This window comes from Vigna unguiculata, chromosome 9, assembly GCF_004118075.2.
Source record: "Vigna unguiculata cultivar IT97K-499-35 chromosome 9, ASM411807v1, whole genome shotgun sequence".
In the NCBI taxonomy this organism is placed as follows: domain Eukaryota; kingdom Viridiplantae; phylum Streptophyta; class Magnoliopsida; order Fabales; family Fabaceae; genus Vigna; species Vigna unguiculata.
Window position 1 is genome coordinate 19319026 of NC_040287.1, and position 72089 is coordinate 19391114.

The window sequence follows — 72089 nt, forward strand, 5'->3', positions numbered from 1 at the left end:
ATTGCCCACAGATTTGTGTGGGACCAAACGCGTCAATGTTCCCACTCTCCAAAGCCTTCTTGATTTTTGTTAATATTCATTCTAATTTGTGTTTTTATTTGAGTGTTAAGATATGGTGAAAATATTTTATTAATGTAAATGTGTTAGAAAAGGAATGAAGTTTGGTTATTTTTATATTTTGTTATTAATCCATGGTGATGAGTTTCAGATTGAGTTGGCATTCACACTTGTCATTATTAACTTTGAAGATTTTGTTATACTACCAGCTCACCACCAATTGTCTTTCTTCATCACGAGAAACACAACTTTCTTATTTAATTTAATAATTAGTTTCACTTGTTTTTATATAACTACTACTATCTTAAGTGATTTTTGTAAATATATTTATTATTTAATAATAAAAATAAATTTTATATAATTAATTAATTTTATATATTATATTTTCACTTAGAATAATAATAATAATAATAATTAAAATAATAAATACTAAAAATATTATCGAAATATTATATATATAATAATTTGAATTATTGTTAGATATATTCTAATAATAATTTGATATAATATAATGAGTTAAGTTTAAAATAATAGACAAAATAAATAAATGATTTTGTGTGAAATAATTATATATTATTTATAACAAATAATTTAACATTTATTAATGATAAATAATTTAACTACAAGTTTAAATTTCATTTTTTAATAGAAAAATTAAATGTTTTAGTTTATATAAAAAAATGATTTTTTCATATATTCAAAGTTATTAATAAATACTATATATGGATTAATGTTAATGTTTATAAATAAAATTATTTTTTATAACTACAAAAAAGAAATTATTTTTATTAGATTTAAAAACAGTATTTTGTAATTAATGTATCCAATTTTCTTCTTAATACTTTTTTACAAATTATTTTTTTAAAATATATAATTAAAAATATAAAATATAGGATCGAAATTATTTTCCTTAATAAAAATTAAACACAATTTTTTTTAAATAGATCAATGTAATTTAAAAAAATATTCTTTAGTATATCAATGTATTTTTTCAATTATAATATATTTATTATTTAATTTTATATTTAATATATATATATATATATATTAAATATAATATCGTCTAAAACTTAATTTTATTAAATAAAATCTTAAATAATTTATAATAATGAGTAAAATTATAGAATTATTTCTTTATAATTATTTTTAGAAATTATTTATAAATAAATTAATGTTTTTTTGAATTTTTTATAAGTAAAAGACATATATTCTTTAATTTAAAAATATTTTTGTCTTTTTTACCGAAAAACTATATGTAAAATATAGATGGTAAAGTAAATTTAAATATTTTTATTTTATTATATGTAAATAATTTTAACATTTGTAGTCGTAAATATTACATATCATTTGATAAATTAAAATATTTTTATAAATTTATTTATCCATTTTAAAATAACTTTGAAAAAGTTAGATAAATTAATTGATAGTCCAATTGATTTATCTAATTCTTTCCACACCTTTTACACTAAAACCATTGGTTTATAATCCAAATCATCTCATTTAAACAATCCTTTGGAGTATCATAATACAGCACATGACATTCATAAAATTACAAATCAATTTACATTTCATCATTCAATGCAAATATACATTTGTTAGCCTGAATTTAAACAATTTTTCAAACCTAATAAGTCCAATGATATTTCTTTTCAGAATTCTATATTTCAAATCCCGATATAAAACAATTTGACACAAAATTACTGATTTTCCTTATTTTGATTTGGACTCCTCACTAATGCAAAAAGAGTTTTAGCACTGATGTTTTTGGGCATTGTACTTCAGTTCAATAATTGAAGCATATCTAGATAAGGTAAAAAGAGTAACTTTTTTACTTCGGTTATGAACCAAAGCATAAACTTTCTTATTAGGCTTTGGCTTTTCCAAAAGTGAAGCATAAACCATAAATAAATAATGAAAAAAAAAAGATTAAGCTTCGGTTCTTTTAATAACGTAATCGAAGGCCCTTTTTGATTTAAAAGATTATTTAATTTTAAGGGAGATTAGGCTTCGATTCTTTTAATAACCGAGGTCAATTCTTTTCTGATTTAAAAAATTGTTTAATTTTTAAGGGATTAAGCTTTGGCTAAAACTGTAACCAAAGCTTAATATACTTAAAATTAAATCATAAAGGGATTAGACTTTAGTTATTACCATAACTAAAGCCTAATACCCCTTTATGCTTCAGTTTTGGTAATAATCGAATGTAGGCTTTTAATTTTAAATATTTTTTTTCTATTTTTGTTTCTATTTTTGCCTACATATCAAACTTAGACATAATCAAACAAAACCAACACATTATATAAATGACACCTAGAATCAAGCATAATCTAGATACAATATATTACCCTTACAACAAGTAAATGTGCTAAATATTATGCACATTTGTATTATATATTTTGCACAAGTTATCCTTGGATATTTTATGGACTTCTCGAGAATTTGTGCATGACTCTTAAATTTTTGCATAAAAGACAATAATTTCAATTACTATACAAAAAGATAAAGTTGCAAAGTATTTGATTCAATGAAATTGTTACTATTCCCAACCAGTTGTAATACAAGCACGAACAACGATTATCATCGATTACATTACATAGTAATTGCATTCATATGAGCCTAAATATTTGTTACGCTACAATATATCAACATAATTATAAATAATTAAGGAAGAAAAAAAATCAAACAATTATATATGGACCAAAGTAACAAACTTGGAAGGACAACCATGCAAGCTTTTTTGTCTTAACGGTTGATTTTCCTAACAACATGCTATGTCCATCAATTGAATTATAAAAAAAGGAATGTTTTAGAATACACTTATATGACAAAGAAAGTTCATAAATTGAAGTTCTTACCAATCTATAACTATAATTTAAATTACAATAATTAAATTAAACATATTAAAAATTATTAAACTATATTAAAATACAATTAAATAACATATAATATACAACATAATAAATATTCAAAATTATTAAATTAAACAACACATAATAAAAAAAATCAAAACCTGGGAACGGAAGAAAAAGACTCATACAGGGAGAGCGAGAGCCCCAAAATGCAACCACTAAACGCAAGGCCACCAACCAAGAATGCCCCAAAAACGCAATAGCCTAAGACAACCACGACCTGTGACGCACAATATCAAACGAAGATGAATACGAAACGCTTTAGGAGAAAAAAAAAATGAGAATCACCAAAAATTAGCAGCACACCTGATGAAAAAATGCATTAGGAGAAGGAAGAGAGCAATGAGAAATGAGAGAAGTGCAGTAATGGAGAAGAAGAGATAAATGGAAGTGTCAAACGAACCTTAAGAACAATTTTAATAGAGGAAAACGACACTTTTGCAGTGGCGGTGAAGATGAAATGCAATGGTACAAATGGATAGGATGTTTCGCCACTTGAAAAAACTTAAAATTGAATCCTATGTGTTAAACAAAAAATTATACTAATAGACTCCGATTCTCCAAAATAACCAAAACATATACTTGAAAAGGCTTCATGTTTCTAGATAACCGAAACCTACACTTCTTTCCGATAACATTTTTGAAATTATTGTTACCTTTTGGACTTTGATTCGAGGACAACCAAAATCTACTCTATGATATGCTTCGGTTTTATGAGCAATCAAAACCTATATCTCTCACTCAATTAAATATTTCAAAAAAAATAAAATAACACGTTTGTAATTATTATAAAATTTTAGGCTTTGGTCAAGATCGAAGCCTATTTGACTTATAATTTTCGTTTCTTTGAAGCATAAAAGTTTGCAATAAATATCACTGCATAATTTTTATACAATAATCCATAAATATCTTATTAAATCTTCTATGATCTTGAAGTGTTCATTTTCTAGGTCTTCATAGTATATCACGAGTAAAATTTATATGTTGACAGATTATTAAATATATTTTAAAAAATAAATATTATATTTAAATGTAAATTATTGTTTTGATAACATTAAATACTTTATATCACTTGCCTGTAAAGTTAAGTATTATATTTATTAAATATAATGTTTAGAAAAGATATTAAAGACAAAAATTGAGATAAATTATTATATTTTTATATATCATGCTGTTATATTTGAAGCTTTTATTTTAAAATACATTTATTAAAAAATAGTTTTAAACATTATATATTGAAACATATATTATATTTAATAAATATATTGTGCTAAAAATATCATATTTAACATATTCAGGTAAAATTGACTGTCAAATAACATTAAGTAATGTATTTATTAGATATAATATGCAGTAAAATTATTAAATATAATAATTAATTAATATATTGTGTTAAAAAATATCACATTTAACATATACAGGTAAAGTTGACTGTCAAATAATATTAAGTTATGTATTTATTAGATATAATATATTTTTAAATTATTAAATATAATAATTAATAAATAAATCAACAGTTTATATTGAAACTATTAGTTAATTATATATAATCTATGATTTGATAGTACAGTGTAAATAACATTTATATGATCCGAATATTGTAACTGAATTCCTATTCTATTTTATTTTACTTAATTTTAAATTTGAATTTATTATTATCATTATTATTTGAACTCACTTTGATTTGCATTAATTAATTATTATTGGGACTTATGGGGAAAAAAATCTATTAAGTATAATTTATTAGTGCCGAACATAGAAGAAGCCCAAAAAACTGAAAACTGATACCGAAAATAGAAAAATAAACTGACCCCGCGAAAAAGGAGAAGGTAAGATCCTCATCATCTACGCAGAATAATCACAAAACGACACTTTCAACTCACGTTCCACTAATTGCGTTACTTTTCCTTCTCCATTTTTCATTAAAGCTGAATGAGTGAAGCAGTGAGCGAGTGAGTGAGGTATAACACAGAATCAACCCTCAACCTCAACCTCAACCACAACCTTATCTTCCTTCTTCTGTGTTCTGCTACCTCACTATCTACACATGCAAACTCCTCCAACACTGTAACTAAAATTCTTCCTATAACTGCACAAACTATCTTATTGCCGTTCTGCGTGTTGGAAAAACATTTTGTTTTACCGACAACCCATTTGGAAAAAGGACCCATCTTTGAGGGAAAGAATGGGAGGTGCCAAATCTAGATCTTCCATTCTACTGCTCTTTCTCTTTGTGTTCTGTGTTTTTGCAAGGGCGCAACAACAGCAACCTATAAAAAACGTTGTTGTTTTGGTTATGGAGAACCGTTCCTTTGACCACATGCTGGGGTGGATGAAAGAGAGAATAAACGCGTTAATCGATGGGGTCACGGGAGATGAATGCAACCCTGTTTCTACTAAAGGTTCGAAGAAAGATTCAATTTGCTTCACTGATGATGCGGAGTTCGTGGATCCGGATCCGGGGCATTCATTTGAAGATGTGTTGCAGCAGGTATTCGGGTCTGGTTCGATCCCTTCCATGAATGGATTTGTGGAGCAAGCATTGTCCGTGTCTCAGAACCTCTCCGAGACTGTGATGAAAGGGTTTAAGCCCGAGGCTGTGCCGGTTTATGCTGCTTTGGTTAAGGAATTTGCTGTTTTTGATAGGTGGTTTTCTTCAATCCCTGGTCCAACACAACCCAATAGGCTTTTTGTGTACTCAGCAACCTCTCATGGTTCCACAAGTCATATCAAGAGGCAGTTAGCGAAAGGGTACCCTCAAAAAACCATCTTTGACTCTCTGCATGAGAATGGCCTGGACTTTGGGATTTACTTTCAGAACATACCCACAACTTTGTTCTATAGGAATCTGAGGAAATTGAAGTACGTATTCAAGTTCCATCAGTATGATTTGAAGTTCAAGAGAGATGCCAGAAATGGGAAGCTTCCACCCTTGGCTGTGATTGAGCCTAGGTACTTTGACTTGAAGGGCTTGCCTGCGAATGATGACCACCCATCTCACGATGTTGCACATGGCCAAATGCTGGTTAAAGAGGTTTACGAGGCTCTAAGAGCCAGCCCTCAGTGGAATGAAACACTTTTCATCATTACATATGATGAACATGGTGGATTTTTTGATCATGTCAAGACCCCTTTTGTCAACATTCCAAATCCAGATGGCAACACCGGACCTGCTCCCTATTTCTTCAAGTTTGATAGGTTAGGGGTTCGGGTTCCTACTATTATGATCTCTCCTTGGATCAAGAAAGAAACTGGTAATCTCAAAATCCTAGTTAATTGTCCTTTTTTAGCTTCTACTCTTTTGTCAAAACAATTATTCATATTTTCTATGATAGTGATGTGAGGAAATCATGTCCAATACTTCTTTTATCATGGGGAATGTGGCACGAATATATTCCGTTGGATGCCACATTAACTTTTCTGGGACGATGTCCTTTCTGATTATCAGTATTCCGGTGCCCTTAGTTTGAGTTTGATGCAGTTGGTTGATATTTCTTTTCTATGTTTGTCCTTTTCCTTGTGTTTTGAGAGAATAAGGACTAAAGGATTGTTGTTTTCTAGTAAAAATTGAGTGTACAAACAACAAATTGGTTTTAAGCAGTACGGTTCTAATTTCTTTGTTTACCAAATCTTCTTGAGTGCATTTGTTAGATTCTAAAGCTTCAACTTGCTTTTGACTGGTCTGACATGCCTACTAATTTCAATTTACTACTTGGTCCAAAATTCTCAGTGATAAGTGGTGCCAAAGGACCTGCTGAAAACTCAGAATTTGAGCACTCTTCTATTCCTGCAACCATAAAGAAGATCTTCAACCTTTCCTCCAACTTTTTGACCCACAGGGATGCTTGGGCTGGGACATTCGAGCATGTTGTTGGAGAGTTAAGTTCACCCAGAACGGATTGCCCAGGTATCCAATCTACCCTTTTTATGTCAATCAATTGAATTCCTCAATAATACATTCCAATATGGATTACAACGTGATAAACGTGGGCAGGGATAGCTTATACAAAAGAGGGGAGTCTTAATCAACTTTGACCGTGAAACTTTCTGAATAAGAATCTTTATATTATCATTAAAACATGAATTGTGATGTATGATCAGTTTATTAGCTTTAATAATAGCTACCTTAAAAGTTTATGCTTATCATGATTTCTGATTGGTTGACAGTGTAATTTTTGTTACACTGCCCTGCACAAAAAGTAAACTCAAAACCTTATATTATGTGTAACAAAGTACTAAGACAGGGTAATGTGTGTATTTCAGTGACTTTGCCGGACGTGACCCCACTAAGGAGCACTGAAGCAAAAGAAGATGCAGGCTTGTCTGAATTTCAGAGTGAGATAGTTCAATTGGCAGCAGTTCTTAATGGGGATCAATTTTTGAGCAGTTTCCCTGATGAAATGAGCAAGAAGATGAGTGTGAAGGAAGCTCATGAGTACGTTCGAGGAGCTGTCTCAAGGTTCATAAGAGCCAGCAAAGAGGCAATCAAGTTAGGGGCTGATGAATCTGCCATTGTGGATATGAGGTCCTCTCTCACTACTAGGTCTTCAGTGCATAATTAATACAAAGCAAAACGAAAAAAACAACAAAGAGAAAAGAAAGTTGTGTGGCTATCACTGTATCTAAGTATTATAGTTTTGGGTCATCTGATAATTCTTGTGCTAGATTTTGCTGTTGTGAAAGTGGAATGCTATAGAAGGGTGAAGGGTGTTTGCTAGATTGCTATGAGTATCAGTTGGTTGTGAAAGGACGGAAGTCTCTCCAGGTGACAAAGTCTCTGCCTGATAGAATTTAAGGAAATTTAAGAAAAATAATCAAGAAAATGATGGGTTGGCAAGTGAGTAATTTCGAAATAGAAAACTCCATTGCTGTTGTACAAAGTACCAACTCATAATATTAATGAAGCTCCATAATTTTTATCAGATTTGCCTGTATCATGTGAAATTCTTGAAGGGCGGCTAGGGAAGAATAGACAAACGAAAACTACTGTCTCTTTCACCAGTGAAGTTAAATTTTTATAACTTATTTCATACGGAGTATTTTAGTCGCATGAGCCATGTATCGAATCCAATAAAAACTACAGGGCTAAACTTAAAAATCATTCACCTACATGCAAGTGGCTAGAATTGGATATACTAATCTCGTTTGATATTTTCGAAAATCATACATAACAGTTTTTGTTTACCAACCATCACCACCCCTCTTGGAGTGGAAGTGCTGTACATGGTAAGAACATCTTACCAGGGTGATTAGTCTGTTTTAATTGTTAAAGGTAACATGCAGAATTCCATGAAAAAATGACACCAGAACATGATACCCTGCAGGACATATATAGTGAGATTTACCATACCTTGAGATGCTAATGCTTTGATAAAGTGTACTAATATATATTTCTATTGTAAAGTAGAATTCAAAAGAGTGAGTGAGATCGTGATTCTTGATTATATCTATAAGTCATTCTTCCCGTAAAATGTGGTGAGGAATATATACCTTTTGCAGTTCGTCGGTTCTGGACAACTGGACTCTCTTTCTTCATTTTTAAATTGATACCATTTCTCCTTTGAACTGTCATTTTTTAAATTGAGGACATTTGGATGCACGATTGAAAACGCGCATTAGCAACACTATTTTTTTTTTTTTGCGTACAATACTTGTGCAGACCCACATAATACTTAGTTGCTGGTTCATTATAATTGAACGTGTACCAGAGATGTAAACAGATCTGAAACTTAAAATGCAGTGTATTCACCTAAATAACGAGCTATAAATTGAAAAAAATGGTGCAACAAACAAGTTTCATCTCTCAGACAAAATACAGGAACACTTCTCTAAGGTTCAAAAGAAAGTAGTTAGTTACATTTTCTTTTGTTGTTAAGGATTGGCAGGTTGCTATTTTATAAAAATTATAAGGAAAAAATCTACAAAATACAAGCTATCATCATTAAGGATTTTCTGAACCCATAGGACGATAACATATTGAGATTCGGGGACCGCTCCACAAATTTAAGTATTCGTCCCAAACTTTAGGTTGATAAAGGACTTTGCCATGTTGATATATCAGTGATAAGATCACGCAGTTGATCTATGAGTGTCTTCAGGAGCAAGTTCTTGTTGGCAAGCTCCTACATTTATGAGAAGATGTTCAATGTTTACCACTGATGTAATTAAAAAAGAAAAAAGACAATCTATCAACCACTTCAGCTCAGACGCTAAATATTGTTGTAAAATTAGAGATCTGTGCCTTTTTTTTTTCTTAAGAAAAAGTATTGTGCTGATTAAATAAATTTAAGAGATTCATAAAAAAAAATGGAGTTTAAAAACGAAGGAAAACCAAAAAAGCCTATATTAGTGTTCTTTAACAAGCTAAAAATATAAAAAAGAAAATTCCAAAATGGTTTTGTATCATAATTATCTTTTTAAAGCTAATACCAACTGGTCATAAATTGTTTCAGAAATAGGCTAAAATTATGAAACACATAATAAGGAAGAGACTAGATTCAGTTAAATCTTAACCTTATATGACGGAAAAGTAAATGCTTCTGAATTCCATCAAACAAAAATCTGTTCATTAAATGACAATTTCAAAGCTCAGCCGTTGTAAACAACAGCGTCAAAGAATAGAGATAAAGATTAATTACATTTATTAAAAACCTGATTCAAACCTACCCTTCTTAGAGATGAGGCTCGCTCCTCCAACTTATCAATTTCAGCTTCATCAGCAGGGCTAGAAGCTGAACCGGTATCAAATGATTTTGACTGCAGTATAAACCACGTTAGTTTAACAAGAAAACAAAAGCTTCACTTGACAAAATTTAGTAGTAAAACTCACAAAAAGATTACATGCATAAATATTTAAGCAAATAAGTGACATGTATATGAATGAAAAACAAAATGCGAGTGTATCTGCCAATATCTTTTGTGTCAATTTACACTGTGTTATACATCTACATTAGGGAGAGTTTGTCTACCAATATCGTTTATGAATAATCCTTTAACTCCAACCATCAATTCTTCAATTCCAGTTGATGGAACCGCAATATTGCAATGTAAAAATAATGAAAGACAGTCACACAGGTAATGATACAATACAGTGAATGATAATAATAATAACAACTTTAGAAATCTAAATAACATTAAAATCAATGCAAAACACCAGAACTTCAAATAACGATAATGCATAAGCACTAAGTAGAAAGAAGAAAAAAAAAGGGGGAGAGAACGGTGCTGCAGAACGAAAGAGGAAACCAAGAAAAGGAAAAAAGGGGGAGGGTGGCATTGTAGTAGGACAACAACAGCACTGCAGTGGAATGCTGACAGCGGAACACGTCTCAAGCACTGGAACACATTGCAAGCAGCAACAGTATAAGCCAAAGGAAGCAGCAGCGGCAGTGTCACTTGTGGCTGACCACAACAGCTACGGTTGCTTAACCAGAACATCTGTATTTTAGATTGTGGCTGGTATCTTAGGTTTTTTTTATTTTGCATTGGGTTTGGAGCGGTCAGTATGACCCGATCCTTTTTTTTTTTCAAAATATAAAATTTAAGAAGCCTTGGGTCAGTGCGACCAGACAGAAATGAGGGCAGCGACTTCAACCACGGTCGTTCCATAGGGCCATTCCACAACGTCCATAACTGTCACTAGCCATCATGAAACCCAATTCGCCACTACCATGCAGTGGTGGGCAGAAAAACAATATCTGTCACCCATTTTTCCATGGTCGTTTTTTTATAACACTGACAACCATGAGTTAAACTTGCATGGTTCAACTATCAGCAAATTGATCCCCTAAACTTACAAACTGTGACATGAATCATGCAAAAATGCACCCCATGTAGCCAATTAACGTGATTTGGTAAGTCAAGTAGTTGAGTTGCTGACTTCGGAATGACAATAAGTTGTTTGCATTGCCGCCAAAGCACACTGAACGTGAATTCACAGTTAGACATGGATTCACGTTCATTGTATATTGGAACATGTGATAGCTGAATGATATTTCTGAAACTGACCTATTGAAGGACACTGCATGTTTAGTGAAACTAGGATCTTTCAGATTTCTGAACTCTGTAACTAAACACCACATTTCAGTTTAAACCTCTGGGACCATCACGATTTTGCACCAATGAATGTTGGAATTACCATAAAGTGATGGCACCAATTTTAAGTTTCTATAATGCATCAAATGCATATGCACGTGAACAATTGATAGCCACAATACATCCGGAATATCAAGAGTAGGGCTTTCAATAGTGCATGACAGTGACACAATAATGCTGTTGTGACGCAGCGGAATCAGGGGGCGCACAGTGCTTACGATCACTTTTGGATTGCAGTAGGATAGCACTGCAATGCTGTGATTTCAAAACCCCTTCTTGCTTAGCTGTTAGGCTTGTTTTTTGGAAGGGAAGGGGGTATTTCAGGGAATTTGGGGGGAAACACAACAAAAACGGGTGAGACCTGCAATCATCTACATCTATTCTCTCTCTGGCGAGAAAACTTACAGCCTACCTGTCTCTGGATATGACGAGACATGTTGGCTATGTCTTTTGTTCATGTATGTTTTGTTAAAGATATATGTGACCTTTCTTAGTGGTTACAACGACTCTAATTCATGTATTTTCTTGTATGGCGACTTTTTATTGTTAATCATGAATCACGGTTATTTAACAACTTTCCATCATCGAGAATTTAAACTGTATAAAAAATTCAGAATAGCATTTGAGATCGATTGCTATGAGATACCAGATTTTTGAAATCTTTTCAGATCTCAATCCATGGAGAGTCAAACTACTCCTATGTCAAAAACCCAACGTCTTATCCTTTTACGTTAACAATTTAACACCACATTCATGCGTACAACCACAAGGCAGCATTGACTAGTACCTCTCCCACCCTCTCACAGCTCAATACAGTTTAATGATTTAACTTCGGCACATAATAACCTCCCAAAAAAGTTCACGGAATCCACAAATCAACAGAATTCATTGTCAAAATGTATTTCACAACAAAGCAAACACGGTATGGAGATTCAAGAGAAAGTCAACGAGCGAAATCGTGTACCTTCTGGGAGTTAGGAATGGCAGTGAGAATGGTCCGAAGCGCAGCGACAGCGTTCTTGTACCGCAGGCGAGCCTCTTCGAGGGCGCCTCCGGCGCCGGCAGAGGCTGTGGCGCCATCGGAGTGAAGATTGGAGTTGTCTGAAGCGGAGTCAGTGGTGGCGGAGGGGGCATTAGGGGAGGTGGAAGTGGCGGAGGGAGAGGTGGACCACAGGACAGGGTTGCAGAGCTCGTCGTTCATGGAAGAGAGGATCTGGAAAGCGAACTCTATGGTCTCTTCCAAGTACTTCTGTCCTTCCATCGCCAACTCCTGAGTCGTTTTCGACCTTGACATCATGCCGTTCCCCAATTGTTCTTCCATTACAATCCCTTCACACTCATTCAGCGCCAAAACCACAAGATTTAGAAATTCTAAAACCCTAACCTTTTATAGATTCAAAAATACAAACAATGACGAAAAATGTTAATAAAACAATACATAAAAAAATAAAACGTCGACAACAGGATTCGAACCTGCGCGGGCGAAACCCAGTAGATTTCAAGTCTACCTCCTTAACCACTCGGACATATCGACATCTTGGTTTTGTTTATCGAATTCTTCTGGTATTCTTTCATAGTTTCCTACTCCCATTTTTCAATTTTATGAAAATTTTAATTAATAACAAAATGTATGCTAAAAATTGTAACTTACAACACTCCTAATAACATTTCTCTTAATTTTTTTAGAAATTTTTATTTTTAATTTACGAACGAGTTAATTTTATTTACAAAAAAGTCATTTATTTTTTATCGTATTTAATTCTTATGAAAAAGTATTAAGGAAAAAGTTTCTATTAACAATTTTTTTCAACAATGTTATTTAATTTAAATATCGAATATGAATAAGGGTTATATTGTTCTTTTATACAGTGAAATACTTCGATTGTTCTTATAAAACTCAATACCAAATTCAATATTTATAGGCTTAAATTTGCATTAGTTTTTTTATTGGATTTCTAAGAAAGGTTGTCATGCTCGAGATTATTTGATATTTTATGGGTTTAATATATTTTTAATATTCTAAGAATAGATTTAATTCTTTTATAAAATTTTGTTAAGTTTATTTGACGTTTCAAATGCATTTTATAGTTAATATTAAAGCAGAAATGTATCAAATGGTATAAACAACTCAAACGTTATTATGAAACGCATTTGAAACGTGAAATAAATTTAACAAAATTTGGTTAAAATGACTAAATTCATATATTTTTAAAGTTAAAGGACTAAATTGGGTCAATGTTTCGAAGAGGAATTAATTTTAATTTTAATTGAAAGTTCAATTTTAATTGAAAGTTAAGCGACCAAAAACATATTTAACCTATATTTTATTTACATCCCATATTTTTGGTGTAAGACTGACATTTCTCCATTGTGTACTCTATTATAGAAAGAAAACCATATTTCTTTTTTATTACTTTTACATAGTTAGAAAATATTTTTATATGATCAAATTTTGAAATGAAATAAGTTTCTATGTATTTTACAGATTTTTTTTTCTTATCTTACTTTTATTGTATTTTTCAGTAGAGAAAAATTATCTTTTCAATTTGTGTTATCATATACTAAAATCATGTTATGTTTAAATACTTTATTTTGAGACGTAAGGTTTTCGGTAGGCTTGGATTTCAGAAGTTTTCTTTGAAGATAGTCATTGTTGATAAAAGAAGTTATTTATATTTTTTTTTATAAAACTTTTGAGACAGATCAACCCAAGCTGAATGTTGAGACTGGTTGACCCGTGCCAAAGGCTTAGACTAGTTGACCCAAGCCGATGGCCGAGACGGGCTGACTCGGGATGAAGCCGAGATGGGTATACTCGGGTCCAAGGCTGAGATAGGTTAACCTGCAATGAATTCCATGACGAACCAGCTCGAGCTAATTTTTTAGACGGGTTAACCTTTACTGAAAGTTGAGACAGTCCAACCTAGGGTGAAGTTCGAGATATGTCAACCCAGGCTTAAGGTGAGATAGTCCGACCCTGATTGAAAGTCCATACAAGCTGCCCTTGACCAAAGGTTGAGTAGGGTCAGCTCGGGCAGAAGATCGAGAAGGGTCAGTCCAATCGAAGGTCAAGAAGAGTAAGCTTGGGCCGAAGGCATAGAAGGGTCGAGTAGGGCTAAAGGCTAAGAAGGGTTGGCTCAAGCTAAAAGTCGAGATGGACCGGCCTGTGTTGAATCACTAGAAGAACTAACACGTACCAAAAGCCAAGAAAGGTTTTCATGAGTTAAAGGCTGAGATAGGTCGGCTTGCCCCGAAGGCTAAAAGGGTCGGTCCGTGCCGAAGGCTAAAATGGTTCGACCCAATTATCGAGACGAGATGTGATAGCTTGGGCCCAACCATAGGTCCAATCAAAGGCCTAATAACTAGGAGCATGCTAAGGAAGATACATGAGAAGATGGATCTTCAAGGAGCTAATGGTATTCATGGACTTCAAATGCTATTTCCTTGAACCAAGGAAGATTTCAAGATAAGATGGGCTTGCTCTAGTCCATTAGAATAGATTTCAATTTGGCCAATTTTTTAGCCCATGCTTTCTATATAATTTTAAAAGTCTAGAAGTAGTTGGGATCATTTCTCACCTAGCTTTTGGAATTGGATGCAATCAAGCCCGATTTCAAAAAGTCTAGGCCGAGAATGTGTCTAAGCTTAACAATGAGTTGCAATGAGTTACACATTTAGCACATGGGATAAATAAGGAATTCGTGAACCATCCACATGGCATGTGATCCACTTTTCACAGATCTTAGATCTAGATTTAGACGTATATCCTTCATATGGTTAGGTGCATTTGCATTTGATTTCTATTAGCATGTAACTTGCATTTAGGAGCTCACCTTCTACAATAAATTAAGGTCTTCATTTCTTTGTAAATCACTCTTGAATGGTGCAAAGTTATGTTGTTGAAATCACTCCACAAACTTTCCTTTGAGAGTCACCTAGCTAGAGTGTAAGACTCGGAAAAATTAAATAAATAAATATTTATTACAATAATTGTGGATTAAAGATATATCTAAAAGAATTAGTTTGTCAAGTTATAAGAAGGAATAATAGTAGCTCAAGGGGTTGAGATTACTTAGTTGTTTTGAGAGGTTTTAGGTTTAAGTCTTAAGGATTCCATTAGTGTGATACTTTAATTATTTATTTTTAGTTTGCATGTGATGTGTGGTCTTGTGATGGGGTATTATATTTGTGTATGTGCATAAAATGTCATGAAACATGTAATGGCTTGTGGTTTTGTATATGCTTGATATTGGTGTGGATGAGAGTTTGAACCTTGGCTAGTGCTAAATAGTTCTTTCTACTCATTATTGTTTTGCTACCATGGTGGATGATCCTTGAACCCTAGTCGTCTTTAGGGGAGTTAGAGGAGCAGTATAGTTATGGGAATTCATGGGTAGAAACCTCCATGTTACTGCCACTTGAATGGCAATCAAGCCATTTTCGTTTTTTAATTAATTTATTAATTTTTGTTGGGCTAAAAAAAAGGAATTGAGGGTTTGGTTAGTGAAGAATTAGGGGGAAAATTCATGGGGCTATGACAGCTGAACTTTTGAGAGCATCAAAAGGAGACCTAAAGAGAGTTTAGAGAGATATGAAGGTTCTTGGAATTAGAGTTGAAGGTTGAAGTTTTTTCTGGGCAAGAAGAAGCATCTGGGAGGTAATCTTTAACGTAAGCAAGGGTGGAGCAGTGGGAAAAGAGGTAAAGGGAGTTGTATTTCTCATGTTACCTATTTGTATGTGTCTCTTTTTGTGAAATAGGTATTTGATTCCCGTTTCATGATGAGTAAGATGTTTGGTGCCAATGTGTGGAATGAAAATTGTGTGTATGTATTTAGATGGAGCTAAATTGAGTATGTATGGATGTTGGAAGCATGATTGGTTGGTTTTTCGTGCAATTGCATGAGTGGTTCACGTATTTGTGGCTTGGGCATTTTTGTAGGTGGAGAAGTTGAGGTTCTGCATATGAAACTATGGTGCACCGCTGAGCAGTAGTTTGGAATCGCCAAGTAGTGCCTAGTGCGCAGTGAGGTTCGCTCTTGGTTGTTGTGTGATGGCGCATTTTGGTTTTTGTTTGAACATGCACCTTTGATTGCGTGTTATTTTGATATAAAAGGGGCTGAATTGCTACTGTTTTAGGGAGTTGGTGTATAAAGAAGTGTTTTGTGTGCATGATTGATGGTACTTGGGTTGCATTTAGTGTATGCATTGTTTAGTTGGTGTGAGTATTGCAGGGACGGTGCCATGAGGAAAGGATTTAATTAGTCATGTGGATATAAATTAAAAAGTGATATAGGTTGGGAAAGCTAGAAAGGATATGAGATGGTTGGTAAGTGTGAAACAAGTACATTATTCATGAAAAAATGTTTTTTGTATTTTTGGGTACCAGGAACCACTGGACGTTGGATTCTTTTAGCTAAGCCCTAAGTCTTGGGTTTGGGTTCTGCCGGGTGGTGGTTTCCTACCGCCAGACGTCGGGTCTTGGGTTTGCTCCCGTTGGGCGTGGAAACCTAAACGTTGGGCAACTACATTTTTTCTACTTTGCACTATTTTAGTAAAATTGCATTTTCTAGTTCGTTAACTGTATAATTTTAGCTAAATTTTTGACAACTAAATCATAACATGTTGTTCTTTAGGTTAAACAGTGTGATCTTAATTTGGATGTCTGTAGTTAGAGATACATGTTACGCATGCTTGCTAGTTTTGCGTGGTTACATTGTGTAGATGTTTTGTTGTGATAAATTGTAATAAGCCTCGTTTGTAGTATATCGGATGTTGGGCCTGATGATTGATGTATTTTAAATACAATGATAAGGTATGAACCCTATGTGTTGTTCAAGTTGGGTTATGATTATGTTTATGCCTGAATGTATTACGAGCGGGGAGGTTTGTAATTAAGTTGGACGCGTAATGACTGTAGGTAGGGAAGTCCGTAATGTTGGAAATCTTGTGTGAGAATACGAGCGGGGACGTTCGTATTGGTGGGCTCCACTTGATTGTTTACGAGCGGAGAGGTTTGTAAATTGTTGTGTTCACGCGTGTTGGACTGTGAGTGGGGAGGTTCATAGAGGTTGGACTATGAGCGAGGAGGTTCGTAGAGGTTGGCTACGAGCATGGAGGTTCATAGAGGTTGTGATATCCTGATAACTATGTTTTGATATGATTATGATGAGTTTGGATGTGTTAGTCTCATATAGATTATGAGACTATAATAATATATTTTATCTTGTGAGATAAGGTCTCTACACATGGGTATCTTGTTGTGTTAAGTTGTTTGGGAGAGGTGAATATGTTATATATGTATGTTTAATTTAGGTTTAATTACTCGGATGATACCCACTTTGGTAGGAGTGTGTCAATTTGGTACCCGCGGGAAAAAGTGTCAATTGCGTCCCCACTTTTGAAAAAGTGCCTTAATTAGGTCCTTTTTAGAAACAAAAAAATTAATGCCTTTAATGTCACGCCATGTGTCACTCTATGGTTTTTTTAACTTTTTTAATTTTTTTTTTGCAAAATTTTTTTGTTGCCACATGTTAAGTCCTTGTTATGACACGGGACAATGTTAGTGCTACGTGACAGGATAATGTCACGTGTGACAAATGTCATTGTACTGATTTCAATTTAGTACCCATATATACCTCATTGTTTCAATTTAGTCTCCACTTTTGTGTCTTTGGTTCAATTTTATCCCAATTTTTTTTAATAATTGAAGTACATTTTTTAATTCACTTTTTCATAAAATTAAAAGTAATTAAGTATAAATATTTTTACAACATTAATGATAGATATTTACATTAAAATTTAGTGGTAAAAAATGTTATACTAATAGAACAATATAGTCATACACTTTTTTTTTTCCAAAATAGAGCAATATTGTCTCTCTCTCCAATTCAAGACCAAGTCTATTATTTGTATAAATGTTATACTAATATTTTTTTTATTATTATAAATGACTTTTTAGCATATTACATTATTGTATATTATTAACCCATATCTTGTCAATGTATTCTTTGACCACTAAATTTTAATATAAATATAAGTACTTAATTTTGTAAAAATATTTATACTTAATCATTTTTAATCTTATAAAAAATGAATTAAAAAATATACTTTAATTATTAAAAAACATGGGAAAAAATTGAACCAAAGACACAAAACTGTGGACTAAATTGAAACAATATGATATATAAGGGTACTAAATTGAAATCAGTACAATGGCATTTGCCACACGTGGCATTATCCTGCCACGTGACACTAACATTGTCATGTGTCACAACAAGGACTTGACACGTGATAACAAAAAAAACTTCAAAAAAAAAAATTAAAAAAATTAAAAAAATTAAAAAAATCAGAGAGTGACACGTGTAGTGCCGTTAACAGCGTTAGTTATTTTTTTCTAAAAGAGACCTAATTAAGACATTTTTTCAAAAGTGAGGATGCAATTGACATTTTTTTCCCGTGGGTACCAAATTGATACACTCCTACCAAAGTGGGTACCATCCGAATAATTAAACCTTTATTTTATTAGCTCACTCTTTCTTCTTATGGTTGTGCAATGATCGTGTGGCATTATCACACGAGAGCAAATGTGGTTTCAGGTGATGCTAGTGAGGCATAAGTGAGGAGATGTGGGCTAGCTTTGGGGGATTTTGAAAGATCTTTAAAAGAACTATATTTCATAATTTTTTCTTTTTAAAGTTGATTTTAGTTTTTAGAACTTGTAATGGATTATTTTGAATTATTAGTTTTTTTTTATTGTTGATAAATATTTAAATTTTCTCGCGTTATAGGAATGGTATCAGATTATTTATTTTAATTATATTTTTACTATACCAAGTAATATCCACTTGGGATGTTCCATACATAATTCCCTAAGAACCTCCTCTAGCCCTCCTCCTCTAAGTTGGTCGAACCTCTTAGAGTTCTTGCATCACCTTTCAATCCTTCACCATCCAAGATTATACACTTTCTTCTGCATCATCACTCCATGGAGACTCTTTCTTCCAGCAATTTCGCCAAGAAGCCTCATCAAGATGGCCAAAACCAATTGTTGAGATAGGTCAACCTGATGAAGGATTAACCCCAACCAAGGATGGAGGCACATGCTTAAGAAGACTAAGCATGTTTAGAAAGGAAGTTCACTAATCCTTCATCCCTTTCATTTGTGTTTGTTATTTTTTGATTCCCTAAGTTGGCTTAGTTGAATCAACTTTAGTTGACTTGTTGACCTTTGACTAGGTTTGACTTGTTGACTATAGTTGACTTGACTTAAGCCAACATGCTAATCTATGTTTATTTGCTTTGTAGGTTAATTAGGAGTAAGAAAGCAATGCTAGGTGGCGCATGATGATTGGGGAGCATAAATGATGTGGATGAGAGAGTAAAGCAAAGACATAAAGCATAAAGTAAAAGGCATAAAACAAGTGTACCTATGTACCTTTGGTCTCCTTTGTTTTTAGCACACTTTGGCCACTTTCTAGAGACATATGAGACACATTCTTGGTCTCCTTTTGTGCTAGAACGAAATTAGCCTTGCACACACCATAGTTGGCTCTTTTGTCTCTCATTTTTGTAACCTTATTTGACCTAGTTTCTAGAAGCTAGGGTTAGGTTTTTGTAGAGACATCCTTAGGTATCTTTTATTTGCTTAGAGGCCCCTAAACTCTTCTATATAAGGGGTGCTCCTAGACATGTAAAAGGGTTGAACATTTTGAAGTAAAAACACTCTTGTGTCTCAACCATTTGTGAGAGTTTCCTCCCTTGGGAGTGAATACTTTTAAGCCTTATCTTGCATAGCAAGTGGCGGCACACATCCACTCATCTTCAAGGTTGCCATAGCTTCTAGCCTAGCCTTGTAGTGGCGTGCTTCTCACATTTTTACCATTTCTTTCCTTTCCATTTTGTGTTTTCTTCTTCCTTTAATTGTTCTTGGTTTTATATGGTTTATGTGCTTTCCATTTCCTTTTCATTTTGAATCAATCCATCATCTTCTTCACTTGAGATTTGAGAAAGGAACCTTCACATCTAGATATCTTGCTATCTTAATGTCCAGTGGGGATTTCACTTAGCTTTCTTATTCAACTCACACCATATTCAATAATCTTAAAAGGAACAAGATAATCCTTCATCATTTGGTATCTAGAGCCTAGGTTATCTTGAATATGGTGTTTTTCATGTGCTAACCTTGTCTTGTTGTAGCTATCTTTGTATGGTTCAAATTCACTTCTATTGCACACAAAAACAATGCTGGCAGAAACTGTTTACGATTTTAAAAGATTAAACTGCACCTGCTCAGTGATCCAAAACTTACATTCTTGATGTCAAAAGAAAGCTCTGTTAGTCTAGTTTCTAACAAAAAAAGAACCAATGCATTTGGAGTTTTGTGGAGAGGGTTATAATTGAAATAGTGAGCAAAGGTCAAAGCTGCCGAGATCACCGCGAATCAACGTTTTTCAGGTTATGTTGGGCAGTTTTGGCTACTGTTTTTGTTACTCTTCTTACTCCTAAATGTGGTTGGATAACATGTCTTTGGATGCTTAGTCTTTGAGCCTCAAATCCATGAGTTTAAATGCATGATAGCTACATGTTTGTGTCTTTGTGTATGTCATGTTGAGTCTTTAAATGTGTCTAACTTTTGCTTGAATCATATGTCATATGCTTCTTTGAGTTTTCTTATTCTTGTTTCTAAGTATTTGAGCTATTGCATGAGATCTATGCCTTTTGTTGTAGCATGCTCCTTGAGATTGATTTTGACCTAATTTTTAAGGAACTAATTGTTCAAGACACCTTAAAATATCCTTCTCATCATCTTAAGTACCTAGTTTTGAAAAGAAAAATTATTTTCATGACCAAAAACAGTTTGGCTAATGTGTTGCTTGGTGAATCCATTTGGCCATTGTTACTAGGTGTTATGCTACCAAATTTTATACTTGGATTTTGGGTGATATTGGCAAATTAGTTCCATGCTTTAACTTGGTTATGATTTTTCTTGGTGTATGCATAATTTGAGGTATAATCTTGGCTAGTTCAAATGCTTTCCATAGAGTCTTTAAAAGTGTTTTTCATTGCTTTAGTCTTGTTCAAGTTTTGTCTTTAAAACAAAATTTCCTTAGAAGTTAAATTTTCTTGTTTTTGTGCTTTTCTTGCTTGTCACTAGGTGTTCTTTGTTGTGTCTTAGTAGTTTTCTTTTCTTGAAACTCTTGGGATGTTGTGACCGAATCACTTGTCTTGCATTTGAAAGGTTTTGAACAAGTTTTTAAAAGTGTTTGCTTCACTCCTTTGGTGGATTTTGAGTGCTAGCCTTGCCTTGTTACTTTGGGAGAGTGATCTAAACACTTGGGTTACAATTTGGGTTGGATTTGGTCTCGGTTTTCATGTTGTCTAACCTCTAATCCAGTTATTTTGTCTCGGATTTGAGTGTTTTTGTTGTAGGAATCATGGCAAGTTCATCAAGTGCACCTACACCAAACAAAAACAATACATTCATGAGATTGCTTCGGGATTTGGAGTTGTCTAGGAAGAAGGCCTTTGAACAATTGAGAAAAGACAAGGAGCAAAGTGACCTAAGAATCCAAGAGCACATTCAAAGGCTTGAAGCTAGGGAGAAAGAAAGAGATCCTAGAAAAGAGGGCATTCTAGGCGCAACCCATCACAAGAGAAGCAAACTCCAAAGATTCCTAAGTTCTATGGTGGAAGTGATCCCAAAATCTTCCTTGATTGGGAAGCTAAAGTTGATCAAATTTTCATTGAAAATCATGTAAAGGATCAAGTACAAGTTGATCTAGTAGTTTTAGGATTTTTGGAGTATGCCAATACTTGGTGGCATAAAGTTTGTAAGAATTATGACCAAGGGCCACTCGCGGCTTCTTGGATGGACATTAAAACTCTTATGCGCGCTAGATTTGTTCCTCCCTCCTATAGGAAGGAACTTATTATGAAGCTCCAAAGGCTTCACCAAGGTGCTATGAGTGTGAGTGAATACTTTAAAAAATTAGAGTCTCAAATGCGTAGGGATGAAATAAAAGAAACTAACAAAGAGAAAATAAAAAGATTTGTGAGTGGTCTTAGGAGAGACATAAAAGACCAAGTAGAGTTGTATGAGTACTCCACTCTTGAAAATGTTTTCACACTTGCCCTTGGGATTGAAATTCAATTGAAAAGAAAAAGAAGGGCAAAGAAGAGTTACTCACCCAACCACTACTTTAGTCACTCATGGAAGGGAAAGGATAAAAAGAAACATGATAAGTTACCTACTAACTCTCATCAAGAACCACCAAGTAAAAGTAAGTCTCCAAGTGATCACATTCACCATTCCACTTCTTCAAGATCAAGTTCCATTAAATGTTTTAAATGTTTGGGTTATAATCACATTGCTTTAAATTGCCCAACCAAGAGGACCATGATCTTAAAGAAGAGTAATGATGTTGAAAGTGAACACTCATCTCCCCATTCTCTTTCAAAAGAATCTGCTTCCTCTAGTAAAACTAAAATTTTTGAGAAAGACCCTATGTTATTAAGGCGCATGATAGGTCAAGATCAAAGTGAGCTTGAGCCAACTCAAAGAGAAAACATTTTTCAATCTAGATGCAAAATTAACAAATAGGTTTGCTCTCTAATTAACTTAGAGACCTTTCCTCATGCTAAGCCCTACAAGCTTGCTTGGATAAGTAAAGAGGGAGAAATAGATGTCAATAAACAAGTCCTAATTAACTTCTCTATAGGAAGCTACAAAGATGAGGTGTTATGTGATGTTGTTCCCATGGAAGTCACACATATCTTACTAGGTAGGCCATGGCAATTTGATAAACAAACTTTACATGATGGTCATACCAACCAATACATTTTCTTCATAAATGGGAAAAAGACCACTTTACAACCTCTATCACCTCAAGAAGTTAATAAGGATAGAAATATAATAAGAAAAGATAAAGAAGAAAAAGAAAAGGGGCAAGCTTTCACTAAGGTGTTACTTGCCTACAAAAAAATTCTTCCAAAGCAAGATGTGCATCACCATTCCTTCTCTTCCCAAGCTAAAGATGGCCTAACCAAAGCTAAGGGTAATATCCTTACAAAGGATGGAACAAGAGCTCAAAAAAGAGAGGTGCAAATCCTCCCCCAAATCAAGTCAAGCTCCATCTACAAAGGCTTAAAGAATTTGTGGTCAAATTCTCTCCAAGGAGGGGAGGATGATGAAGGATTGACCCCAACAAAGGATGAAGGCACATGCTTAAGAAGACTAAGCATGTTTAGAAAGGAAAGCATGTGCCTCCATCCTTGGTTGGGGTTAATCCTTCATCATCCTCCCCTTCTTGGAGAGAATTTGACCACAAATTCTTTAAGCCTTTGTGGATGGAACTTGACTTGATTTGGGGGAGGATTTGCGCCTCCCTTTTATGAGCTTTTGTTCCATCCTTTCTAAGGGTATCACCCCTAGCTTTGGTTAGGCCATCTTTATTTTCTAGACTACTCTTCCTCTCTTGCTTATGCTTTAGGCCTTCCTTTTTGGCTTGGGAAGAGAAGGAAGAGTGATGCACATCTTGCTTTGGAAGAATTTTTTTGTAGGCAAATAACACCTTGGTGAAAGCTTGCCCCTTTTCTTTTTCTTCTTTATCTTTTCTTATTTTATTTCTATCCTTATTAACTTCTTGAGGTGATAGAGGTAGTAAAGTTGTCTTTTTCCCATTTTTGAAGAAAATGTATTGGTTGGTATGACCATCATGTAAAGTTTGTTTATCAAATTGCCATGGCCTACCTAGTAAGATATGTGTGACTTCCATGGGAACAGCATCACATAGCACCTCATCTTTGTAGCTTCCTATAGAGAAGTTAATTAGGACTTGTTTATTGACATCTATTTCTACCTCTTTACTTATCCAAGCAAGCTTGTAGGGCTTAGCATGAGGAATGGTTTCTAAGCTAAGCTTTTCCACCAACCTTGTGCTAGCTACATTGGTACTACTTCCTCCACCAATAATTAGAGAGCAAACCCATTTGTTAATTTTGCATCTAGATTGAAAAATGTTTTCTCTTTGAGTTGGCTCAAGCTCACTTTGATCTTGACCTATCATGCGCCTTAATGACATAGGGTCTTTCTCAAAAATTTTAGTTTTATTAGAGGAAGAAGATTCTTTTGAAAGAGAATGGGGAGATGAGTGTTCACTTTCAACATCATTACTCTTCTTTAAGACCATGGTCCTCTTGGTTGGGCAATTTAAAACAATATGATTATAACCCAAACATTTAAAACATTTAATGGAACTTGATCTTGAAGAAGTGGAATGGTGAATGTGATCACTTGGAGATTTACTTTTACTTGGTGGTTCTTGATGAGAGTTAGAAGGGAACTTATCATGTCTCTTTTTATCCTTTCCCTTCCATGAGTGACTAAAGTAGTGGTTGGGTGAGTAACTCTTCCTTGCCCTTCTTTTTCTTTTCAATTGAATTTCAATCCCAAGGGCAAGTGTGAAAACATTTTCAAGAGTGGAGTACTCATACAACTCTACTTGGTCTTGTATGTCTCTCCTAAGACCACTCACAAATCTTTTTATTTTCTCTTTGTTAGTTTCTTTTATTTCAACCCTATGCATTTGAGACTCTAATTCTTTAAAGTACTCACTCACACTCATAGAACCTTGGTGAAGCCTTTGGAGCTTCAAAAGAAGTTCCTTCCTACAGGAGGGAGGAACAAATCTAGCGCGCATAAGAGTTTTAATGTCCATCCAAGAAGCCGCGGGTGGCCCTTGGTTATAATTCTTACAAACTTTATGCCACCAAGTATTGGCATATTCCAAAAATCCTAAAACTACTAGATCAACTTGTGCTTGATCCTTTACATGATATTCATTGAAAATTTGATCAACTTTAGCTTCCCAATCAAGGAAGATTTTGGGATCACTTCCTCCATAGAACTTAGGAATCTTTGGAGTTTGCTTCTCTTGTGATGGGTTGCGCCTAGAATGCCCTCTTTTCCTAGCCTCTCTTTCTTTCTCTTTAGCTTCAAGCCTTTGAATGTGCTCTTAGATTCTTAGGTCACTTTGCTCCTTGTCTTTTCTTAATTGTTCAAAGGCCTCCTTCCTAGATAACTCCAAATCCCAAAGCAATCTCATCAATGTATTGTTTTTGTTTGGTGTAGGTGCATTTGATGAACTTGCCATGATTCCTACAACAAAAACACTCAAATTCGAGACAAAATAAATGGATTAGAGGTTAGACAACATGAAAACCGAGACCAAATCCAACCCAAATTGTAACCCAAGTGTTTAGATCACTCTCCCAAAGTAACAAGGCAAGGCTAGCACTCAAAATCTACCAAAGGAGTGAAGCAAACACTTTTAAAAACTTGTTCAAAACCTTTCAAATGCAAGACAAGTGATTCGGCCACAACATCCCAAGAGTTTCAAGAAAAGAAAACTACTAAGACACAACAAAGAACACCTAGTGACAAGCAAGAAAAGCACAAAAACAAGAAAGTTTAACTTCTAAGGAAATTTTGTTTTAAAGACAAAACTTGAATAAGACTAAAGCAATGAAAAACACTTTTAAAGACTCTATGGAAAGCATTTGAACAAGCCAAGATTATACCTCAAATTATGCATACACCAAGAAAGATCATAACCAAGTTAAAACATGGAACTAATTTGCCAATATCACCCAAAATCCAAGTATAAAATTTGGTAGCATAACACCTAGTAAAAATGGCCAAATGGATTCACCAAGCAACACATTAGCTCTCGGCCAAACTGTTTTTAGTCTTGAAAACACTTTTTCTTTTCAAAACTAGGTATTTAAAATGATGAGAAGGATGTTTTAGGGTGTCTTGAACACTTAGTTCCTTAAAATTAGGTCAAAATCAATTTCAAGGAGCATGCTACAACAAAAGGCATAGATCTCATGCAATAGCTCAAATACTTAGAAACAAGAATAAGAAAACTCAAAGAAGCATATGACATATGACTCAAGCAAAAGTTAGACACATTTAAAGACTCAACATGACATACACAAAGACACAAACATGTAGCTATCATGCATTTAAACTCATGGATTTGAGGCTCAAAGAGTAAGCATCAAAAGACATGTTATCCAACCACATTTAGGAGCAAAAGAGTCACAAAACCGAAGCCAAAATTGCCACAACATAACCTGAAAACGTTGTTTTTCGTATTCTCGGCAGCTCTGACCTTTGCTCACTCATTTTATCATAACTCTCTCCACAGAACTCCAAATGCGTTGGTTCTTTTTTTTCTGGAAACTAGACTCAAAGAGCTTTCTTTTGACACCAAAAACGTAATTTTTGGATCACTGAGCAGGTGCAGTTTAATCTTTTAAAATCGTGAACAGTTTCTACCAGCATTGTTTTTATGTGCAATGGAAGTGGATTTGAACCATACAAAGATAGCTACAACAAGACAAGGTTAGCACATGAAAAACACCATATTCAAGATAACCTAGGCTCTAGATACCAAATGATGAAGGATTAACTTGTTTCTTTTGAAGATGATTGAATATGGTGTGAGTTGTTTAAGAAAGCTAAGTGAAATCCCCACTGGACATTAAGATAGCAAGCTATCTAGATGTGAAGGTTCCTTTCACAAAGCTCAAGAGAAGAAGATAATGGATTGATTCAAAATGAAAAGGAAATGGAAGGCACATAAACAATAGAAAACCAAGAACAATTAAAGGAAGAAGAAAACATAAAATGGAAAGGAAAGAAATGGTAAAAATGTTAGAAGCACGCCACTACAAGGCTAGGCTAGAAGCCATGGCAACCTTGAAGATGAGTGGATGTGTGCCGCCACTTGCTATGCAAGATAAGGCTTAAAAGTATTCACTCCCAAGGGAGGAAACTCTCACAAATGGTTGAGACACAAGAGTGTTTTTACTTCAAAATGTTCAACCCTTTTACATGTCTAGGAGCACCCCTTATATAGAAGAGTTTAGGGGCCTTTAAGCAAATAAAAGATACCTAAGGATGTCTCTACAAAAACCTAACCCTAGCTTCTAGAAACTAGGTCAAATAAGGTTACAAAAATGAGAGACAAAAGAGCTAACTATGGTGTGTGCAAGGCTAATTTCGTTCTAGCACAAAAGGAGACCAAGAATGTGTCTCATATGTCTCTAGAAAGTGGCCAAAGTGTGCTAAAAATAAAGGAGGCGAAAGGTACATAGGTACACTTGTTTTATGCCTTTTACTTTATGCTTTATGCCTTTGCTTTACTCTCTCATCCACATCATTTATGCTCCCCAATCATCATGCGCCACCTAGCATTGCTTTCTTACTCCTAATTAACCTACAAAGCAAATAAACATAGATTAGCATGTTGGCTTAAGTCAAGTCAACTATAGTCAACAAGTCAAACCTAGTCAAAGGTCAACAAGTCAACTAAAGTTGATTCAACTTAGGGAATCAAAAATAACAAACACAAATAAAAGGGATGAAGGATTAGTGAACTTCCTTTCTAAACATGCTTAGTCTTCTTAAGCATGTGCCTTCATCCTTGGTTGGGGTCAATCCTTCATCATGAATGCCAAGACGGGTCAGCTCAAGCCAAAGGCTGAGATAGGTTGACTCGGACCGAAAGTCGAGAAAGGTTGGCCTAGGCCGAATGCCAAATGGGGCCAACCTAGGTCTGATGGTCGGCACAGGCAAACCCGGGCCGATTCTCGAGACGGGTTGACATGAACTTCCTTTAACAAGTATAAAGAACAACAAATAACTCTAGCTTCCCTTACCTTGATTAAGTAGCTTCCTAGCTCACAATTGCTCCTTAGAGTTGCATTTCTAAGAGGATAATCTAACTATAACAATAAAATACCAAATTAGAATCTAAAGACATTATCATGATCATAGACTAACAAAGATTCACTTTGAGCATAATCAAGTCACATGCATTTTACTAGCAAACACATGCAAACTCGAAAAGAAAACAACCTAAAGAATGATAAAAAGTGAACTTAGTTTGTTCTTCACTATGATCAAATGAATTTGTAGAATTCTTCTCTAAAATCGATCTTATAGTTTTTTTATCTTTAAAAGGATGAAGGTTAAGGTTAGAAAACACAAAGAGCTCAAAGGATAAGTTTAGAAAATAATATAGAGACAATGATTTTAATAAAATGAACTTCAATTAATAAAAAATATATTTATAGCTTTAACTTTTATTAAAATATTTAAGTATCATCTTTTAAATAAATACCTATACCTTAAATATTTTTTATTTCCTTACATAGAATATAATAATCGATTATGATAAAATATAAATAATTATTTTGTGATGCACAAAATTGTGTTTCAATTATTCTATGATAATATAATTATCTAATATCAATTTATTATTATAAATGAAATGTTTGATTGTCCTAATTAATATTTTATTGTCTAAAACTTTGTCCAAACTTAACATATAATCGATTAACTCTATTCTATACTATATGTTTCTAATATTTTCTATCATTTCAAGAGTACAAGTGAACATACACTCTGAAAATCTGTGCTCATTAGTACTGATCTTCAAGGACTATTCAAGGACAAAATTGTTTTTCTCAAGAAACCTTTGAAGGAAGTTTTACATAAAAATCATTATGAGTGATTAAGTTTTGATTTTATCTTATTATTTTTTTGTGCATGCCCGACCCAACTATCTATAATGGGTCCAATGGATATATGAGCTCAAAAGGGGTCCATTAACACATGATTAATTACCCATTAAGATCTCCCCTTAAAAGAGATCGTGCACTAACCAGTAGTATCTTGACAATTTTGATATGCTTTAATGACAAGTAAATGGTCATTATTGCCATCATAATTATAGGGCCAACATGTAATCCTATTTATGTTAACATTATTCTATGATAAAGACACTAAATCAAATCCAACACATAACACTACTTGCTAATGTAACCCATTGAATCCCCAACTCTTACAGACTTGAGCGTGAGAGTGTTTTCTACAAGTGGATCCCTCATTTGGAACGACAACGAAGATTACCTGTTGCATTCAGGACCCTCCACCTGCCAGGACGCCTATCTCTAAAGTCCGGGTACAGGGAGTGTGCACCTCGGTAGATGGCCATTGAAGACAATTGACACAAGCGAGTCCGGAAAACCGCTAGCGTGGCCGCAAACACCAAGGATAGGAATGGTCACTTAGCGGACAGAACCACACAAGGGTGCCATCCTTAAAGAAGCCTATAACCTTGAACTCATCTAGCTTCTCAAACCTCGACCTTCCCCTCCTCACGCCAACCCCGACGGTTTATGCTTATCACCAAACTATAGGACATACCATTGACGAGTGCATGTACTTAAGGGAAGCTACGCAGGAAGAGGTCGAGATCAGATAGAGCAACCCAACACAGTCATTCAGATACCAAAGACTGAGTGAAAAGAGCCTCACCCGCAACAAGGCTGATATGAATAGCATCATGGCCCAAATAGAGAAGGTCTAATACACCACTTTGGTGCAGTTTTTTTTTTGAAGTTATTAGTTTGTTTAAATAATGGCTCAATTCTTTGTAAAATTGGCTGATTGATATCGCTGTTGTTAGGCGATCAAATTACCACTACTTAACTTTAGCAACTTCAGTATTGCCAAGTTAGTAGTGAACAAAATAGTTAGGGTTAAGATAACCCTGAGTCGTCTCACAACGAATACGGAATTGATCTCAAATATTTGATTCTTAAAAATGCAATTAAAACTAGCAACTATAAAAATAGGGGGTTTTGATATGCAAAGAAAATGACACGAAAGATTGTAAACACAATAATAGTAAATAGGTCAATTCCACTGCTTTTTCTAAATAAGATTCTTCATTGGTTATCTAGAGATTATTGTTAAATTAATTATTGTTGTTGATTTACAAATCAATCAATGTAAAAACTCAATTCATTTGTTGGCATTCTCACTTTTAATCAAAGTACAGTCTCAATTAAAAGTGAGAATTGTTAGATTGTCCATAGTAAATTCAATCAAAGTACAGTCTCAATTAATTTTACTATGCCTAATCATGTTTATTCCTTTGTTTCTTCACCAAATAGAAAACTTAATTAATCAAAGTAAAGTCTTGACTAATTTTAGTTAAAGTAATTACCTCTAATCAAAGTAAAGTCTCAATTATTGGAAAAAACTTATTTAATCAAATGAAAGTTTCTAAATAAAATCAAAGTAAAGTCTCAATTTAATTTAAAAACCTTTTAACTCATATGATTAGCATGCATGTAGATTTAAAATCATTATTTTCTATTCGATTAAGAAGCAAAGGACATAGATAAACAAAAACCACAACAATAATCAAAATAACAAACACATAAATTCATCTAACCTCAGAATCCAGTTAAGAAATTATAGTGGAATCAACCCTTAAAGCTTAGCCCTCCATGGCTTTGATGGAATACATGATAATATATGATGAAGGAAAGAAAATAAAAGAAAAGAGAGAATGAGAGATGTGATGGATGACAGTGTCTGCCAAAACCATAGAGTTCTAAGTGTCTAAGTTGTAAGTTGTCAGTTGTCTCATTTCTGCTCCCTTAAGTGTCTTTATATAGGCTTGAACTAGACTTTAGGCTTTATCTGTCGGTTACTAAAATCTTTTATTTTTATTTAATTAATTAGCAACTTAATTTCTGTCTAATTTCCAATTCTGCCCCTCTTATTTAACCATTTTTGCAGTTTTGACCAGAGTTGACTATTGACTTTGACCAGTTGACCAGTTGACCAATTTGACTGTCCAATAGCAGCCTGACACGTGGAGTGCATTTTCTCTCTCTAGAATTAGGGTTTCTACAGATGCAATGGAGATAGAGATGGCAATGACGGTTGCTCCTCTACTGCCGGCGCTGGCTCGTCCACGGTGGTGCGTTGTGGTGGCTCTTCCGCTACTGCTATGGAGATGGTGTTTGCGAGGAAGTGGTGCTGCTGCGAGATCTTCGAAGGTGGTTGTTGTTGGTCTGGAAGTGTTTTGCTGGCAGAGATGAAGAAATGGTGGATCTGTTGCTGCTGTAGGTGCGTTCATTCACAGTGACGCCGTGGCACGAGGTTCTGGTTATGTGGCCAGAATTGAAGGTGCAGACGGTGACGGTGCAGATCTGGTTGGTTTCAGGCTCGTAGTGTGCTCGCATGATTGTGCAGAAGGTTGAAGATGGTGGAGTTGCGGTGCCAGTGAGAGTGGCGAACGGTGTTGTTGCAATTGACGGTTGGATGGGGCTGCCATGGCTGGGGCGTGAGGAAGAAGAACTCGTGGTCTGCTGCAGAGATGGTGGCCGGCGAGAAAATGGAGGTGTTGCGCGTGAAGTGTGGTGGTCGGAGGAACTCGCATTTTCGGATGCTGAAGGTTGACGAGATGATTTAGATGCAGATCTGTGGTGGTGGCGCGGCTGATGGCGAGGTCCGTGAATAGTGACCGGCGGCTGCCATGGTGATTGTAGGAGAGGAGGAAAATTAAGGTTAGGGTTTCATGTGTGAGATGGAGGAAGATGATGATGTGGCACACCCTAATTGGTGCATATGTGTTTGCAAGGATAATGACACATGTCAGCATATGGTTGGTCTGATATGAAAAGTGGGGATTGCCACATGGCATAATCTGGTTAAGTGGAGTTTAAGTGGTAGGAGGGGTGCAACTTAGTAAAGATTGGGGGTGCAGAACAGGTTTTTGTGGTCCACTTGTAGGAGGAGTGTGCAAATAAAATCTGGGGGTGCATTTAGCTCTTGATTTATTCTTTTCCAGAATTTCCTAATTTTGGACTCATTTTGTAACTTTGAATATTTCAAATCCACACTATTAATGATCAAAAATAAATTCCAGCTGCATAAACAAACGTTAGAATATCCACTAATATTTTATGCAACTAAAATCAATTTTTACGCCATTATTACCAAACTTACTCAATAAATCCAATAATCACAAATCCTAATTAAATCAATCTTTAAGCACAGAAAATTCAATTAAATCCCCAAATTTAAATATTAAATGAGGGCAAAAATTTGAACTCATTACTGACCAAATTATGTTTTGGTTTAATCAATTAATGGACTCTAGTTTAGTTTTATTTCAAGTTGTAATAATGGCCCAATTGCAACTTAGTCATCAGCCTTTGGGAGACCAAGAGGATGCATAGCTGAATGCTTTTGGGTGACTTTTGAGTTGCCACAATTTTAGTTATGATAAGCTATTAAGTAGTGTGATCATTAATAACTTAAGTGGGATATAATTGTAATTTATGGGTCTTTTGTAAGTCTAGTGGTTAAAGCTTCTATATAACCTGAACCATTTTATCAATGAAAAGAAGTTGAGTTTGATTCAGAAAATTAGAGTTTATCTCTTTTATTCTAATAAGAGTGATTCTCCTAAATTCTTGAGTGATTCAAGAACCTTTGGCTGTATCAAAGGATTTTCCCCTACTTTGTGTGTTGCCTCCATGGGAAATAGTGATTCTTTCCTTCCACTTTTCATATTTGCATCTTCTTGTTTCACTCAAAATCAAAAACTCACTTATGTCCAGATTTATCTTATAATCATAACTCTCATTCCACTCGTCTAAAATTAGTTTTTCTTTAGCCAAAATTGTATTTCAAAAAGTGAAATTTCACCCCATTTTCGAATCACGCCAGTTGGAGTTCTACAACCCAAGATATTGATGTTTTTACGATACTGGCCAATTGGAACTTACATCTCTTTCTAATCCACCTTTTCACTAAGTTTCCAAGTTTTCTATAGGTTCTAACCTTAAAGATCCTAAGTCAATCGTTGTGCAAATAGAGTTCACATAATTGTGATTCATATTAAAGGCACACAACGTTGGAGGGGGAGCTCTCGAGCTGCTCAAAAGAGATATCAGTGGAGAATCAACTCGTTTAACCAATTTCATCCTTGAACCTTGCCACATATCATGTTTTCTAACGATGACTTCAAACCCAGCGACCCAAACCAGGACGACCCTATCATCGTCACCGCAATAATTGCCAACTAGCGAGTTTATAAAATCCTCATAGACCAAGGAATTTTCGCTGACATTTTTTCTATCACGCCTTTCAGAAGTTCTAAGTCGATACCAAGCTTGTTCGACCTCATTTGGAGCCCCTCCCCGAATTCATTGGGAAATAGTTCACACTAGAGGCTATATTGACCTCTCAACAACATTTGACAACATAGAGGCACACCGCACGATGACAGACATATATCTCCTCGTTAAGGCAAATACTTCCTACAATATCCTAATCGAAAGAAAAATCATCAACCAACTAGGCGATGTGGTGTTTACTCTGCATATGGCGATGAAGTTCCCATAACTATCAAGGCAGATGTGGACGAGGCCCAAATATGCTACCTTTCAAGCTTGAAGGTTATCCTATACGTGCTCCCCACAGGCTCAATCAATCCCTGCTTGGCAGCCCAAGAAGAGACTACATCAACCAAGTGGAGACTACCAAAAGGGGACAAAACCACACTATATAGAGCTCGACCCCAATGTCGATCTATAGGAAGAAGGCTGACCTTTCTTCGACGAATCAATGTAGAATTTTCCTCTTGGTCTAGAGCCCTCCCAGGTCACCCAAGTGGGTACAATCAAATTACAATGTACCTGCACGATGAGGAGAAGATGACTTTCATGATAGAGGGTGCCAACTACTACTATACGATCATGCCTTTTAGCCTAAATAACGCAGGGGCAACCTACCAGCGTCTAATGGACAAGGTCTTCATTGGCCGCATCAATAATATTATGGAAGTCTGTGAGGATGACATGGTGGTCAAGTGTGTCATAATAACTAGTCACCTTGAGCACTACCGTTTTTTATAAGGTACGCCTTCATAATATGAGGTTAAATCTAGATAAATTCTTTTTTGTGTAAAATGGGGCAAATTTTTAGGCTTTATGATAACTTGGAAGGGCAGAGAAGTCAATCTTGACAAGTGTGAAGCTATAATTAACATGAGAAGCCTAACGAGCATCAAGGAGGTCCAATGCTTCCATGGTTGAGTGGTAGCACTGTCTCGCTTTGTGTCTTGCCTAGCATAGAAATCTAGACCACTCTACAAGCTTTTGAAGGGTACAAAAGATTACACATGGACAAAAGAATATGAGAAGGCTTTCCAATGCCTCAAATAAGAGGTGGCAACATTGCTTATACTTACCAACCCTCAACCAACCTAACACCTAGCTTTGTATTTATTTGCCGCAAGCTCAGCAATCAACTCGATACTTGTTATGGAGGAGGGCAAGAAGCAATACCCGCTCTATTTCTGATAAAGATGTGACCGCTTCGTAAAGTTCCATGGAGGCCAATCCTAGGAGGATCACTAGAAGCATATCAAAAGGGAAGGCATTGTCCTCTTTATCTTTATTTTGCATCACTCTAGTTTAGATTCTGTGAAGTTGGTGTTGGTTGACTATTTTAAGTTAACTTGTTGACCTTAACTTTGGGTTGACTTATTGACCCAAGATTAGCTTAACCTTAACCAACATGATAATGTCATTTAATTACTTTTGTAGGATCATTAAAAGGTGGGACGCACAAGGTGATGACGCAACTAGGAGAGCTTATATAACACATGTGGAGGAAAGAGAAAGAGGAAAACTTTCTAGAAACATCTAGAAAAGGAGCGGCTCACATGCCTTGACTACCAAGACTTCTAGAAGCATCTAGAATGGCATCTTTGGGAGCCTTGGCCATGAAGTTTGCCACCTAGGACAATGGTTGAGAAGCATTCTAGAAGCTTCCCATGTGTTCCTATGTTGACCTACTTTTTAGAATGTTAGGTTTATTATGTTTCCTTAAACTTTGTTGTTTTGCTAAAGGAACCCTAGACTATTTTATTTAAGGGGACCTTAACTCTTATAAGGGGTTGATCATTTTGGAGAATTTTTACACCTTGTGTTTCAAGTGGCGGCACACACTACTCATCTTTAAAGGATTCAATGGCTTTGCCTCTCCTCTAAAGTGACGTGCTCCTCTCCATCTTTTACATTCCTTTACTTGCCATTTTTATGTTTCTTTCACTTATGTTGGTTCGACTTTTATCCTTTCACATGCATTTCATTTTGCTTCCATTTTGAATCAATCCATTCTTCTCTTCTCTAGAGTCTTGCGAAAGGAACCTTTACATCTAGATAACTTGTCCAAGTAGGGTCAGAAGATCTTGTTCCTGTAATCCATTTAGACCATTGGAGCATTAGTCACCCTAAATGTCATTACCACATACTCGTAATGTCCATATCTCGATCTGAACGATGTCTTCTGGACGTCCTCTAGTCTGACTAAGATATGATGATATCCAAACTTTAAATCAATTTTAGAGAATGCACCTGCCCTTCTCAACTGGTGTAACAAATCATTTATCCTTGGTAGTGGATAGTAGTTCTTGATCGTGAGTTTGTTCAATTAGGGGTAGTCTACACAAAGCCTTGAGCTTCAATTCTTCTTCTTCACCCATAGCATAAAAGCTCCCCAGGGTGACACACTAGGTTTAATAAACTTCTTCTTTAGGAGCTCTTCAATCTGTTTCTTGAGCTCTGCCAATTCAGTCAATGCCATTCTGTAAGGAGTCGCAGACACTAGACAAGCTGTAGGGACTAGATCAATAGAAAAAATCTATATCCCTACTTGGTGGTAGTCGAGGAACTTAATCTAAAAACATGTCGACATACTCTTCCACCATTGGTACTCTTCCAATCTACTCCTCTGTACTCTTTTTCTCAATTTGGGCCAATACCAAAAAACAATTGGCTCCCCCTTTCATCTCTAATGAGAAGAAAGAAAATAGGGTTTGAGATTAATCTCCCTTATGTATAAACCACACATAGGGTAATCTATTTATAATAGAGAGAGGTACAATTAAAAAGAGTAACTGAAAATAAATAAAGTAAATAGAAGATATTGTTTGATATTGTGATTAACAATATCTAACAATATCTTAATAAATATCAAACAATATCTAAACAATATCTAACACTCCCCCTCAAGCTGGAGCATACAAATCTTATGTGCCAAGCATGTTACAAATATAATCAATTCTAGGCCCCCGTAAAGACTTAGTAAAAATATCTGTTAACTAATTACTTGAGTTAACAAACTCAGTCTTGATGTCTCCAAACATGATATTTTCCCGAATGAAATGACAATCAATCTCAATGTGTTTGGTCCTTTCATGAAAGACAAGATTAGAGCTAATATGAAGAGTAGTCTAATTGTCACACATAAGTGTCATTTGAGTAACATCTCCAAATTGTAACTCTCTAAGGAATTGTTTGAGCCAAACAAGTTCATAGGAAGTTGAGGCCATAGCTTTATATTCTGCTTTTGCACTGGATCTTGCTAAAACACTTTGTTTCTTAATTTTCCATGAGATCAAGTTACCACCAATGGAGACACAATACCCAGATGTAGATCTTCTATCAAAAGGAGATTCTGCCCAATTAGCATCTGAATAGCAAACAACTCTTGTATGGTTATTAGAACCATATAACAATCCTTTTCCAGGGGATCTTTTAATATACTTCAAGATACAAATGACTACATTCCAATGATCTTCACATGGGTAATTAAGAAATTGGTTTACCACACTAACTGCAAAGGAAATGTCAGGACGAGTAAAGGTAAGATAATTCAATTTCCTAACCAATCTTCTATACTGCTCAGGATCAGATATAGGCTCCCCCTAATTTGGTAGAAGTTTAGTATTGGGATCCATGGATGTATCAACAGACTTTAAACTCACCAACCTAGTTTCCTCCAGAATATCCATGGCATACTTTCTCTGAGATATAACAATACCATCATTGGACTGTGCCACGTCAATACCCAAGAAATATCTGAGTTTGCCAAGATCTTTGGTCTGAAAATGGTTACAAAGATGTTGTTTCGACTGAGAGATGTCATGGTTGTTACTTTGTGTAAGAACGATGTCATCATCATAAACTATCAAGTAAACACATCAAACACTCGAGTGTTGATAAAAGACAAAATGATCTGCTTCACACCAAGTCATACCAAATTGATGAACAACATTGCTAAACTTTCCAAACCAGGCCCTAGGAGATTCTTTTAGGCCATATAGAGATTTGCGAAGACGACATACCATCCTAGAAGACTCCCCCTGAGCAACAAACCCAGGAGGTTGTTCCATATAGGTTTTTTCTTGCAAATCACAATCAATGAAAGCATTTTTAATATCCAGTTGATAAAAAGGCCATTGTTGAAGAGCAGCCAGGGTGATAAATAAACGAACAAAAGCCATCTTTGCCATAGGGGAAAAGGTATCCCCATAATCCAACCCAAAAATTTGAGTATAATCTTTGGTCACAAGACGAGTGATAGAGGCCGTACCCCACCAAATTAAAACATATTAAATGCAGTACATGAAAGTGAACCAAGTCGTCTCCCAACGACCAATATTTTCATTCAAAGCGAATTTTCCAGATGAACACAACAATAAAACACAGGGGGGGTTGGCAGACAGATTCAGAATGCTAATCAATAGATTAATTTAAATGCTATAGTGACTAAAACCGTATCGACATCCCTGATTCAAATGCAATTTCACTTATCATAGGCCACCAAATTAACACCAACCCTGCCTTGTCTCAATCCACTAGATAATAATTCACTAAGCGAAAATTACAATCTAGCTTCATTATGCAATTAAGCAATGCACACATCCTTAAATTCGTGATAGCCAAGCTACATACATTAAGCATGAACGTATCTTAAACAAAACACATGCAATTACTTTGTAAATTAAGCATTTACCGATTCACCACATGCATTCCACGAATTCAGAACAAAAACATGGCAGATTTCACAAAACAAGCACAACCTCAAAGCTTCATTGCATTTTTCATCAAGGAGTCAATACACGAATTTAGCTACACATGGAAATGAGTAATTAAACACTTTAAAACTGAAATCACAAAAATTAGAACCAAGAACCCTAACTTATCAAATCTGAAAACGCAATTTAAGAGCAAAAATAGAGATTTCAAAGCTTAAATGGAATGTAAAACGGTGTTATCATATATAAATGTGAAAACCCCATGAATGGGTATTGTTCCAAGTCAATAAAACCCACAAAACGAACTGCCCAAGCAAGAAAACGAATTCAAAACGTAAAACCCTCAATGGGTGCTGTCAAATATGCATAAAAACGGTAAAAATGACCCAAAAACGTGAAAAACCGCAAGGTGAGCGTCCATGGAAGCTTGGAGAACGAAAATGGAGGTTTTGAAGAGAGGTTGAAGATGATGGAGCGGCTGCCTCCTCTCATGCAGACCTAATTCGTGGTCATATCACCCCCTGCCACTCAGAATTACAAAACTGCCATTATGAGCCGCAGAATTACAAAAATGCCACTCTGGGCCTCAAATGTTGACCCATTGACTTTGCTGACGTGGAAATGACATGGAAATGATGTGGCAATGATGTGGAAAGTTTCTTCAACTAAATATTAATGTCCAAGCTCCAAAATTGCTTCACCCAAATACCTAAAAATAATTAAAAACAAAAATTAGGCCAAATAATGTGAAATTAGTCCAAATTCGGAACAGTGGCCCAATAAAGCCCAACAGATGAAAAACACTCTAATGATGAACAATTAAGCACTAATCAACTGTCTAATGGGTACACAAAGGCTAGTGAAATGGAAGAAAATAATGACTCATCAACGAGCTTTGAGGCGATCAAATAGTACAATCAAGTCCAACTTTGATAGCAAACACCCACTTACAACCAACAATAGATTTACCAAATAGTAACAGGACCAATTCCCAAGCTCCACTGTTATGAAGAACACTTAGTTCATCTGTCATGGCCTGAATGGGCTAAAGCTTCACGGAAAATTTTTGGAATGGTCACAGAAGAAAGAGGGGAGAGACATGTATAAAAAGGTAATGACAAGCGATGATAACTCAAAGCAATATAATGGGGAGATGGAGTATGGGTAGAACACATACCTTTTCGGAGGGCAATGGGAAGGTTAGACTGAGGTGTTAGAGCCGGAAGAGACAAAGTAGTTGGCACTTGAGTGGAGTCACATTGTGGTGGTTGTGATCGGTTTCGGCAACTATAAACCTAAAGAGGTGGTGGAGGAGAAGCTGACTGTGGAGGACGAACTGATGGTGAAGAAGACACAGTAAGAGGGTCACAAACAATAGGAACATTAATGGTACTAGAAGAGTTATCAGGATTGGATGGAGTTAGAGGTGAAGATTGACTTTTAAAATAAAGGGAGAACTCATCAAAGGTGACATCTACAGACACAAAGTAACAGTTAAGAAAAGGAGAAAAACATTTGTATCCTTTTTGTGATCTTGTAAACCCTAAGAAAACACACTTATGTGATCTAGGAGAAAGCTTGTCAAGACCAAGACTGAAATTATGAACAAAACATGTAGACCCGAAGAAGGCATGAGGGAATAAAATGGAATGAGGTATGTTATTCTTTAAAATCGAAGAAGGCATGTGATCAATGAGATAACGGACAGTAAGAATAGCATCACCCTAAAAATGTTTAGGAACCTCTCCATGAATTAAAAGAGTGCGAGTTGTTTCAATAAGATGTCCATTTTTACGTTCAGCTACACCATTTTGTTAAGGGGTATAAACACAAGAGGTTTGATGCAGAATATTGTGAGAATGGGCAATAGATTTACCAAGTAGTAACAGGACCAATTCCCAAGCTCCACTGTTATGAAGAACACTTAGTTCATCTGTCATGGCCTGAATGGGCTAAAGCTTCACGGAAAATTTTTGGAATGGTCACAGAAGAAAGAGGGGAGAGACATGTATAAAAAGGTAATGACAAGCGATGATAACTCAAAGCAATATAATGGGGAGATGGAGTATGGATAGAACACATACCTTTTCGGAGGGCAATGGGAAGGTTAGACTGAGGTGTTAGAGCCGGAAGAGACAAAGTAGTTGGCACTTGAGTGGAGTCACATTGTGGTGGTTGTGATCGGTTTCGGCAACTATAAACCTAAAGAGGTGGTGGAGGAGAAGCTGACTGTGGAGGACGAACTGATGGTGAAGAAGACACAGTAAGAGGGTCACAAACAATAGGAACATTAATGGTACTAGAAGAGTTATCAGGATTGGATGGAGTTAGAGGTGAAGATTGACTTTTAAAATAAAGGGAGAACTCATCAAAGGTGACATCTACAGACACAAAGTAACAGTTAAGAAAAGGAGAAAAACATTTGTATCCTTTTTGTGATCTTGTAAACCCTAAGAAAACACACTTATGTGATCTAGGAGAAAGCTTGTCAAGACCAAGACTGAAATTATGAACAAAACATGTAGACCCGAAGAAGGCATGAGGGAATAAAATGGAATGAGGTATGTTATTCTTTAAAATCGAAGAAGGCATGTGATCAATGAGATAACGGACAGTAAGAATAGCATCACCCTAAAAATGTTTAGGAACCTCTCCATGAATTAAAAGAGTGCGAGTTGTTTCAATAAGATGTCCATTTTTACGTTCAGCTACACCATTTTGTTAAGGGGTATAAACACAAGAGGTTTGATGCAGAATATTGTGAGAATGGGCAATAGATTTACCAAGTAGTAACAGGACCAATTCCCAAGCTCCACTGTTATGAAGAACACTTAGTTCATCTGTCATGGCCTGAATGGGCTAAAGCTTCACGGAAAATTTTTGGAATGGTCACAGAAGAAAGAGGGGAGAGACATGTATAAAAAGGTAATGACAAGCGATGATAACTCAAAGCAATATAATGGGGAGATGGAGTATGGGTAGAACACATACCTTTTCGGAGGGCAATGGGAAGGTTAGACTGAGGTGTTAGAGCCGGAAGAGACAAAGTAGTTGGCACTTGAGTGGAGTCACATTGTGGTGGTTGTGATCGGTTTCGGCAACTATAAACCTAAAGAGGTGGTGGAGGAGAAGCTGACTGTGGAGGACGAACTGATGGTGAAGAAGACACAGTAAGAGGGTCACAAATAATAGGAACATTACTGGTACTAGGAGAGTTATTAGGATTGGATGGAGTTAGAGGTGAAGATTGACTTTTAAAATAAAGGGAGAACTCATCAAAGGTGACATCTACAGACACAAAGTAACAGTTAAGAAAAGGAGAAAAACATTTGTATCCTTTTTGTGATCTTGTAAACCCTAAGAAAACACACTTATGTGATCTAGGAGAAAGCTTGTCAAGACCAATACTGAAATTATGAAAAAAACATGTAGACCCGAAGAAGGCATAAGGGAATAAAATGGAATGAGGTATGTTATTCTTTAAAATCGAAGAAGGCATGTGATTAATGAGATAACGGACAGTAAGAATAGCATCACCCTAAAAATGTTCAGGAACCTCTCCATGAATTAAAAGAGTGCGAGTTGTTTCAATAAGATGTCCATTTTTACGTTCAGCTACACCATTTTGTTAAGGGGTATAAGCACAAGAGGTTTGATGCAGAATATTGTGAGAAGCTATAAATTGTTTAAAAGAATGAGAAAGATATTCACGGCCATTATCACTGCGCAAAACTCTAATAGAAACACCGAACTGAATTTTAATTTCATTAAAAAAAGATTAAAAGATATTAAATAATTTCGAACGATGTTTCATTAAAAATAACCAAGTACATCTGGAATAATCATCAATGAAAGTAACAAAGTTTTGAAAAACTAAAGTAGACTTAACGCGGCTAGGACCCCAAATGTTAGAGTGAACCAAGGCAAAAGGGGACGAAGCATCACGTGTGACACTACGAGGAAAGGAAGTACGACTATGCTTGCCTAATTAACACGACTCACACACCAAACAAGATAACTTGGACAAGGTAGGGACAAGCTGTTGTAACTTGGCAAGGCTTGGATGACCTAACTGAGCATGAAGAAGAGAGAGACTCCATAATTGCTCCAACGTGTGTAGAGGGACGGAGATGATAAAGACCATGAGACTCACATCCTATGCCAATCACCTGTTTTGAACTCCGGTCTTGTAAACACACAAAATTATTTGTAAAAGAAATAACACAATCAAGAGAATGAGTTAGACGACTGATGGACAACAGGTTAAAAGGAGACCCAAGGACATAAAGAACATTATCAATGGTTAAAGAAGGGAAAAGTTTAACCGTGGCAACACCATGAGACGAGACTCTAGAACCATCAGCCAGTGTAACAAAAGGTAAAGGATTAGGAGAGGATAAAGAAGAGAACAAAGATTTGTTACCAGTAATATGATTAGTGGCTCCTGAATCAAAAACCCAAGGACTAGGAGAAGAAGATTGAGTCAGACCAACAAAAGATGTACATGTGTGAGCGACAAATGCAGTGGAACTAAAAGACTGTTGATCGTTATACCATTTGAGAAATTTGTTAAACATAGCAGATGTATCTGATGAAATAAAAGAAGGAGGATCCCTAATAGACGAAGGTGGGGTAAGGTTGGTCTGAACAGATGTAGCAGAGCGAGGAGGACGACCATGCAATATATAACACTTGTCAATCTTGTGACTTGGCTTGCCACAATGTTCACACTCATGTAATGCATAACACTTGCCAATCTTGTGACCGATCTTGCCATAATGTTCACACTTAGGATGCCCTTTTCCCTGTTTGCGAGGGTGAGTCCGGTCATCATGGTGAGATGCCAACGCAGAAGAATCATCAACAAAAGTAGGTGTATCAGTGTTGGATTTTTCTGGTACACGCAAAAGAGTAGAGCATGTTGAAGTTAAGGTGGGGACAACCGGGGAACCCAAAATTTGATCACGAATATGTGAATATTTATCAGCAAGCCCGTGTAATGCTCTGAGCATGAAGAACTTTGAGTGTTGCTCGATCTCCGTGGCAGGGTCAGAGGAAGGAGGCAATAACTCATTGAACTCATGAAAAAGAGCACGAATTTTGCCCATATAATCAGTCATAGAGTCTTCATGTTTAGAGGAAATAAGATCTGTAAATTTAGAACATACACCATAGAGACGTTGAGTATCATTGGTGTATAATAACTTGGCATGCTCCCAGATTTGAGCACATGTTTCATAGGAACGAAATAGTTGCTTTAACGAAGGATCAATAGTACCCTTGAGAACCACACATAATTGATCATCAATGGTTTTTCCTATGGTCGTCCTAAGCAGGAGTGAGAGTAGGTGCTTTCGGGGTAAGATGATCAAGATACCTTTGACTCTTAAGCCATAATCGGATATCTAATGACTATGTGGCATAATTAGGGCTAGTTAACTTGTCAATTGATAAGTGTATATTAACATAGTTAGTGTAGATGGACGGGTCAGTGATTCAGGCCGTACCCCACCAAATTAAAACAGATAAAATGCAGTATATGAAAGTGAATCATCGTCTCCCAACGACCAATATTTTTGTCTAAAGCTTCAATTTCCAAATGAACACAACAAATCAACACAAGGGGGGTTGGCAGATTTTGATTCACAACAAACTTAAATTCGTTGATAAATTTAACAGTTATATGAAAACACAATGATTCCTTGATTCAATTGAAAGTCCACCAATCACAGATTACCAAATTAATTGTTCTATTCGAATTTGCTCTCATGAATCCTAAGTAATCAACTAAGCAAAAATTACCATGGATTCATTGTAATTAAGCACAACAAATTTCAGGTAGTTAACACCCACAAATTAAAGCAAGTTGTGACAGAACTCATAAACATTAAGCATGAATACGAGCCATTAATGTGCACACACGAATTTGAGATTAAGCATGCATAAAAAACGTGTTTACCATCTAAACACAACCTGAAACAGAGGTAATTTCGAATGGAACCCCAAAAACGACCAACAATCTCATGGTTTCATTTCAATTTCGTCAAGGAATCAATGCAATAGGGTTAGCTAGACATCAAAATGGAACAATCAAGCACTTCAAATCTTAAAAGGAACATCAAAAATAAAAAACCCTAACTTATGAATTCTTAAAACGAAAATCAAGAGCAAAAGAGAGATTTCAAAGCTTTAATGGAATATAAAACGGTGTTATGATATATAAATACGAAAACCCCATCAATGGGTGTTGTTCCAAGTGAATAAATTCCACAAAATGAGGTGCCCAAGCTAGAAAACGAATTCAAAACGTAAAACCCTCATTGAGAGCTGTCAAATGTGCATAAAAACGGTAAAAACTAGGCAAAAACGTGAAAAATTGCAAAGAGCACCTCCATGGAAGCTTGGAGAACGAAAATGGAGGTTGGAGAGAATGGATAAGAGAGGTGTGCGGTTGTTGCATGAAGGAGAAGACCTAATTTCGTGGTCACATCAAATCTGCCACTCATATTTACAAAATTGCCACTCTGCCACTCAAAATTACAAAAATGCCACTCCTGGGCCTCTAATGTAGGCCCATTCACTCAGATGATGTGGAAATGATGTGGCGACTCTCTTCAATTGAATATTGATGTCCAAACTCCAAAATTGCTTCACCCAAATACCTAAAAATAATTAAAAACGAAAATTAGGCCAAATAATGTGAAATTAGTTCAAATTCGGAACAATGGCCCAATAAAGCCCAGCAAATGAAAACACACTAAAGATGAACAATTAAGCACTAAACAACTGTTAAATGGATACACAAAGGCTAGTGGAATGGAGGAAAAGAATGACTCATCAGTCAGATACACTGATGGACGTCCTTGGTGGAGAATTAGAGGGAAATCCATGGAAGACAACAAGAAGAAGATGAAGTGCAGTGGAATTGATGATAAATCCATAGAATGCTCTCGACAATGGAGGTTTTTGGTGAAGATGAAGAGTAGAATTGGTGCTATGGTGTGGAAGGTGGCTAGAGGAGATGAAGGAGAATGATAACCATGTATGCTCTCAAATTAATAGAAGTGTGGAGTGATCTCAACACTAGCATCTATTAGCAATTCAAGAGTCACTTTACATGTGCATAGGAAGTTATCATTTATAGTAGATTACCTACCTTAATGCAATTAAAATAAAGCACAAATGAAACATAGATGTAGCTTGAAGAGCAAGCTTGATTCTCGACCATATGATGTAGGAGGTGATGCAAGATGACGCCAAGTGTCCTTGTCACACGCTCATTGCCACCTTCACATTCTCCTTGCCTTGGTCATGCTTAGCTTGCTTGTCTCCATGTGTAGCACATGCCTAAGTATTATTGGCCAAAAAGGAAATTGGGCTTGGCCCAATTTTATGCATCATGTAATCACAAATGTTCTAGCTTATTTATTGAAAGCAAAGCCTAAACAATGGCCCAATTTAAATCTAAACTACGGTCTTCCATGCATCAACTCATATTTTGTAGATTTCTTTAGCCCATGTGAATAAAGTGGAAAGCCCATGATTGACTTGATCATCTTGTGAGAGGCCCATGTGGATCTTCTTCATCATGCTTCTAGTGATTGGGCCTCGAGGTAGGCTTGGGCTTGTTGATGCATTTGGGCTTAGGCTTATTGGGATCACATCATCCCCTCCCCCTTGAAGAGGATTTGCCCTCAAATCTTGGTGTTCATCATCCATGGATCTTACAAAAGGAATTAAATGTGGTATATTAAAGTGGAATGAACACCATACTCATAAGGAAGATCTAATTAATAAGCAAGAGTATATCTAAAGTAAAGGACAAAAGAAGGTCTTGTTGTATTGTTGAAAGTTAGTTGAAAATGAACAAGACCTACTACACCAAAATAATTTGGTGTACTTTGAGTTATCTCAAACCTAGTAGGCAACATTAACTCAAAGTATGATTTTGCAAAATCTTTTAAGGAGTTTAAAACAATGGGAAGGGAAATTTGCTTGAAAAACTCAGCAAAAGTAAAGATTGGTTTGAAAAAATGAGAATGATTGATCAAATGAGAAGAGTTAAAAGATTTGAGCACTCCCTTTAAAGTTCCTGATTCAATGAGAATTGTGGGGGTGGGAGATGCCTTTAGTAGCACTCCTTTCTTGAGTAGGATTTCTTCTTCCTCTTTCTCTTTCTTTTCAAGCTCTATTTTTTCTCTCTTTTCTCTCAACACCTTGTCAGATTCTTTCCTTTCCTCTTCCTCTTTATCTCTTCTTTCCTTCTCCTCTTTCTCTTTTTGCACATAGTCTCTTTGCTTTTTAATTTATCTTTGCTCTTTAATTTCTCTTTTCTTACTCAAGAGCAAGTCAAGTTTATCTTTAAAATCTCTTTCTTGACGAGAAAACTTCTTTAGATTTTGAATGAATGCATCTCCTATATCAATGAAGTTTTCTAGTCGAGACTGTTGCTCTCAAATGATCCTATATGAAGAGGGAACAAAATGTTTCCACATGCATGCTTTCAATTCATAAGAGGTATTAATGCATGATGCTTTTCCCTTTTCCACTTGAAATTGCCTTTGATGCCACCACTCATATGCACATCCTACAAATCTAGAAATAACATGGCTAAGAATGTCAGATTGATTATATTTACAAAACAAAGGTTGCACCAACTTCTCTGTATCCCACATCCAATCTATGAATGATATTGGTCTTGTATCCTCCCCAAAGAATGGAATGTCACTATGAATGGTATGATGCAACGCATTACTACTATGCCTATGCAACCTAGAACTATATGTAAAATATGTACTCATGGTGATTGAAAGAACTTAGAAAATTTAACAAATGGTGAAAGAAGAAACCAAGCACAAGTAAACCTCCAGATCAGGCGAGGTGAGTCTAAAAGACTTCTTAAGTACCAAGGCCAATCCTAGCCAAGATGTACTTGTAAAAGGTTTCAAAGACCACATAATTGTCTAAGGCTAAGTAAATAGAATCACTTGAGAAACTAAGCACAAACAAACACAAACAAGACTCAAAGAAAAGAAAAGGCTAACACTAAGAACGGACCCCTAAATGGGAAAAATTTTAGAAACTTTGGTCTCACAAATTTAAACCACTAAGTGTCTAACTATGCAGCCTAAAAGCAAGGTGAGAAAGCACTTAGAACTTTCAACACATTCACTTACTAAAACATTGCACTATAATATGAAAAAGGTTCTACTTAGGAGATGGGATTGAACACCTTTGGCTCCCCAAGACACCTAAGTAGGCCATGGATACAATGGAATGTTCAAAGCAAAAGAAATAAAGCCAAAATAAGAAATAATGCAACTCCAAGATGTGCTGCCAAGGTGCTGCCAATATGCACAAAATTAAGAGCCAAGGGCTTGGCTTGTAGCCTCCTTTTGATTTGAACAAAGACCACCACCAAGTAAGGCACTTGTAAGCACCTTAAGCCACCAAAATGAAGTGCAAAACAACAACTATAGTCTCGGTTTTAAGGTTAAAACAACCACCAAACCTGCACCAAAAAAACAAAACAAAAAGAAAACTATATCAAGCAATGGAGTTAGCGCGCACACACACACACACACACACTCAAATGAATAGGTCCAAAACTCTCAATAAGTGAGGAAAGAGGTAAGCACACAAGCTAAAATTCTACTTCAATATCCACCACCTAAGATGCTACCAAATCATAGGAACCATTCTAAACTTCATAGCATCATCAATCACAACCAATAACCAAGACTCAAGTATATGAACCCAAACAAAGGAGAAAGCAAGAAAAGCTAATTAGAAATGCTAAACCAAAAGAGAATTGAAATGAAACATGACTAGAAGGAGATTCAAGAAGTGACAAGCAATAAATTAAAGGCTGGAAAATAAAAGCAAGCACTACAAAAGGAACCTAGAAATGCACTAGAATACATGAAAACAACAAAAACAACAAAACAAAAGTGCTCAAAATATGGCTGAAGTACTCATTGCAAAGCAATACCAAATGAAGTGATGAATTGACTTCAAAGCAAATCAATAATGAAGCAATATAAAGCACATACTCAAGCAAAAATTTAGGTGAAAACAAGCACTAAAAACACACAAATACGCACAAAACAACAATGGAACAATGAATTTCGGAAACTGCAATGCCAAAAAATGGAAACACGAGCCTCAACTTGCGAGATTTTTCATTTTTTTGTACTCAACATTTTTGAATGGTTCTTTTTTTGTATTTTTCGTCTAGATGTTAGCTAAATGAGGCAAAAATCATATTGAAATTTGCTGCACTGAGTTACTCACAATAAATCAAAAAGAGAGACTGTGCGTGCAGTGATTTACTGGAAAATAGAGGAAAACTATAGCAGAGTTGCTCTCTGAAATTGAGAAGATGTTCTATGAAAAGCATTGCTAAAGAACTTGATTATGAACTAAAATCAAGCATGAATATAGAAGAACATCTTAGACACTTAAAAGCATGAATCCAATCGGTGAAATGGATGAAAAACAGTTAGAATTCAGGCCTTAAACATCGACACACTTCCATGAAGGATCATAGTGTTTCTCTTGTAAGATGTGGCTTGGAAACTCAACCAAATCAAGCAGCAAGGAATTTAAATGGTGGAAATGTTAAATTAAAGCAAAAACAAAGCATAGAACATGACTTAAACATAACTGGAATGATAAAATGCAAAGAAAATCAAAGAACCAAAGAACAAGTGCTGGAAAATGAAAATGGAAGCTAAAAACAGATTTACACCAATGAAGCAAGGAGTAATACAAGATAAATCAATGGAGATTCATGTAGCCTCAATGTCAAACGATGTAGAGCAGCAAAATCATGAAGAAAACAACAAAAAACTAGAAGAAAAATAGTGGAGAAGAAAAACAACACGGAAATTGACAAAAGAACACAACTATGGACCAAGAACCTTACCCAAACCAAGAGGATGGATGCACCAAAGGCTTGGATGGCTCTAGATACCAATTGATGGACGTCCTTCGGCTTAGGCTTATTGGGATCACATTATACACCATAAGAGATTTCAGAACTGGAAAAGGCAGCGGAAGACGCCATGAAGGAACTGGAAGAGGCACGACTTCGAATGGCGTGTGAGGGAGCGTTGTTTCTCTGATGGCGACGATTATGGCGGTGTTGACGTCGCCTGGCTGGGGCGATCAGAAATGTATGGTCGCCAGTCGAAACTAACACTCCGATGACGGTGGAGGCGGCTCCGACGATGGTAGTGGCAACGACCCCGGCGATGGCGGCAGCAGCGGTGACGAAGGTGGTGGTGGCGGCAGTTGCAGCGACAGGGGCGACGAAAAAAAAAATGCCAAAAAATACCTTAAGCTCTAGATACCATGTTGAGAAGAAAGAAAATAGGGTTTGAGATTAATCTCCCTTGTGTATAAACCACACATAGGGTAATCTATATATAATAGAGAGAGGTACAATTAAAAAGAGTAACTGAAAATAAATAGAGTAAAAAGAAGATATTGTTTGATATTGTGATTAACAATATCTAACAATATCTTAATAATATCTAAACAATATCTAACAATCTCTTTCAAGGCTTTTTGTGTTGAAATTAACCATAATCCTTCTAATTCTAGGAATACTACTCTACGCCATCCACAATCAATGATAATATGGTTGATAGACAACCAGTCCATTCCCAAGATGATATTCAGTCCCTCCAACGGCAAGCAGATAAGATTCATCTTGAACTTGCGACCTGCCACTACAATAGAGCATCCAACACACACAGAGTTGGTGGAGACCAGCCCCGAGGCTGGTGTCGAGATTATTAATTCACACCTCAAATCACGAGCCAACAGTCTTACTTTTTGCACACAAACATTAGAATTTTAATGTCTGCGATTTTACGTCTGACCCACTATAATCAGACATAAAAAATGACTGCTGGCAAACTTGTAAATAAGTTATCAATTGCTTACGTTTGGCGCCTTAGGATTAGACGTAAATCTCGTTTTTTACGTTTGATTGTATGCACCGCACGTAAATTTACGTCTAACGCCCTATAGTTAGACGTAAATTTATGTATGATTTGTCCCATTAAACGTAAATTTATGTTTGATTTTTCCCAACTAGACGTAAATTTACGTCTGACTATAGCGTGTCAGACGTAAACGTTAAAATTCAAATCCTAACCTTCTTCTTCGCAGCATTGCGACTTTGCGAGAAAACAATTTTCTAATTTTCGTGACTGCATTAGTGGACGATCACATGATTGATTGTTGAGAGGTTTGTTTCTCCTTTGATTCTGTTTTGATACGTTGAAACCCCCCATTTTTCACAATTTTTTGTAGACGCACCGGCGATGGTTTGGTTGAAGTGCAGTGGCAACGGTTTGGTCGAAGTGTAACGATGAAGTATGGTGGTTGGCGACATCGTAGAGGGTGTTAGCTTCTCATGTAGCTGCCACGCGATGACGGGACTTTTTGCAAGAGCGACGTCTACTTCAACCATCATTTGGGGTGTGGTGTGTAACATGTGAAGAAGAAGAAGAAGAAGAAGAAAAGAAAAAGGAGAACGTGGAGAAGGAGAAAAAAATGAATGCGAAGGAGAAGACGAAGAGATTTGGTGTAGATCTAAAAAAAATTATGTCTGTTACTTTTGTAACAAACTTAAATTTACGTCTGTTATAAATGAACAGACATAAATTTATGTCTCTCGATATTACGTCTAACCTATCACAAACGTAGAAAGCCTAAAATAACAAACTTAAAAAGGTTTTTTTTTTTATGTTAGTGTGTAGCTCCTGAGTCAAACAACACCTTCACATCTTTACCAAAGAGTAAACAATGATCCTATATAAGGTTACCTGATCGGGTGGCTTCAGTGCTGGTCATGGCAAATACCCGGCCTACTGCTCTAGGCCTCCTTGTTGAAGGTATCTGAGGCCGTGGTCTAGTTGATGTCTTCTTACTAGGACAGTTGTTTGCAAAGTTCCTAGCTAATCACATGTATAGCACTTGCGGTTACTAGCGCTGCCTACAGCTTTAAGGCAGTCCCTCATCATATGCTCTCCTCCATAGTGGTAACACTACAGCTTCTAGGAGGACAACTGAGGTCGATTGTAAGGCTTCTTCTGTTGCCTGCCCTCTAAGCTACTCTTTTGGGATCGACTGACCCGACTAGGCCCCATCTTTAGTTACTCCACACTCTTGGCCTGTCCCACCAAGACAGGAAATTCCTTGATCCTCAATGGTACGAGAAATCAGCACAACTCATGTTTTAAGCCTCCTTCAAATTTCCTGCATCGTCATTCCTTAGTAATGGCCTGCAAGTAGAACCTCGCCAAGTACTCGAACCTGTCCACAAATGTTTGCACCGACATGTGGCCCTGTTGCAAAGTGAGGAACTCAACTTCCCTCTCATATTTCGCAATGTCTGGGAAGTAGTTCTTTAGGAGTTTTGCCATGAAGCTCGTCTAGGTCACTACCTCCTCCCGGGTTTGCATCTACTACTGCATTCCCACCCACCAGTATTTTGCATCTCCCATCGATTATCCTCTGTGCAAGCGATCACCATGAAAATCTTATCGCATTCTCGTAACCAGGCATCCGCTTCATCAAGGGTGGACTTTCCGGTGAACTTGGTTGGCTTATGCCTGATTAAGTCCTCCATAGTTGCCGCTCTAGGCACAAGCGGGGGTGGAATCATAGCCCGGGGTTGTGCTGCCACCGGTTGCATCACATCTATTGGACGGTGGATCACGTTTGCGATTTCATCAATCCTACCAAAATTTGATTAAAAGAACTAAATCCACGTATTTCGAGAGATGAAAGACTAAATTGGTCTAAAGTTTCAAAATGGACTAATTTCAAAATTCACTGAAAGTTAAGAGACCAAAAACATATTTAACACTTAGTTTGATTATAGTATTGTTATTATGTGTTTTTAGTGATTATTGTTAAAATTATTAGTAAAATTTATTATTATTTGTATTATTATTAAATTTATTAATATCAGTAGTTGTAAAATTATTATTATTAGTAAAATTTAATAATTTTATTATTGCTATTAAATTTATTAATATCATTATTAGTTGTAAAATTATTATTATTATTATTATTATTATTAATATTAGTAGTAAATTTAGTATTACTATTATATATCATTATTATTAATATTGTAAAATAAGTAACTAGAAAAACTATTATTAATATTATTATAGTTATTGTTATTATTAAATTTATTAACAGTTTTAGTAGTAAAATTATTAGTGATGATTGTAATATTAATTAATTAATATATAATATATTGCTATTACTATTACATAATAATATTATTATTATTATTTGAAAAGTAGTACTAGAAGAAAAGAAAGATACAAGTTACTTAACGTCCTCCATTGCAACACTCACTTGCACGTAGAATCCCCGTTTATCAATGGCTACATTGTGTGCATTGGGTATCAAATTTGCCCTTTACTAAGACTAAGGAGAAAAGAAGAACAAACGAATCAAAGAAGAAGAGTCGTCTTTAATTCTTTCTAAAAACCCATTTTTATGGAAACACCAATTTAAGAAGGTTAAAGAAAAACTCGAACCTAGGTCTCATCACCAACTATTCGAATAACTCAAACAAACAAAGCAAATAGAATTTAGCAAGAACCTTCACAACTTTCTTCTTCTTTTCCAAAGTTCTTTGCTTATGGCTTTTCTTCTTGTTCAGTCTTTCTTTCTCTTCAACTACTATTTCCGATATTTTTTTCTCTCCTTTTGAAACCCTAAAACCTTCTTTGTTTCTTTCTTCCGAAAAACTCCAAGATGAATGATGCGTCAGGTGAGTGAGGTAACAATGTGAGGAGGCAGTTAGGTTTCTCTTGGTGAGTGAAGTGAGGGATTGTGTTTTGTGAGGTTGAGTGAATAATGGGGGTGAGTTAAGTGAATGGTGAGCGTAAGTGATTTAGTGAGGTTTGTGCATTAGTGCATTAGATTGTTGTGAGTGTGTTAGAGTGAATTTTATTATTGTTTGTGGGTCAAATGTGTTGTGAGCGTGAGTGAGTGTGTTAGTGTTTTCAGAGGCCCGTGAGTGTGGGTAGGGGTGGGAATAGATTGGATTTTTAATGATCCAATCCACATCCAGTTTAGATCCAAATAATTGGATTAAATTTTCGACACAAATCCATTTTTTCAGCAAAATTAGTTTGGATTTTTTTAGACTCAAGATCCGAATATTTGGATCAAGATCTAGATCTAGTCCAAATATTTGGATCAAGTTCAAAATCTAAAATCTATTTTTACAAAAGAAATTTAAATTGAATTTTCTAAAACTTATGTCCTTAAGGCAAACACAACTCAGCTTGTTCGGGTCGTCAAGCTCGCTCGACCCATTAGGGTCTCGGGCTTGCTTAGTCCGTACAGATCGTCGGGCAAGACCCGTTCGAATCGTTAGGCCGACCCGACCCAACCCACCTGGGTCTTTGGGCCTATTGGCTCGTTCGGGCATCAAGCCTGCCTCGTTTGTACAAGTCATCTGGCATAGTCTGTCCGAGTCGTCGGGCCGACTCGATCCATAGGGTTGTCAGGCCCGCTCGATCCATTAGGGTCGTCAAGCCTGCCTAGTCCGTATAAGTAATTGGGTACGACCCGTCCGAGTCGTCAAGCCGACCCATCCCAGCCCATCCGAGTCTTCGGGCCTACCTGGCCTGTTTGGGTCATCGAACCCGTTTGGCCTGTTTGGGTCTTCGGGCCCACCTAGCTCGTTCGGGTCCTCAGGCCTTCTTGGTCCGTTCGGGTCATCGAGCCCGCTTGGCCCGTTCGAGTCATCGTGCTCACTCGATGTTTTCAGTTCATTGGGCGACAGAATCGATCGGTGTTTCGGGCCCCCCTAGCTTGTTCATGTCTTTAGGCCCGCCCAACCTATTTTGGTTAACGGGTCCGCCTGACCCATTAAGGTCTTCGGGCCTGCCTGGTCCTTAATGAAAGATTATCTTGTTCCTTTTTAAGATTATTGAATATGGTGTAAGTTGATTAAGAAAGCTAAGTGAAATCCCCATTGGACATTAAGATAGCATGCTATCTAGATGTGAAGGTTCCTTTCATAAAGCTCAAGAGAAGAAGATGATGGATTGATTCAAAACAAAAAGGAAATGGAAGGCACATAAACCATAGAAAACCAAGAACAATTAAAGGAAGAAGAAAACATAAAATGGATAGGAAAGAAATGGTAAAAATGTGAGAAGCACGCCACTACAAGGCTAGGCTAGAAGCCATGGCAACCTTGAAGATGAGTGGATGTGTGCTGCCACTTGCTATGCAAGATAAGGCTTAAAAGTATTCACTCCCAAGGGAGGAAACTCTCACAAATGGTTGAGACACAAGAGTGTTTTTACTTCAAAATCTTCAACCCTTTTACATGTCTAGGAGCACCCCTTATATAGAAGAGTTTAGGGGCCTCTAAGCAAATAAAAGATACCTAAGGATGTCTCTACAAACACCTAACCCTAGCTTCTAGAAACTAGGTCAAATAAGCTTACAAAAATGAGAGACAAAAGACCTAACTATGGTGTGTGCAAGGCTAATTTCGTTCTAGCACAAAAGGAGACAAAGAATGTGTCTCATAAGTCTCCAAAAAGTGGCCAAAGTGTGCTAAAAACAAAGGAGACCAAAGGTACATAAGTACACTTGCTTCATGCCTTTTACTTTATGCTTTATGCCTTTGCTTTACTCTCTCCTCCACATCATTTATGCTCCCCAATCACCATGCGCCACCTAGCATTGCTTTCTTACTCCTAATTAACCTACAAAGCAAATAAACATAGATTAGCATGTTGGCTTAAGTCAAGTCAACTATAGTCAACAAGTCAAACCTAGTCAAAGGTTAACAAGTCAACTAAAGTTGATTCAACTAAGTCAACTTTGGGAATCAAAAATAATGATGAAGGATTGACCCCAACCAAGGATGGAGGCATATGCTTAAGAAGACTAAGCATGTTTAGAAAGGAAGTTCATTAATCCTTCATCCCTTTCAGGTTTTGTTGTGGCAGTTTGGCTACGGTTTTTGCACCTCTTTAAGCTCCTAAATGTGGTTGGTTAACATGTCTTTGAATGCTTAGTCTTTAAGCGTCAAATCCATGAGTTTAAATGCTTGATAGCTACATGTTTGTGTCTTTGTGTATGTCATGTTGAGTCTTTAAATGTGTCTAACTTTTGCTTGAGTCATATGTCATATGTTAACTTGAAGTTTTCTTATTATTGTTTTTCCAAGTATTTGAATCTTTCTTTCACTTTATGTCTTGCTTGATGTATGCTCCATGAAATTGATTTTGGCCTAAAACTTGAGGAACTAAGTGTCCAAGCCACCTAAAACTCTTTCTCACCATTTTATGAAGCTAGTTGTGAAAAGAAGAAAATTTTTACACCAAAATTTGTCAAAAAACTGAGAGCAAACTTGCTCATTGGTGAACTCAAAGTGTGTTTGTCACTAAGTGTTATGCTACTAGTTTTCATGCTTGAGAAATGGGTGATATTGGCAAATTAGTTCCATTTTTTGACTTAGTTATGATCTTTCTTGGTGTATGCATGATTTAGGACTAGGGAATGCATGTTCAAGTATTTTCCATGTCATTCTTATAATATGCTTTTCTTGTTTTAGTCTTGTTAAAAGTTTGTCTCAAACTTTTCTTCTTTAGAGTTTAGCATTTCTTGTTTTTTTGCTTTTCTTGCTTGTCTTTAGGTACTCTTGGTTTTGTCATAGTATGTTTGTCTTCTTGAAATTATTGAGTGTTTGAACCGAGCCACTTGTATGCAAGAAAAGGATTTTTGAACAAAGTGTTTTCTTCACTCCTTGGAGCGCCAAATTTGATATCGTTGTCGTTAAGCGATCAAATTACCACTACTTAACTTTAGCAACTTCAGTATTGCCAAATTAGTAGTGAACAAAATAGTTAGGGTTAAGATAACCCTGAATCATCTCACAACGAATACAGAATTGATCTCAAATATTTGATTCTTATAAAAATGCAATTAAAACTAGCAACTATAAAAATAGGGAGATTTTGATATGCAAAGAAAATGACACGGAAGATTGTAAACATAGTAATAGTAAATAGGTCAATTCCACTGCTTTTTCTAAATAGAATTCTTCATTCGTTATCTAGAGATTATTGTTAAATTAATTATTGTTGTTGATTTACAAATCAATCAATGTAAAGACTCAATTCATTTGTTGGCATTCTCACTTTTAATCAAAGTACAGTCTCAATTAAATGTGAGAGTTTTTAGATTATCCATAGTAAATTCAATCAAAGTACAGTCTCAATTAAATTTTACTATGCCTAATCATGTCTATTCCTTTGTTTCTTCACCAAATAGAAAACTTAATTAATCAAAGTAAAGTCTTGACTAATTTTAGTTAAAGTAATTACCTCTAATCAAAGTACAGTCTCAATTATTGGCAAAAACTTATTTAATCAAATGAAAGTTTCTAAATAAAATCAAAGTAAAGTCTCAATTTAATTTAAAAACCTTTTAACTCATATGATTTGCATGCATGTAGATTTAAAATCATTATTTTCTATTCGATTAAGAAGCAAAGGACATAGATAAACAAAAACCACAACAATAATCAAAATAACAACCACATAAATTCATCTAACCTCAGAATCCAGTTAAGAAATTACAGTGGAATCAACCCTAAAAGCTTAGCCCTCCATGGCTTTGATGGAATACATGATGACATGAAGGAACGAAATATAAAAAGAAAAGAGAGAATGAGAGATGTGATGGATGACGGTGTCTGCCAAAACCAGAGTTCTAAGTTGTAAGTCGTCTCCTTCTGCTCCCGTAAGTCTCTTTGTATAGGCTTCAGCTGGACTTTGGGCTTTATCTGTCGGTTGCTAAAATCTTTTATTTTTATTTAATTAATTAGCAACTTAATTTCTGTCAAATTTACAATTCTGCCCCTCTTATTTAACCATTTTTGCAGTTTTGACCAGAGTTGACTCTTGGCTTTGACCAGTTGACCAGTTTTGACCAGTTGACCAGTTTGACTGTCCAATAGCATCCTGACACGTGGTAGAGTGTTCTCTCTCCAGAATTAGGGTTTGCTCTCACACTCTTCTCCCTCCCTTGGCTGCGCGGTTGACGTGAAATGACGGTTCTCCGGCGAAGGCGCGGTGGTGGAGGCATGAACTCGGTTGGCCGCTGCTGGTTCACATTCACGAACGGTGGTGGAGCGTAGGCGGTGGTTGTTGTTCTGGCTCGTGGTGTGCGACGAATCTGCTAGTGTTGCGTGATGGTGCAGAAGGTTGCTGCTTGCGTGCGTTTCTAGTTCTGGCTCTCAGCACGGTGCAGATCTGGCTGCAATGGTGGAATCAATGGCTGCTATGGTGGTGCGGTGCAGCTGCTGTAATGGAGGCGTGCTAGTTTGCTTCGCAGAGGTGCGGCAATTTCAGGTGCTGTTCCAACGACGTTGCTGCTGCAAATCTAGTATGCGAAGAAGATGGAGATGTTTTTGCGTCAAGGTGGAGTTGCGGTGGCTATGACCATTTGCGGCGGTTACCGGCGAGGTTCAGATGCGTGGAGAGAAAATGGTGTTGCGAACAGGTGCAGGGCCGACGAGCGTTGGTTCGCGCTTTCATGGTGGCACGATGGTGCTCACGGTGGTCGGAAACTTTGCTGCCGGCAAGGATGGCGACTAGATTGGCGGCGGCGGTTGCCATGGTGATGGAAGGAGATGATGAAAATTAGGGTTAGGGTTTCATTTTGTGATGAAGGATTGACCCCAACCAAGGATGGAGGCAAATGCTTAAGAAGACTAAGCATGTTTAGGAAGGAAGTTCACTAATCCTTCATCTCTTTCATTTGTGTTTGTTATTTTTGATTCCCTAAGTTGACTTAGTTGAATCAACTTTAGTTGACTTGTTGACCTTTGACTAGGTTTGACTTGTTGACTATAGTTGACTTGACTTAAGCCAACATGCTAATCTAAGTTTATTTGCTTTGTAGGTTAATTAGGAGTAAGAAAGCAATGCTAGGTGGCGCATGGTGATTGGGGAGCATAAATGATGTGGAGGAGAGAGTAAAGTAAAGGCATAAAACAAGTGTACCTATGTACCTTTGATCTCCTTTGTTTTTAGCACACTTTGGCCACTTTTTGGAGACATATGAGACACATTCTTTGTCTCCTTTTGTGCTAGAACGAAATTAGCCTTGCACACACCATAGTTAGCTCTTTTGTCTCTCATTTTTTGTAACCTTATTTGACCTAGTTTCTAGAAGCTAGGGTTAGGTTTTTGTAGAGACATCCTTAGGTATTTTTTATTTGCTTAGAGGCCCCTAAACTCTTCTATATAAGGGGTGCTCCTAGACATGTAAAAGGGTTGAAGATTTTGAAGTAAAAACACTCTTGTGTCTCAACCATTTGTGAGAGTTTCCTCCCTTGGGAGTGAATACTTTTAAGCCTTATCTTGCATAGCAAGTGGCGGAACACATCCACTCATCTTCAAGGTTTCCATGGCTTCTAGCCTGGCCTTGTAGTGGCGTGCTTCTCACATTTTTACCATTTCTTTCCTCTCCATTTTATGTTTTCTTCTTCCTTTAATTGTTCTTGGTTTTCTATGGTTTATGTGCTTTCCATTTCCTTTTTGTTTGAATCAATCCATCATCTTCTTCTCTTGAGCTTTGTGAAAGGAACCTTCACATCTAGATAGCTTGCTATCTTAATGTCCAGTGGGGATTTCACTTAACTTTCTTAATCAACTCACACCATATTCAAAAATATAAAAAGGAACAAGATAATCCTTCATCATTTGGTATCTAGAGCTTTGGTTGTCCTTGAATATGGTGTTTTTCATGTTCTAACCTTGTCTTGTGTAGCTATCTTTGAATGGTCCACATAAAAACAATGCTGGCAGAAACTGTTCACGATTTTAAAAGATTAAACTGCACCTGCTCAGTGGTCCAAAAATTACGTTCTTGATGTCAAAAGAAAGCTCTGTGAGTCTAGTTTTTAACAAAAAAAGAACCAATGCATTTGGAGTTCTGTGGAGAGAGTTATGATTGAAATAGTGAGCAAAGGTCAGAGCTGCCGAGATCACCGCGAATCAATGTTTTTCAGGTTATGTTGGGCAGTTTTGGCTACTGTTTTTGTTACTCTTCTTACTCCTAAATGTGGTTCGATAACATGTCTTTGGATGCTTAGTCTTTGAGCCTCAAATCCATGAGTGTAAATGCATGATAGCTACATGTTTGTGTCTTTGTGTATGTCATGTTTGAGTCTTTAAATGTGCCTAACTTTTGCTTGAGTCATATGTCATATGTTAGCTTGAAGTTTTCTTATTCTTGTTTTTCCAAGTATTTGAATCTTGCTTTCACTTTATGTCTTGCTTGATGTATGCTCCATGAAATTGATTTTGGCCTAAAACTTGAGGAACTAAGTGTCCAAGCCACCTAAAACTCTTTCCCACCATTTTATGAAACTAGTTGTGAAAGAAGAAAAATTTGTACCAATTTTTGCCTAAAAACCGAGAGCAACCTTGCTCCTTGGTGAACTAAAAGTGTGCTTTTCAATAGGTGTTATGCTATTAGTTTTCATACTTGAGAATTGGGTGATATTGGCTAATTAGTTCCATGCTTTAACTTGGTTATGATCTTTCTTGGTGCATGCATGATTTAAGACTTCAAGATGCTTGTCAAGTACTTTCCATAGAGTCTTAAAAATATGCTTTTCTTGTGTTAGTCTTGTTAAAAGTTTTGTCTCAAACTTTTCTTCTTTAGAGTTTAGCTTTCCTTGTTTTTGTGCTTTTCTTGCTTGTCACTAGGTGTTCTTTGTTTTGTCTTAGTAGTTTTCTTTTCTTGAAACTCTTGGGATGTTGTGGCCGAATCACTTGTCTTGCATTTGAAAGGTTTTGAACAAGTTTTTAAAAGTGTTTGCTTCACTCCTTTGGTGGATTTTGAGTGCTAGCCTTGCCTTGTTACTTTGGGAGAGTGATCTAAACACTTGGGTTACATTTTGGGTTGGATTTGGTATCGATTTTCATGTTGTCTAACCTCTAATCCATTTATTTTGTCTCAGATTTGAGTGTTTTTGTTGTAGGAATCATGGCAAGTTCATCAAATGCACCTACACTAAACAAAAATAATACATTGATGAGATTGTTTCGGGATTTGGAGTTGTCTAGGAAGGAGACCTTTGAACAATTAAGAAAAGACAAGGAGCAAAGTGACCTAAGAATCCAAGAGCACATTCAAAGGCTTGAAGCTAAAGAGCAAGAAAGAGAGGCTAGGAAAAGAGGGCATTCTAGGCGCAACCTATCACAAGAGAAGCAAACTCCAAAGATTCCTAAGTTCTATGGAGGAAGTGATCCCAAAGTCTTCCTTGATTGGGAAGCTAAAGTTGATCAAATTTTCAATGAAAATCATGTAAAGGATCAAACACAAGTTGATCTAGTAGTTTTAGGATTTTTGGAGTATGCCAATACTTGGTGGCATAAAGTTTGTAAGAATTATGACCAAGGGCCACCCGCGGCTTCTTGGATGGACATTAAAACTCTTATGCGCGCTAGATTTGTTCCTCCCTCCTATAGGAAGGAACTTCTTTTGAAGCTCCAAAGGCTTCACCAAGGTTCTATGAGTGTGAGTGAGTACTTTAAAGAATTAGAGTCTCAAATGCGTAGGGTTGAAATAAAAGAGACTAACAAAGAGAAAATAAAAAGATTTGTGAGTGGTCTTAGGAGAGACATACAAGACCAAGTAGAGTTGTATGAGTACTCCACTCTTGAAAATGTTTTCACACTTGCCCTTGGGATTGAAATTCAATTGAAAAGAAAAAGAAGGGCAAGGAAGAGTTACTCACCCAACCACTACTTTAGTCACTCATGGAAGGGAAAGGATAAAAAGAAACATGATAAGTTCCCTTCTAACTCTCATCAAGAACCACAAAGTAAAAGTAAGTCTCCAAATGATCACATTCACCATTCCACTTCTTCAAGATCAAGTTCCATTAAATGTTTTAAATGTTTGGGTTATAATCACATTGCTTTAAATTGCCCAACCAAGAGGACCATGATCTTAAAGAAGAGTAATGATGTTGAAAGTGAACACTCATCTCCCCATTCTCTTTCAAAAGAATCTTCTTCCTCTAGTAAAACTAAAATTTTTGAGAAAGACCCTATGTTATTAAGGCGCATGATAGGTCAAGATCAAAGTGAGCTTGAGCCAACTCAAAGAGAAAACATTTTTCAATCTAGATGCAAAATTAACAAATGGGTTTGCTCTCTAATTATTGATGGAGGAAGTAGTACCAATGTAGCTAGCACAAGGTTGGTGGAAAAGCTTAACTTAGAGACCATTCCTCATGCTAAGCCCTACAAGCTTGCTTGGTTAAGTAAAGAGGGAGAAATAGATGTCAATAAACAAGTCCTAATTAACTTCTCTATAGGAAGCTACAAAGATGAGGTGTTATGTGATGTTGTTCCCACGGAAGTCACACATATCTTACTAGGTAGGCCATGGCAATTTGATAAACAAACTTTACATGATGGTCATACCAACCAATACATTTTCTTCAAAAATGGGAAAAAGACCACTTTACAACCTCTATCACCTCAAGAAGTTAATAAGGATAGAAATAAAATAAGAAAAGATAAAAAAGAAAAAGAAAAGGGGCAAGCTTTCACTAAGGTGTTACTTGCCTACAAAAAAATTCTTCCAAAGCAAGATGTGCATCACCCTTCCTTCCCTTCCCAAGCCAAAAAGGAAGGCCCAAAGCACAAGAAAGAGAGGAAGAGTAGTCTAGAAAATAAAGATGGTCTAACCAAAGCTAGGGGTAATACCCTTAGAAAGGATGGAACAAGAGCTCATAAAAGGGAGGCGCAAATCCTCCCCCAAATCAAGTCAAGCTCCATCTACAAAGGCTTAAAGAATTTGTGGGCAAATTCTCTCCAAGGAGAGGAGGATGATGAAGGATTGACCCCAACCAAGGATGGAGGCAAATGTTTAAGAAGATTAAGCATGTTTAGAAAGGAAGTTCACTAATCCTTCATCTCTTTCATTTGTGTTTGTTATTTTTGATTCCCTAAGTTGACTTAGTTGAATCAACTTTAGTTGACTTGTTGACCTTTGACTAGGTTTGACTTGTTGACTATAGTTGACTTGACTTAAGCCAACATGCTAATCTAAGTTTATTTGCTTTGTAGGTTAATTAGGAGTAAGAAAGCAATGCTAGGTGGCGCATGGTGATTGGGGAGCATAAATGATGTGGAGGAGAGACTAAAGTAAAGGCATAAAGCATAAAGTAAAAGGCATAAAACAAGTGTACCTATGTACCTTTGATCTCCTTTGTTTTTAGCACACTTTGGCCACTTTTTAGAGACATATGAGACACATTCTTTGTCTCCTTTTGTGCTAGAACGAAATTAGCCTTGCACACACCATAGTTAGCTCTTTTGTCTCTCATTTTTTGTAACCTTATTTGACCTAGTTTCTAGAAGCTAGGGTTAGGTTTTTGTAGAGACATCCTTAGGTATCTTTTATTTGCTTAGAGGCCCCTAAACTCTTCTATATAAGGGGTGCTCCTAGACATGTAAAAGGGTTGAAGATTTTGAAGTAAAAACACTCTTGTGTCTCAACCATTTGTGAGAGTTTCCTCCCTTGGGAGTGAATACTTTTAAGCCTTATCTTGCATAGCAAGTGGCAGCACACATCCACTCATCTTCAAGGTTTCCATGGCTTCTAGCCTGGCCTTGTAGTGGCGTGCTTCTCACATTTTTACCATTTCTTTCCTCTCCATTTTATGTTTTCTTCTTCCTTTAATTGTTCTTGGTTTTCTATGGTTTATGTGCTTTCCATTTCCTTTTTGTTTGAATCAATCCATCATCTTCTTCTCTTGAGCTTTGTGAAAGGAACCTTCACATCTAGATAGCTTGCTATCTTAATGTCCAGTGGGGATTTCACTTAACTTTCTTAATCAACTCACACCATATTCAAAAATATAAAAAGGAACAAGATAATCCTTCATCATTTTGGGAGATGTTGACATGGCAAGATTTGATTGGTCAATTTGGTGAGTGGAGGATTATGACACCTGTCAACTTATGGTTGGCCTGATTTGAAAGGTGGGGATTGCCACATGGCATAATCTGGTTGAGTGGAGTTTAAGTGGTAGGAGGGGTGCAATTTAGTAAAAAAATGGGGGTGCAGAACAGGTTTTTGTGGTCCACTTGCAGGAGGAGTGTGCAAATAAAATCTGGGGGTGCATTTAGCTCCTGATTTATTCTTTTCCAGAATTTCCTGATTTTGGACTTATTTTGTAACTTTGAATATTTCAAATTCACACTATTAATGACCAAAAATAAATTTCAGCTGCATTAACAAAAGTTAGAATATCTAATAATATTTTATGCAACTAAAATCAATTTTTACACCATTTTTACCAAATGTACTCAATAAATCCAATAATCACAAATCCTAATTAAATCAATCTTTAAGCACATAAAATTCAATGAAATCCCCAAATTTAAATATTAAATGAGGGCAAAATTTTGAACTCATCAATGCAAGAAGAGGAGTTTTGAACAAAGTGTTTTCTTCACTCCTTGGAGGAGCTTTGAGTGTAGCCTTGCCTTGTTACTTTGGGAGAGTGATCTAAACATTTGGGTTACATTTTGGGTTGGAATTGGTCTTAGTTTTCATGTTGTCTAACCCCTAATTCATTTATTATGTTTTGGCTTTGAGTGTTTTGTCGTAGGAATCATGGCAAGTTCATTAAATGCACCTACTCCAAACAAAAACAATACATTGATGAGATTGCTTCGGGATTTGGAGTTGTCTAGGAAGAAGTCTTTTGAACAATTGAGAAAAGACAAGGAGCAAAGTGACCTAAGAATCCAAGAGCACATTCAAAAGCTTGAAGCTAAAGAGCAAGAAAGAGAAGCTAGGAAAAGAGGGCATTCAAGGTGCAACCCATCACAAGAGAAGCAAACTCCAAAGATTCCTAAGTTCTATGGTGGAAGTGATCCCAAAATCTTCCTTGATTGGGAAGCTAAAGTTGAGCGAATTTTCAATTAAAATCATGTAAAGGATCAAGCACAAGTTGATCTAGTAGTTTTAGGATTTTTGGAGTATGCCAATACTTGGTGGCATAAAGTTTGTAAGAATTATGACCAAGGGCCACCCGCGGCTTCTTGGATGGATATTAAAACTCTTATGCGTGCTAGATTTGTTCCTCCCTCCTATAGGAAGGAACTTCTTTTGAAGCTCCAAAGGCTTCACCAAGGTCCTATGAGTGTGAGTGAGTACTTTAAAGAATTAGAGTCTTAAATGCGTAGGGTTGAAATAAAAGAAACTAACAAAGAGAAAATAAAAAGATTTGTGAGTGGTCTTAGGAGAGACATACAAGACCAAGTAGAGTTGTATGAGTACTCCACTCTTGAAAATGTATTCACACTTGCCCTTGGGATTGAAATTCAATTGAAAAGAAAAAGAAGGGCAAAGAAGAGTTACTCACCCAACCACTACTTTAGTCACTCATGGAAGGGAAATGATAAAAAGAAACATGATAAATTCCCTTCTAACTCTCATCAACAACCATCAAGTAAGAGTAAGTCACCAAGTGATCACATTCACCATTCCACTTCTCCAAGATCAAGTTCCATTAAATGTTTTAAATGTTTGGGTAATAATCACATTGCTTTAAATTGCCCGACTAAGAGGACCATGATCTTAAAGAAGAGTAATGATGTTGAAAGTGAACACTCATCTCCCCATTCTCTTTCAAAAGAATCTTCTTCCTCTAGTAAAACTAAAATTTTTGAGAAAGACCCTATGTTATTAAGGCGCATGATAGGTCAAGATCAAAGTGAGCTTGAGCCAACTCAAAGAGAAAACATTTTTCAATCTAGATGCAAAATTAACAAATGGGTTTGCTCTCTAATTATTGATGGAGGAAATAGTACCAATGTAGCTAGCACAAGATTGGTGGAAAAGCTTAGCTTAGAGACCATTCCTCATGCTAAGCCCTACAAGCTTGCTTGGATAAGTAAAGAGGGAGAAATAGATGTCAATAAATAAGCCTAATTAACTTCTCTATAGGAAGCTACAAAGATGAGGTGCTATGTGATGTTGTTCCCATGGAAGACACACATATCTTACTAGGTAGGCCATGGAAATTTGATAAACAAACTTTACATGATGGTCATACTAACCAATACATTTTCTTCATAAATGGGAAAAAGACCACTTTACAACCTCTATCACCTCAAGAAGTTAATAAGGATAGAAATATAATAAGAAAAGATAAAGAAGAAAAAGAAAAGGGGCAAGATTTCACTAAGGTGTTACTTGCCTACAAAAAAATTCTTCCAAAGCAAGATGTGCATCACCCTTCCTTCCCTTCCCAAGCCAAAAAGGAAGGCCCAAAGCACAAGTTGTAACATCCCGTCTGGATATTACGAATTTAATAAAATAAAATAAAGTAATTAATTACATTACATTTAATAATACTTCATTTCCCAAAACCCGGAAAAATTTAAATCTTTATTAATTTACTAAAAATTCCATAAATACAAAACTGCAAGTGTAATCAAAATATTCCATGAGTATTTACAATCCATTTCAAATAAATTAAAGAAACAATAAGAAAAAAGATCCCATGATCATCCCCTCTCCGCAGCTAAGCCTCACCAGCTCCACCTGCATCATCACCTGCTCACGTGTACCGCGTACACGATCATCGCCAATCACAAGCAGATAGGGTGAGCTAACAGATGAAACACATAAAATATACCAAACACACATATACATGTATAAACGATAAATATAATACAACAAAAACACCAACTCTTCCCTTATACCGCATGGCCACAACCATATATAATATCCTTTCATTTCCCACATGACTTACTCTATTTCCACCACATGGCCACAACCATGTACACCGATGCACCTCGTGGAAGACCCATTATCTTCCCGCCACATGGCCACTACCATGTATATTAAACTACGTCAGGGAAACTCGTTCCAATTCTTCCACATGGCCATAACCATGTTAGCAATGTTCTACTTCTTTTATTAAGTATCTCAAGGTGCCTTGCTGCCACACCTATCGGCCACAACCGATAGAGCATGTGCGGAAACTATCCTACGGATCACACACGATAACGCCAGGTGGAGTTCCCAAATACGAACATAGTCCGCACCGTTCCAGGACTACCAAACTCGTCAGTGACTCACTGAGGAGGGCAATCCATCTGGACCCATCCGTACCAAACTCGTCAGTGACACCACAACAACAATTGAATCCCAAATTACACTCTAATGTACACTATTCACTCAGAACAATCCCATCAGGCATATGCACATAATCAAACACGAAATACAAGCCTTAAAAAACCTAACTTAGCATTATCACGGCACACACAGCGTAATCCCATTTTGTTCATGCATTTACACCAGAAATTCAATAAAACAGTATCCAGACCCAAAATCCCTAATTCACCATATGTGACGCATGCAACTCATGGCAGACATCACAATCATGCAATATTAACCAATCATACAATTTTTCGGGTTCAACCCCCCTAACCTGAAACTTCCTTGCTTAAACTTGAATTTTGGAAGGTTCCTTGATCTCCAATGACCGATGTCGCAATCGATATCGCGACGGGAGGGCGAACCGAAAAGAAAAGCGGGTTTAAAAAGAGATTGGAGTCGCCACCATAGTTATTTTTGGAAAACTATGGAAAACCATAAAAATAAAGAAAGTTTGCAAAAAAACAGATTTTTGGATCTGGGAGTCGGTTACGCCTAGGGAAGGTGTTAACACCCTACAGCGCCCGCCCAAAGGCGGTACCTTTAATTAAAAATGGAAAGTTGATGTGGTTTTCAAAATATTAATTTTCCCCAAAAATAATGACACAAATAATACTAAAAAGAAACAAAAATATTTTTTATTTTTGGACCCGACAAGGATTGACCTTGGTCCTACGTATTCTCACTTAAAAATGAGAAATCAGGGTTACGTAGTTCTTGAAAAGATATTTAAAAAAGCTATTTGGAAAATGATTGATAAAACGATTAGATTTTTTGAAGGTGAACCTGACAAGGATTGGCCTTGCTCCTACGTATTTCACATGGGAGAATCAAGGATCACGTAGTTCTTAAAAACAACATTTTTTGTTTGAAAATATTGATATTTTTGTATTTTGAAAATTTTATATTTTTTTTTTGTATTTTTGAAATACTTGAAAATATGTGTCACATGACGCGAGCGGTCGGACAGACACTAAAAGAGAAAGAAAACTATTTTGCTATTTTTAGAAAATAAGTGTCACACGGTGCGAGCGACCGGACAAACACAATGAAGAGAAAAAAATTCTTTAGTATTTTTGGATTATTTTGAAGAAAGTGTCACACGACGCGAGCGGCCAGACACACACAATAAAAATGTAAAAGAACATTTTTTTTTTATTTTTCTATATTTGTAATTTTTATAATTTTCAAATATTTTGTTTCCTTTTTAATAAATAAATAAATAAATAAAAGAGGAAATTATTTAAGAAGGATAAAAGTGCAAAATAAAATATGGGGGTACATGAGTAATTAGTGGGAGGTGCATGAAGTAAATGAGGTGTCTTTATTAAAAGTGGGGGTAAAAATGAAACAAGTCTAAAATAGGAATAATACACAAATGAGTGGTGGAGTCAGTAAACTTGGTGGTGCATGAAGTATTGACTGGGGGTGTGTGTAGTGAAACATGGACAGCAAATAGTAACATCAAACAAATCCAAAACAAATATGGGGGTGCGGGACTATCAAATATCAGAGGTGCGTACGAAAATAACAAAATGAAGGTGCAAAGATAAGAAAAGGGGGTGTACGAAGGAAGAAAACCCAAATGAAATACAAAAAAGGGGTGCATGCAGTATGGTAGGGGTGTGCGAAGAAAAAGAAGTGGCATGCCACTTTCTTTTATTCCCTTAAACAAAACCCTAATTAAAGGGTAATCTCTCACGGCAACCTCTTCTTCTCACAGCAACCTCTTCCTCTTTAGCCACCACCACGACTCCAACCCCTGCGTTCATTCTTTAGCCGCCACCACGACCTCCGCCGGAGGCTTCATCGGTGACACCATCACCCTTCACTCCATCTCGCGCAAAACATTGTCGCATCTGCGTCTCCTCCTTCTTCTTCGGCGCGTTCAAGAGAGCGGTGGCTTCTTGCTCGCGAGACCACACGACAGCGCCGATCCCCTCACGGTTGCGCGTCGCCGACGTCCACTCCAGCGTCCACTCATCCCCAATCCTCGAACCTTTTCTTCTGCGAGAGAGAAAGGTGTGATTGCCTCTACGATTCGCCACCACCGCGCTAGCCACACCGCGACAAGGTCCGCAAACGTCACGCGACCACACTTTTCAGTTCGAAGCTCCGACTCGCCAGCGACATATTTGGGTGTGAATGATTGGGGAAGACGTGAGAGTTTGTGTGCTATTCGTGATTTAACAGGTTGAAGGTGATGGAAGAAATGAAGAAGAAAAGATTGGCATTGAATATGTGATTAAAGATGAAGGTCGTTGGCTTATTTGTGTGCGAGTTGCGTGTTGGTGGAAGTGAGTATGGGGAAAGGTTAACAGAGGGTGGATTACTGATGGGGATGGAAAAATGGTGAGGAGGTGAATTTGTTTAGTGAGGGGTAATAGGTGACAATGGATTATGGTGTTTTTGTTGGAATTCTGAGGATGAAGGTGTCATTTTTTTTATTTTGCAGAGAATAGAATGAGAAAAAAGCCCCTTTGAGTGAAGAAGGTGACTTCATGAATGAAGGGACTCTGATGATATTTGTTGTGCCTCTGCTCTGTTCCTTTCCCATCTCGAGACGTGGGATAAGGCTGAAAGCAGATGTTGCTTCCTGCTCCTTCCTTCTTTAGCCATCATGACCATGGCCAGCTAGCCATCAGAGACCTTACGTTAACCTCTTGGTCTTCTCTTTTTTTTCATTTCATTTTTTTTCTTAAATAATAAAAAGTAAAAAATGAGATAAAGAAAATTGTAAATAAAATATAAATAAATAAAATAAGATTAAAACGAAATAAAATAAAAATAAAATAAAATAAAACAAAATAAAAATATAAAACAAAAAATATAAAAATAAAAATAAAATAAAAATAGAATAATAATAAAAATAAAAAATAAAATAAAAGTAAAATAAGATGAAAAGAAAAAACAAAATACATTATAACCCGGACAAAATTGGGTGTTGACAGTTGTCCCTCTTTACTTAGATTTTATTAGATAATATGAAAATGTGACATTTTCAAATTATCGCAGTAAAAGATAAGTAAAGATAAAGACACTAATTTTGTCCAGATTTTCAAGAGGAAAAAGATGAGTAAAAAGATAAAGACATTATTGTTCATACCGAATTCATGACCACATATATAACCAACCATTTCATTGAAATCGCATGCCAAGATTTATCCAAGTCCATCATTCACAATCAATGAATCACATCACTTATGCAGATTCATTCATCTCATACTTTATAAATGCATACCAAGACATACATATATCACAAAATAGTATTCATCCCAAATAAATGAGTGCCAACGTTTAAGTACTTGCAATTCCATACAATCAAGCACAACCCACAACCATAATTCTTACACCAAAATTCCCAAGAAAATTTATTATCATGAAACCAAAATCATTGTAGTAATGCGTGACACATTTCTAGAGCTACAGACATCTAATCGACGATCCAACCGGTCAAACCATAAAATAACATGTTATGAACCACATGTCAAAATTTGAGCTCAATCCAAAGGTTAATGAGTTAGGAAACTCAAATTTTACTAAAACTGCGCATATAAGAAAAACACACAGTCGCCCAGCAACCCAGAGCACTCGCCTAGCGACTGTGCGACGCATCAAAATACGAGAAATAACGTCAAATTAAGAAATGTATTGGTTTCCTTGAAAGCTTAGCCCTCCTTGAAATCTTAGCCCTCCTTGAAATCAAAATAAAATAAAAATAGAAGAAAAGAGAGAATGGAGAGAAAAGGAAATTAGGCCCCCTAAGGTTTCCTAAACTCCGAAGTTTCAAGCCTCTCTTTTCTACTTCCCTTTGGTCTCTTTATATAGAACTTGAAGTAGACTTTTCTGTTGCTAAAATCTTTTATCTCTTAATATAATATCTTTTAGATAATTAATAGATTTCACTAGTTTCTAAAAATATTTAAACAATTTTCTCTGTTGATAATTTGATATATACTAAAAATAATCAATTAAAAACTTTAGTTAATTATTCAACAACTTAATTTTTGTCCAATTTCCAATTTTGACCCTCTTGTTTGACCATTTGACAAGATATTTGAATGTTTGACCCTTTGACTGCCGCATAGAGGTTGCCACATGGAAGTCCTTCTTTCTCTCCCCTAGGGTTTGCTATTTACGCGACCAAGATGCGGCAGTTTTGCGTTCTCTGACGTTAAGGTGTTATGGTGGCTGTCTGTCTTCGCTGCAACATGTTGTTGTGATGCAGATGGACTCGCAAGATTCAAGGGTTGTTATCATCATCATTAAACATTAAATTAGGGCAAAAATATGCATTCATCACTCATCTACTGGATCACTACTCCTACTACTCACACCAGTCTAGAATCATTATCTAACATACCTTACTAAGATTTAGGTGTCGACACTAGGTAATATGTCGAACACAGAGAGCTTGATAGAAGCACAAACATAACCCTTCTCTCTTCAACAAGCTTTGTGAAAATGAGATCAAGTGACCACCTTTAACCCCAACGTTCCTATTTATAGCATCGAAGTCGTGACTTTTACACTTTCTTGCCTAAATTTCCCATCATTACACCCTACAAACCCATAAATGCAACCTTAAACAAAGTGCCTTTATGTTTTCCCTTGACATGACCTTTTGCCTTCTTGTCCCATCTAATGAGCGAGCCTTAGTGAATCTTCAGTGGAATCGTGATTGAAACAGTGGAACGCAATAGAAGACTGACATAATCGGTAGATTCGAGGCTTATCTCTCTCGTTCCATCAAAGGAACCTCACAAACACTCTCACTAGTTTAGGGCAACCCCACGAGGTTAAAACCTTATATAGGGTTAGGGTTTGCGCAAGACAAAAATGGGGAAAGTACTACTCATTTATTCATCAAGCTTCTTACAAAGAAAATGGTCAGCCCTTTTATAGAATGAAAGGCAGTCGTGAAAGATGAAATGTAAATCTAATGGCACAAAGACCCAACCCTACAAAAAAGGAAAAATGTGACAAGAGCATTCTTATCTAATGGTGGAAAGAACATGTGATGGGTTGAAAGATCAACCCTAGCGGTTGGTGTGAAGGAACCCTAGCAGAAGGTTGTTTGAAAAGGGAACGGTTTGACGCGTGATGCCAAAAATTGTCAACACCCAATTTCGTTCGGGTAAATGCATTTGTTTGGTTAAAATAATAATAATAATAATAATAATAATAATAAAAATAATATATAATATAAAAATAATAATAATAATAATAATAATAAATAAAATAAAATAAAAAATATGTTTTGATTGATGGTAGGTTTTTTTAACTTTAATTCTACTATGGAAAAAAGAAGAAAAAAATTCGAAAAACCCCTCTCTTTTTTTATAGAGCACACACACAAAAAAGGGGTCACCTTATGGTAAATTTTCTTTGCTCCTAATGCTTTTCATGATTCTCTTATAACATCAAATATATGATTGTTTGAAGTGTTGTATGATTAAATGTGTTCAGGGTTCTCATGTTAGATGATTTTGGGTTTATTATTGATGTGCTCAACCTCTCTTCCCTTTATTTTTATCTTGGTAATTAAAAAGGTGTTTTTTCGTAGACTTTAATTCTCTAAAAAAATAATAATAAATAAATAAATAAAATAAAAAATTATATTTTCTTTTATATAAGTTGTGAATGTCATGTCAAGTCTCGAACTTGCTTGATAATTAAAACAATCTTTTATAGGCTTTTAATTCTTTTTTTTGAAATATAATTAGTAATAAAAAATCATGTAGAATCTCGGATTTGCTTGATAACTAAATATTTATCATGTAGAATCTCAGGTTCTCTTGATATTAATAAAATATAATATACAAAAAATCTAGAAAATTAAAAAAAAACAAAATAATAATATGAAACAACAAATTTTTTATAAAGACTTACGTTATCCCTTATTTTCCAAATGGAAATACGTAAGAGCGAGGTACAATCCTCGTCGGGCCCAAAAAAATAAAAAATTAATTTTGTTTTAATCTTTAAT

The 72089-nt window shown here is 36.1% G+C and overlaps 2 protein-coding genes and 1 non-coding gene across 4 annotated transcripts; 1 reads left to right on the forward strand and 2 right to left on the reverse strand.

Annotated features, from left to right (window-relative positions):
• Positions 1-4853: 4853 nt before the first annotated feature.
• LOC114163369 (non-specific phospholipase C6) lies at positions 4854-7888 on the forward strand. The gene is made up of 3 exons (XM_028047642.1): positions 4854-6220; positions 6697-6873; positions 7230-7888. Exons 1-3 carry the CDS (start codon positions 5152-5154, stop codon positions 7526-7528), a joined length of 1545 nt encoding a protein of 514 aa, XP_027903443.1. The 5' UTR covers positions 4854-5151; the 3' UTR covers positions 7529-7888.
• Positions 7889-8710: 822 nt separating this feature from the next.
• LOC114162450 (mediator of RNA polymerase II transcription subunit 30) lies at positions 8711-12440 on the reverse strand. 2 transcript variants are annotated; one of them, XM_028046351.1, is made up of 4 exons: positions 12025-12440; positions 9633-9722; positions 9480-9527; positions 8951-9088 (listed from the first exon to the last, which is right to left on the reverse strand). In XM_028046351.1, exons 1-3 carry the CDS (start codon positions 12379-12381, stop codon positions 9516-9518), a joined length of 459 nt encoding a protein of 152 aa, XP_027902152.1. In that variant the 5' UTR covers positions 12382-12440; the 3' UTR covers positions 8951-9088; positions 9480-9515. The 2 variants fall into 2 exon arrangements, with proteins under 2 accessions (XP_027902151.1, XP_027902152.1); XM_028046350.1 differs by lacking the exon at positions 9480-9527 and having other exon boundaries at positions 8711-9088; positions 12025-12439.
• A 72-nt stretch (positions 12441-12512) lies between these two features.
• Positions 12513-12594, reverse strand: TRNAS-UGA. The gene has a single exon. It is a non-coding gene; the product is annotated as a tRNA-Ser (tRNA).
• Positions 12595-72089: the final 59495 nt, after the last annotated feature.

Excerpts from the sequence above, each read along its gene's own strand:
- LOC114162450 (XM_028046350.1), bottom strand. The coding sequence starts at position 12,381 with ATGGAAGAACAATTGGGGAACGGCATGATGTCAAGGTCGAAAACGACT. Across the intron at positions 9,723-12,024 it reads CCATTCCTAACTCCCAGAAG|TCAAAATCATTTGATACCGG; the intron begins GTACACGATTTC and ends TTTATACTGCAG. Across the intron at positions 9,089-9,632 it reads GAGCCTCATCTCTAAGAAGG|GAGCTTGCCAACAAGAACTT; the intron begins GTAGGTTTGAAT and ends TCATAAATGTAG.
- LOC114163369 (XM_028047642.1), top strand. The coding sequence starts at position 5,152 with ATGGGAGGTGCCAAATCTAGATCTTCCATTCTACTGCTCTTTCTCTTT. Across the intron at positions 6,221-6,696 it reads TTGGATCAAGAAAGAAACTG|TGATAAGTGGTGCCAAAGGA; the intron begins GTAATCTCAAAA and ends CAAAATTCTCAG. Across the intron at positions 6,874-7,229 it reads ACCCAGAACGGATTGCCCAG|TGACTTTGCCGGACGTGACC; the intron begins GTATCCAATCTA and ends TGTGTATTTCAG.